This window comes from Camellia sinensis, chromosome 8 (genome assembly GCF_055761805.1).
Source record: "Camellia sinensis isolate YWXY chromosome 8, ASM5576180v1, whole genome shotgun sequence".
Taxonomy (NCBI): Eukaryota; Viridiplantae; Streptophyta; class Magnoliopsida; order Ericales; family Theaceae; genus Camellia; species Camellia sinensis.
This window is the reverse complement of record NC_138968.1, coordinates 151,409,651-151,481,739: the sequence shown is the minus strand read 5'-3', so window position 1 is coordinate 151,481,739 and position 72,089 is coordinate 151,409,651. Positions and strand designations below refer to the sequence as shown.

Below are 72,089 nucleotides of genomic sequence, written 5' to 3'. Positions count from 1 at the left end.
GAGTCGAACATCGAAGCATTGAAACAGACTGAAACACCAGTGTCTGAATGGTGTGGTAAGAGACGAGGCTTCAAGTTCAAGAAGGGCCAGAACAGTCCATTGAATAAAAAACAAAATACAGGGTCAACAACCAGTTCCAGTCAGGGAAGTGGTTCCATACCGCCCTATTCTGAATGTGGTAAGAAACATAAGGAGGTTTGCTATAAAATATCTGGTGCTTGTTACAGGTGTGGCAAGGTGGGCTACATGGTCAAGGATTGCCCTTCTGCTCCTCAGGGCAATAGTAAAGCTGCACCAAGCGCAGCAGCATCAACTGCTCCACTGAAACCCAACCCCAAAGCTACTGGAAAAAAGCTAATGAGGCAAGGCCGAGTATTCGCACTCGTACCGGGAGATGTATAGAATACCGAGACCGTTGTGTTAGGTATACTTTCAATTTGTGCTCAAAATGCATATGTGAGATGAGAGTGACTAGAAGATGCATGCACAAAATCATTTTTTGTAGTTTTTACTTTTGAAAAAAGGTTTATATCCAATTCCGGCTCTATCCAAAGTACGATTTTGATTTTTAAGAATTTTATCTAAAGTTTCTATACCTTGAGTGAATTTTGAAAGAGTATTTTCAAGTCTTCAATATTTTCTTTCAAAAAAATTTGCTCATTTTTTAAAGACTCATTTTCTTCTTGTAATACAACTAATTTTTTCTCAGAAATTAAAAACTCTTTTCGAGTTAAAATCTCATTTTTCTTTTTCGTTTTCAAGGCTTCATTTTCTAAAGTATTTATCTTGGCAGTTAAGAATTCATTTTCTTTTGATAAACTTGAAATCACTTTCTTTTGACAGTTACTTTTCAAACCAAGTTTCATAAATTCAGCATTTAATTCATCAAAAACTGATTGTAATTCATCAAACGTAAAAGATTCGTCATTTACCTCATCTTCGTTTCCAAGTGCCATTAAGCATAGATTAGCAACCTCATTTTTTCAAACTTCGGTTTTTGAGTCGCTTTCATTGCCATCTTCTCCCCATGCTACAATCATGGCTTTTTTCTTGTCTTTCTTGAATTGTTTCTTAAGTTCCGGACATTCTAATTTGTAGTGTCCAGGTTTGTTGCATTCGTAGTAGGTAACTTCAGTTTTTTTGTGATTTTCTCCCCTTTGAAAATCCCTATTATTGAAATCTTTTCTGAAAAATTTTCACACATCTTGTTTCTTTTTCACAAACCTTTTGAACTTCCTAGTGATGAATGCCATTTCCTCATCATCATCTGAATTATCTTCCTCATCCTCTTGATGTTTCAAGGTGGATTTGAAAGCTATTCATTTCTTCTTTTTGTTGTCCTCCTCTTCTTTTCCTTCTTGCATTATGAGCTCATGAGTTAAGAGAGATTTCATTAACTCATCTGAACTTAGTTTTGATAAATCCTAGGCTTCGGTAATGGCAATGATTCTTGTCTCCCAACTTTCTGACAATAACCTAAGCACTTTTCTTACAATTTCAGCATTAGTATATATTTTGCCAAGAGAAGTTAAACCATTAATAATATCAGCAAAGTGAGTAAACATTTGAGAAATAGTTTCATCAGGCTTCATTTTAAAGAGTTCATAATTATGGACTAGCAAACTGACTCTAGATTCTTTATCTTGTTCGGTTTCCTCATAAGCCACTATAAGTTTATCCCAAATTTCTTTTGCAGTTTTACATATGAAAATTCCATTGCATTCGTTGGCATCTAGGGCGCAATACAACATGTTTGTGGCTCTGACATTAATTTGGGCCATTCTAGTATCTGATTCATTCCACTCATCTTCAGGTTTTGGTACCTTAAGGCCATCTATGGTTTTGGTAAGAACTTTTGGACCATTGCAAATAATTTTTCAACATTCGTAATCATTAGATTGAACATGTATGGTTATCCTAGTTTTTCAATAGTTAAATTTTTGCTGCTAAATAGTGGTGGCCTATTGGATGCTTGTCCTTCAGGTAAGGAATAATTACGGGTTGCCATGATCTACTTTAAGACGGTTAAGTCACACAAACTAGAGTCTAGGCTCCGATACCAATTGTTATCCCAGGTAGGCAACCCAAGAGGGGGGTGAATTGAGTTATTAAATTTTTTTTACAATATTAAAATTTATAAACACAATATTCAGAATTTTAACAAATAAAAAACAGAATAATAATTATCAATATAAAAGTAAGAGAGATAGGGAGAGAAAATCAAACACTGAGATTTATAGTGACTCGGCACACCAGGCCTACGTCCACTTTCCAAGGAACCTCATTGAGAATTTCTTTACTATCAAAATGAATTAATACACCACTAAGTCTTCACCAAGCTTGTGGATTTTGCACAGGACTTACTCTTATCTATTGAGTCTCACTCAACAATAAATGATTTACCCTTACAAAAATCTCTCACAAAAATAATGAATAAATATAAGTGGTACTTAAACTATTTTTTACAATAATTCTCTCACATAGAGTAGATATGAAAGTGTAAGAACAAAAATTACACTTAGATTTGAAAGTGAAAGAGCAGAATACAATATACTCAAAATTTTGGAGTACATAGAAATTTTTTCTTTTCAAGTTCTTTATTTTTCTCCACTCACAATACTTCTATTTATACCCAAAAATATATCCGTTGGAAGTATGATGCTCTTTGCTGACATCATGGATTACATGGCACGCCATTTGATTTCAAATAGACAGCAAGCGATAATGTTTGAAAAAATGATAAAAGTAAAACCATCTTTTTCCTTTTTTTTCGAACATGGAAACACCGTTTTTTTGTTTTGAAGGCAAATTGAACATTATAAATAATATAATACAATTTTCACGTCTTTGAATTCAAACCATCTTTTTCCTTCTTTTTTTTAAAAAATAAGGAGCCACCGTTTTTTTTTCTTTCTTTTGTAGGCAATGTAAACATTATAGATAACATAATACAATATTCACAACTTTGAATTCTGAATTCAAATAGGCAAGATATGGAATGATTTGCTCCATATATAGCGTATGCCTGTGCCTAAAGGCACAGTGTAAATAATTTTAAGATTAAAATTATTTATAATTTATACGTGTTATGTTCAAATTTGTGAAGTTTGTTTCATTTTTTGATAAAGATACTAAAAAAATATATTGAAATATTTTTCTTTTTAAAGAACTTATAACAATTTTGCTTGTATTACACGCTTTACAAAATTCAAATAAAATAACAACTCCTCCTCATCTTAATACAAATTAAGAAACAAACATATAAAATTTAAGAGGCAGTAAAAAAAAGTGTAAACGCTGAACAAAAAATAAAAATTAAAGTTATATTGTCATACACCAAAAGAGTGGGTTAAAACTTTACAAAAAGTGGGTTAAAACTTTTCAAAATATATATGCTTTACAAAAGATGTGTCAATAACATGTCTTCAAATATGTGTTTGCCCAAACTTCCTCCTCATTACTTTCCAAAAAGTCTTTGTATCAACTTGTATGTATCTCAATGAGGAACATGCACAACAATCTGGTAATTTGTGGAAACAAAAAAAATATAGATTAGTGCATTTGATGGAAAGATACATATCAAAATACTTTGAGATTGAAATTACCTCATTATATCCCCATCGAAGCAAGCTAATCGTATTTCTCCTTTTAAGCTCTATAGATTTTTCGATCTAATCCTACAAAAGTCCATATTTCAAATTATTATTAAATTGAAATTTTATAAAAAGTTATATAATCAATAGAAATAAATCTACATGGTTACCTTTTGATAAAACATGATTTAATCTACATAGAATACTACAACAACACTTCAGGATAAATAATATTTGTAGTAGAATCCAAACTACTTTAGGGAGGAGAATACTTATACAATCAAAGGGTGTACATCTGGACAATGCCACATATAATTACCCATGGCTAAACACTGGTATACACAAATCAACCCCAACAAATTTCACAAATTGTCCTTGAGATTTATTAATGGTCGAGGCATATGCCAATCGGACTGGAAATTGACGTCTTGTCATTTGGAAAGGCATTCTTGAAAAAGATGGTGTCAAAGATATCCTTGGTATAAATGCCAAATTGCCAAACTTTTCTCCAGTTAAAATTTGAGCTTCAATTATGCAAGTGTCGCACCTAGTAATCATCAATCTTGTACCATTACATAGTCCATCTTTTGGTGTAATGTTTCTCAACAATATTATAGGACAACTCACTTTCAACTCTAACTTAAAAGTTGGTAGCCCAGAAGGATCCAATGAATTTAAATATTTATTAGGATATCTATTTGTAATGGTAGGATCAATTTCATTATCTTCAGACATTTTATTTGCTGCAAGATAAGTATATAATCTCCTTGGAAAGATATTCAACGCAGTAGTATTAATGTCACTAACATCATCGTTACGTACAGACATAATTGTGCATTCAGTTAAAAATGTTGGGTTGACGTCTCATATCATATTCAATTGTAGGTGAACTGTAGAGAGTAATTCATTCAAATCTTGACATTTGCGTATTGTTGATGGAAGGTTAACGATTTCTCGAGGATTGATCCCAATCTAAAAAAAAGTGAAATCAACAAAAAAGTAAGAGTGTAAACACAATTTATTAATTTAAAATAATTTATATAATAAGGAAAAAAGTTAAAGTAGTGTTACCTCCATCAAGAAATTTGCAAAATTAGTTTTTTCATGGTCTTTATAATTCAAGTGCATATTCAAATCCAAAGTTAAGATATATATATATATATATATATGCTTCCATAAAATAGAGTGTCTTAATGATGCATTCACAATTTGCTCACGAACTCCTTTGGGTATAACTGGTAAGATTTGTTGAAAGTCTCCACCAAGAACAACAGTAATACCCCCAAATGGCTTTTCACTATCACAAATATCCCTCAATGTACGATCAACCGCCTCAACACAATGTCTATGTTGCATAGGAATTCCATCCCAAATTATGAGTTTTGTTTCTCTAAATAACTCAGTTTGTAATGATTGTTTGCTAAACACACAGAGTGAATTTTCCAAGATATCTAACGGAATGGAAAATGTTGAATGTGCAGTGCGACCTCTTACCAGTAACAATGATGCAATTCCAGACGAAGCCACAGTAACAACGATATGCCCAAGGCTGCAACATTTTAATGCAATCGTATTATACAGAAATGTTTTCCCTATTTCAGCACCCCCATTCAAAAAGAAAACAGTTCCTTTATTTTGAAAAACTGAAGAAATGATTGTGTTATAAGCATTCCACTATCCATTATTGAAACAATCAATAGTAATTTGTGGATCTGCATGTTGTGCCTCACTCTGTAGTTGTTGATGTTCGAATATCAATCGATTACCAACTACTGCACTCCAATTTGCAGTAAGTTGTGGCATAGGTGGGAAGTCAATTAAACTTTTGCCTGATTCATGAAGCATTTGATTCAAAAGATGGAGACCATAATCTTCAAGGTTAGAAATGGCAAACAATGTACAAATCTTATATGCAAGATCATCCCATATATGCTTTGAGAATTATTCCATAATACACATGGATTTAGTGGAGAGCACTAGGTGAGAATAATACTAAACAATCTCCTCAATTGATATCCAGTTTTTATAACTGCAGCCTCTTTCAAGCATTGTATCCATTCTTCATCATCTTCTAAAAGCCTCCTTGCAACACATGCTAATTTAAATGTATCATGCACAACATTATCGATTGTGCGTAAAGACTGAAACGATTTTGGTCCTTTGACAATGACTAGTAACAAACGCAGATAAAATCTTTCACCACAATTAGGGCTAGCAAAGTACATTCTACCAATTGCATATCCCCTTTCTCTTGATTTCTATCTCTTTTCTGACTTGAGCCAAACAAAATATTGTGAAAATTCTTGATAAGTAAATGGACATTCATCTTCACTAGCAGCACAATATACAAAGAAGCCAGGAAGAGTTGACATTTGTTGACCAGTTCTAAATTGAATCGTTTCTAATGACTCTTCAGGGTTAAAAACAACGCGATGCATTCCAGGTAAATGAAGTGCTAATCGTACAATTGTTGACATATTTGCATGCAAAGGATGACCAAATATTCGCTAAGCAGCTTCTGGAGGTCCAATATACCTTGCATCGAGATATTGTTAAATCTCATTTATCATTCATAACACCATCGTTGTACGACCATAACCCTTATAAATGTACTTATGTATATACTTGACACATCTCATTTCGACACAAACTTCCACATTTATATGACACTTGAAAAGTTTAGAAAAATATGCATTGTATGGTACGACATCCCTGTTATCAACTTCTTGCCCCCTCACAGTATGTACTTGACCATTATTGCAACGATGATAGATAGGGTATCCATCTTGATCCATAGTTGTTGTTTTTGTGAAAGCTTGAGGGTATCTCTTAGTGCATCTACCATTTTCCATACATGGTACTTGCGGATTTCGAGCACCATAGGGTCCATGTACCATTCAACATTTGATAGTTTCAAAAAGCATAGGATCATCTTTTGGGTCTGGAAATTCTACACAGACTAATTTGTCTACTTGAGCACATTTCCGAATTTTGTCTGGACCCTTAAGAAATAAAAGTGCATGCATATGAGGGAGGCCGCATTTTTGAAATTCAATTGTAAAAATATGTGCAACTTTATTTCCAAACACTTTATTTATTTTTATCTCTTTCATTAAACATTTTCTCTTCAACTCAAAAACACGGGTAATTAAATCAGGATGATTAATAGGTTTTTGATATGGTAATAATGCTGAAGTAATTTCTGACCAATTGAGATTTGCAGCCGTGGTAAGAAAAATATTTGGGTGTTGGTTGTATCGCGTGATAGCCATTGAATCTTAAAAGATTTCAAACATATGTCTAGGACTACCAGTAAATAAAGACAGCAAAACTAACCTTTGACCAATTTGACCAGGTCGCACATAATCTGGATCCATATCTGACAACTCTTGGTAAAGCTTAGCCCGAAGTTTTCCTTGATTAAGCTTGTAGTATGTTAATCGATTTTGCTCAGTTGCAGGCTAAACATCTACCAAAAACTCTTGAAATAGTTTCCCATCTCTCAAAATTGTTGAATACTCTGCGGGTCGTTCAAACAAACGATAACTATAAAAATCCATTTGAGTAAGTCGATCAATTGAAGGTCGATCATACTGAACGTTCTACAATTTCAACTCAGGTTCCCATCCAAGCTCACCATATGGAAATAATAGAACATAATATAATGGCAAGTATTCTGGGTGACATTCATTAATTTGCATCAACTCATTATTTCCTCGAAAATGTAAAATAATATCTCTCATTCCATTTACCTTTGTTCCATCACCTAGTATTATAATTGCAATCTCATTTGTAGCTGGTCGGTTATACCGACGTCGATCAGTTGTTGAATTGTAATGAAGATGAGTAGGTAGATTGTGTCCTGCCGAGTCTAATTGATGTAAAATGGCATGAGCCTAGCGAAATTTATCTACAAATGCATTGCCTTGCAATAAACTATCCTGAATAGTTTTGAGAACATCCCTTCTCAAGTTAGGATTTTTATGATTACGAATTTTTAAAGCTAAATAAGGGTCATAGATATATAGTTGAGCATAACTCACATCCTGTCCTGGTTGTGGCCGTAGTGATCCTGTTCGATGTCGCAATTCTCCATGAATTGTGAATGATGTAGGACTCTTTCCATTGAGTACTCTAGGATCCAATGTAGCACCAAGACTCGTAAAAGCATTGGCTGCATTGTACACCCTAGTATAACTTCAAAAGGATTTTGATTGATCATTATTCCCATCATACAAGTAAAGGTAGCCTAATCTTTCATTCCAAACAACAAGTTCCGAATAAGAGACGCTTTATGGATGATTTTGTCAATTTTTCATCCATCTAATGTAAGGCTGAACAATAAGGACATAATACATCCATCTTGCCAAGATAATGGCGGCAAGAATCTTTGTGCGCCCGGGCGTCTTAATGTACTCGTAGGCATATCTTCTAATTCATTATCAGTACATAGATCTTGTTGAAGAAATCGATATATAGGAGTAGACCTACGAATATTTGTGTATAAATAAAATTCTGTAAAACAAAAAGGTATGAGTAAAAGTATGTATTTCAAGATTAGACATATTAGTTTACCGATTCCTTTGTAGAGCTAAAGATGTGCTTGGCATAGAAAACGAACATGTAGAATGATGGGTAACCATTATTCATTTTTATGCCGAATGAGAATCTTCAGTTATTGTTTCCCACTCCAAGCGAGTGCGATCGCGATGAATTGGTATTAAAGAACGTTGTCTTAGTTGAAGACATTCTTCTAATCTCTCTTGTTCTCGTTGCAAATATTGAAATTCAAAGTATGACTTTTCAATTTTTTCACGCTCTCGCCGTGTACGTTGGGCCAATGCAGCTTTTGATATTACATTATCATTTTGTGTCTAAAATGAAAATATTTTATCATTGATGCAAAATATGTGAATATTTTGTACTTAAAATGAAACTATCTTCTTATTTGTTCCCTTTCTCTTAATTTTGTTTTCTATGTTATTTGTTTTATACCTTTAATAGTGTTTAGTTATTTTTTTTCTTTCTTCATGCATTTTGTTTTTTATTAAAAAAATAAATAAAAATTAAAAACCTATCTTATTTAGTTTCTTCTTTCTTTATATATTTTTTTCTTTCTTCCTTCGTTTCTTTTTGCCTATTCTCTTTATATAAGTAGCAACTTATGGATGATACATTATCAATGCACATGTATCCATGCAAAATAAAAATAAATAAATTTGAAAAACACATACAAATAATAGCAAGTTACAAGGAAACATATTATAATCATTCTACAAAAACAACATAAAACTATAAATTCATTTTATACACTCATATCTTTTAACTATTCAAAATTTTGATTAGTTTTGCATCATATTTTTCAAAAAGAATATATACCACTTGACATGCATTTGTCATTCTCTTGCCAGAAGTAGCCATCTTTTCTTTTTCTTTAGACATTGGGTTGACATTTTTCTTTTTCTTTTGCCTAACAAATATAAATAAAATATTCAAAAGATTAAAAAAATCTTTTATAATCTTATATAAATAAAATACATACAATGTTTGACTTGATTTTGTACTTACCGCACGAACATGGATAATATTAAGGTTGTGCTCATCACTGATGACCACACCAACATTTCTAGATGAGGTTATAGGAGCAGGCCTACAGAAATGGATTGTGAACAAATTAAAATCTATATAATAAAGTGGTAATAGTAAGAGTATATATTTCAAGAATTAAGCACAGTTGTTTACCAATTTGGTGTTAAAGAAGGTTGTCTTGGGTTAATACATTCCTTCGATCTTTCTTTTTCTCGTTCTCGTCGCAGGCGTTGTCCCAAAAACATGGCTTTTGATTTTTTTCACGTTCTCGCCGTGCACGTTGGGCCAATGCAGCCTTTGATAACACATTATCATTGTGTGCCTAAAATAAAAATATTATATAAGAATGTGCATAAAACGTGAAGATTAACTAACTTGCTACCCTTTCATCATGTATTTTTTCTTCCTTTTGACTAACTTTTCCTCGTCACTTGGTTAAGTTGTTAGTCATATAAGAACCAATGCATGTATTGAAGAAATTTAAAAAGGGAGGAAAAAATAATTTGAAAACACATTAAGCACACAAAATTGCAAACTCACTATGTACGCACTTATTGGTTTAAAGACACTACCCTTCTCTTTACAAAATGTACGTTGAAAAGGTAAATATTAAATCATTGGGTACGTAAAATGTGAATATTAGCATGTAATGTTTTTTACTTTCCTTTTCACTCTTCTTGTTCTTTCTGTTATATTAAAATGCATTTTTGTCTTTTTCTTCTTTCCTTAAGAACTTCTTATAAGAAAAATAAATATTAAGAAAAAATTATATTATGTAGTTTCCTTTTCATCACATATTTGTTCCTTCTTCTTCTTCTCTTTTTTTATTTTCTTCTCTTATATTTTTATTATGGTATGTTGTAAATGCAACATGTGTTCGTACAAATAGACAAACATATTAAAAATTCAAATTAATGTTCATACAAATGCATTAGCATGTTGTACAAATGCTTACTTTAACATGCTTCAGAAAAACATTTCACATTCAACAAAAGGAATCGAATAAATATTTGAAAAAGAAACTTTTAAAAGATGTACATAAAAAAGAGTATATGACACTGTGCAATTCCTAAAAAAATCTATACAATATTCGAAAAAGAAACTATTAAAAATTGTTGTGAAACCATACCATGGGATGTGCATTTTCCTTTATTTTGCCATAAGGAATAACTTTTTTTGTTTCCTTTGATATTGCTTTATCTTTTTCTTTTGCCTTTGCCTGTGAAAAATAAGTAGAATATATTTATAAATTATTTTTAAAATGATAAGAAAATACATGTCCAATGTTCAAGTGACTTTTAGGCTTACCTCACGAATGCGAATTATATTAAAGTCATGCTCATCGCGGATAACAACATTAACATTTCTTTCTTGAAGAAATCGAACCTATACATACAAAAATTTTAGAGTGATAAATAAAACTTTATACACATAAATAAGAAAATTAGTAAATGGAGGTGACATTACGGTTTGGTGTAAGTCCCTATCCACCTATAAAGTATGAGGAAAAAAAAATAGAATAGTGATATTGTCCATAACTGTTGTACTTAAATTTATAAGAGATGTATTTAAATTTATATGATGAGAACAAAAAAAAAAAAAAAACCTTACTTGACCAAAAATAGTGACATTGTCCATAACTGTTGTACTTCAACCTCAAAATGTTTGGTTATATAATTTTAGACACCAAGAAACAAAAAATTAGCAATAATAAAAGTTAACATGGATTTCATTGCAGTGAAATGTTATTTCCAAATCTGTTGCTACCAAATCGGATAATAAAATTCAAAAATTTATTTAAATAAATAACTGCCATGGATAGAAAAGATTTAACGGGTTACAATCCAGAGGAGAAGATATAAATAAAAATATAAACATCTAAGAAAAAGAAAAAGGCCAACCCAATATTTAGAATAGATGTATTTTAACAATCACATTAAAATGATAAAATTAAAATTGGAGCACAACAATTGTCCACATTTGAATTCTTCTCTTTTCTAACTGACTTCAATTTTATAGAGATGAAATTAAAACCAAAATCAAAACCCGTTATAATCATAATCATAAATTTATGCAAAAAAATAATAATTCAACAGATACCAAAATCATTTTATAAGAAATAATCTATAATTATTTCATGAAGACAACTAAAGTAATACACACACATATACATTGTCACGCCCTCAAAATAATAACATTAAACCCATCAATATAAACATACATTTACAAACAAAAGATCCACATTCCCTCAATTAAACAGAGTACTTCATTACAAAAGTATTACATGTTAACAACAAAAGTAAATGCCCTACGGGCTTACAGCTTTCCAAGTTATCACTTGGTTACAAAAGAGAGTATTAACTCGGTTACACATTAAGCCCTTAGCTTGAATTTACATGTAATACATCAAAAGGAAAATAAGGCAACAAAAGTATGTCTTGCCCCTAGCCTCCCAAGCTATGTCCTTAGAGGCGGCATGCTACCTGTACCTGAAAATGATGTTCCCATATAGGGTGAGCCACAGCCCAGCAGAGATATACTAAACCAACTATGAACAATGATTAAAAGATTAGCAACTGATAGATGGTCGATACTTACACTCCCATTTACATCTTATTTCAATCCCATGACAACCAAACCTATGTTACAATTCACTTTTCATTTCTTATTCAACTTTGAGTTTGAAAACAGGGTTTAGTACTCTGGCCAAAACATTTTGATGAGATTATAGTTCATCACTAGAACATTTTCAAAATTCACGGTGGATACACATTTTGGTGTTGTATCAATAACACATAAACTACTTCCATACTTCACAAACGATGATGATATACATTTTAGTACTATATCAAATCAAATAGACTTTTCAATAGATAAGCATATGAGCTATATCACTACTACAACAGATAAGCATATGAGCTATATCAACATCCCAATAGATAAGCATATCACACATCAACAGACAAGCATATTAGCTGTATCCACACTTCACTAGACAAGCATATGAGCTGTATCTATACTTCACTAGACAAGCATATGAGCTGTATCTACACTTCACTAGACAAGCATATGAGCTGTATCTACGGAGTTCATCCCCCATCTCCTCCCAATCCTATCCGGTTTAGAGGTACATCCCCCATCTTCCCCTAAACCGCGGAGTACATCCCCCATCTCCTCCTCTACACAATGCATATAAACACAAAGGTTTTATACACAATATAACGCATGTAAACACAGAATCACATACGCAATCAATCAATACATAAAGTTAATGTATTCTACCAACCGTCTACACATGATGCATATAAACACATTGGTCATATACACAATCACTCAATACATAAAGTTAATGTATTCTATCAACCGCCATACTCTACGACACATCCGATTGATTAGTTTTAGTTTGCCTAATCATCATGCATTGTCTACAACAATCAACACTACCCTCCACCGGTAGCCCAAAGCAATTATTTCTAAGCAGGAAATAAATGCACAAATGGATAATATATCAACATTTTCAATTCAATTCCTCGTTTTCTTCAATTAATTATATGCATTAATTAATTTAAACCAATTAGGGCAAATTACCATAATTCACAAAACAACCCTAAGGTTCCATTTCCATCAATGTACTAACATTAATCTCATTTCTCTATGCCTAACATGCATATAGGTTTATATATTTAAAACCTCGACTTTTGTAAAATTACACAAAGGCCCAAACTTTCTCAAAATTACCCAACAACCCCCAACATATCAAAATGCTAAAATTCAAAGACAAAGCTCATAAGATGGAGTAGGTTATCCCTACCTCGAATGATGGGGCTCAACAAAGAAGATGAAGAAACGGAAATGCTCCAAATCCTGAAATTTTCAGATTAAAAGATAGCCCTCGACGATCAACACAACTTTTGTAAAGGCCCAAGGTGAGAAAACAACTCCTACTAGATCAATCCTAAGAGAGAAGTTAGGGTTTTAGTGAGAGGAGCTCTCAAAATACCTTTTTGGAAAAGTAGGAGAGAGAAAGGATGCTGAAAAGTGAACAAAAAGGTCGGATCTCGGCTTTATATAAAAGTCGCCCCGCTCGAGCGTCCGAACCCCCGCTCGAGCGTCACTCACAGACTCCCGCTCGAGCGTCAACAATCCCGCTCGAGCGGCGGATACACACTCCCAGAACTTTTACAGAACCAGGTCTCCACTCGAGCGTCAACCCTCCCCGCTCGAGCGTCACACAACATCCCGCTCGAGCGTCAAAACTCCCGCTCGAGCGCACAACACTGCAGAGGAGATACTGGAAGATGGAAAACTACGCCCGAGCGTCGAAAACCCCGCTCGAGTGGACAGACGACAACGAAGGGCCCGCTCGAGCGTCAAAATCCCCGCTCGAGCGTGAAGGCCAAAATCTGGGCAACTACTCTTGGTTTCTAAGTCCAACCAACCTGTAACAAACTCGCCCAACACAACCCAAGACTCGAATGCAAGGAGTAAAGGATGTAAACAAGATATACACGACAACCAACTCCGCGGAACCTAAGTCCGGATACAACAGTAAAAGAAAAGGGGAAACCGGGATCGCTATATACATTCACTAGAATTTTTGAAATACAATATAGAATATTACACATAAATGTTAAAATGTTAAAAAAAAAAAAAACCATAAACTCCCTTGCCATATTACACATAAATGTTAAAATGCCAAGTCTCCGAAATTTTTCTTTTAATTAGGAACTCTAGATATTCAAAAAAAATTATATGAAAAATATTTATCACCTGCACATTAAAATCACACAGCAAATATATTACATTTGAATGGTACAATTTTTTTTTCTTATAATAAAATGTTAAATACATTTTTTTTGAGTGTGAGTTTAATTTTTTTATTGCAGGAAAATTAACTAAATAAATCACCCGTACTTTCTTTTTAAATAGCTCCAAAAAAACAGTCCCTTCCCTCTCAGACTAATTTCTATAACAAAGAGCACTAACCACAAACCAAGTCCCAAATAACCCCTCTCTCTCTCTCTCTCTCTCTCTCTACATTCTTTGAGAAACTCATAATCAAACTCATATTTTTTGACCCAAGCCAGTGTTTAGAATAGATGCTTTTTAACAATCACATTAAAATGATAAATTAAAATTGGAGCACAATAATTGTCCAAATTTGAACTTTTCTCTTTTTTAACTGACTTCAATTTTATAGAGATGAAATTAAAACCAAAATCAAAACCCATTACAATCATAAATATTTTGAAATTTACCATTTATGACTTGGAAAGTCCAGACATAAATTTATGCCAAAAAAAAAAAAAATTCACCAGATAACAAAGCCATTTTATAAGCAATAATGAATAATTATTTCATGAAGGCAACTAAAGTAATACACACACATATACATTTACCAGAATTTTTGAAACACAACATAAAATATTATAGTCCCTTCAAAAGGTACAAAAAAAAAAAAAAACATAAACTCTCTTGCTATATTACATATAAATGTTAAAATGCCAAGTCTTTGAAATTTTTCTTTTAATTAGGAACTCTAGATATTCAAAAAAACAATTATATGAAAAAAACAGTCCGTTTCTTTTTAGAATCACACAACAAATATATTACATTTGAATGGTACAATTTATTTTTATTTTTATTTTTTATAATAAAATGTTAAATACATTTTTTTGGGTTAAATTAAATACTTGATGAATTTGATTCAAAGCAAAACGAGTTATGTTAAATACTTGGATTAAGTTAAATACTTGTAAGTTTAATACATTTTTTTTAATAATAAAATGTTAAATTCTTGGTGCACAAACAACCAATTTGATTCGAAGCAAACCTTTGGGTTAAGTTAGAACTTCTGGGAATTTAATAGGCAAAAACGATCAGTTTTGATGTTGTGTGCCAACAAATGGACGGTAGATAATCAGAAGAATGGGTAAGGAAAAAAGAACAGTCAATTTACAACAGTCAAATGATAATAAATATTGGCTCAAAATACAGTCAAATGAAAATATACACCAAGGAAAGATACATGCCCAATCCATGCATAATATGTGAGGCCCCTAATCTTTGTAAAACCTATAAAGTCCTTAACTTTTGAAATATTTCAATAAAGACCCTCCAATCCTTATTTGTCTTCAATTCTAGGTATAAAATCGAACATGCATGCCAACCGAAAACTCAAAAATCCTGATTGAACCCGGAATTCAAGAACCATTTCTAAAACCCAAATAATAATTAAATTAAATTTTTAAGTATATTTTCCATACAAGAAATCCTAGGTTTCTGGTTCTTAGTACAATTCGCCGTTTAATTCAAAATAGAGAAACTTTATCTGAATTAAATTTTCAGACCTTAAATAAATTAAATACTACACTTAATTAAACGTTAAAATTCATAAATTAAGATTTTGGCCCTCATATTCTTCTTAAATCACAAGTCGACTCCAAGTTAGTACCATTATATATATATATATATATATGTATGTATATTTCTACCTTTTATTCATCAAATCTTTTTGTACACAATATCTATAGAATTTGTACACAAAATAAATAGGAAAATCCCCCAAATCTTGAGCACATGGCTAGCCACCCTAGCATATACACTTGTTGTGTACTTTTGGAGACAACATTGCATGATTCATGGAGGAAAATTTGACCTTGGTACCATAATTCAAGGAAAGTTGTCTTGTACTTGTAACCATCTTGGTTCCACTTAAGCCTCACCCTAACTAGATCATGTCTTAATACATGATTAGGCTCCCTAATGATCCTTCATTCCATTACATTCCAACTAAATACATCTAAATTCCATTCCATTCCAACCAATGGGCATTTTGGATCTTTTACACCAATTTTATTATAAAAACACCACCACCCTCCACATGTTACATATCTCATACACTCACACACCTACACATTTAGTTGAGAGAAAGAAAGAAGAGGAAGAGAGTGAACTTTGGTAGTGGAGGAGAGGAAAAGAAACGAAATTGTGCAAATACTTCACTAGGCAATCAAGTAAGCCACAACACAATTCTCTCTTTTATTTTCCTTTTTCTAATAAATGCTCTTAGAAGTTTTAAACATTCATTTCAGACGTGTTTTGATGGTATTCTTGTGTTAAAAATGAAAGGAGTCGAGCCTTGATTCTACCCTTCTTATATTTCTCTTAATCGGTATAAGGCTACCATTTTCCATATCAATCTCTCAAAATTTCCAAAGGCACACCTTCACCTCAAATTTTTGAGTTTAATACATATTATTTATCATGTTTTCATCACAAGAGAAGCGAAGAATTTCCCTTAGTTTGCCTCTTTTCTCACCAATCTTCTTATTTTGAGTATTGTGCATGAAAAATCTATTTTACAGCCAACTTTCTAAAATTCTAGGAAAATGTAGAAAAATCTTTTGGACCTCAGTTTTACGTCTACATATTCCTTAAAGAGTTATCTTTCAAGCAAAATTGGTTTCATTGAAAAAGAGAGAGCAGTTTATAAGAAAATCCGATTTTTGTAACGGTTAACGAATCTGGACATCGCTAGAGTGTTTCTTAATAACTAAAAATCTAGAAAAGCTATTCTATTTCCGAAACATGTTCTGAAAACTAGATTAAATTCTCTACGAATCATAGTAAGTCCAAGTTTGGGAAAAATCTGAAATAGCCCTTTTGATTTTAATCTTTAAATGGTACTGAATCTGGAAATTTAGTTTGCATGGGTGTTTTATGCTCTTGTGTTCATGAATATGCTTATTAGTACATGATCATGTCCTGGTATGATATTGAATGTGTTATGGTTATGTTCCTTATCGTCTTCAATTGATGATGCTCATACTTATGTGGATGTTACAATCTTGTTAAGTTATTCTAACTTTAATTTGAGACATCTAACTCAATGGAAACCTTCATCGGGGTGGTATTGGGTTTTCGGTCACTTGAATAATGAAGAGATGATAATGTGTTATGTATGGATTGATGAGATGTACTCCCTAATTGAAGGTTAAGTCTTGCACAAGCGGTTGTCGCGTAAACCCTAGAATGGAATGGATGTATTCGAACTCTTTGCGATGGCTTGATTGGTGAGATAAGGTTGGGTCCAAATGGGACATTTTTTTTGGAAGGATAAGGTTGGATTCTGGGTGATAAAATCTTTTTCTTTTCGCTGTCCCTTTTGAGGCCTTGCGGTTGGCGCTACGCGGTATATAATCGTTGGTAGGCATCCGAGGTTAGTTCTGCAACAAAGCAGCAAAATGGGGAGTTTCGAATAGTCCAATGTCCAATTCTTGTGGTTGGGAGGATAAAATCTCTTTGGAGGATTTCTAGAATACTAACCACTAACATTATAACCTTTGTTATATATTTGAATGACATGTTCCTTTCCTCTATTATTAAAATCACTGTTATTGACTTGAATATCATGCTTCATTACTTGCTTGCTGTAAATATGATGGTGTATTGGATTGGGAAAAAGGGACGGGGTGTGTGCGCGTTTACTGGGCATTCAAAGCTCATGGCATTTCATGCCAGGTATTGAAGACTATTAGGCTAGTCAAAGGAAAAGCTGAAGTATTTGGGGACGTACGGCTACTTTAGGAGGATTAGAAACTAGTTTGTAAACGTGTTTTGAGGTTGTAAGTGATAGATCCCATTTTGTATTTAAGACTTGGTTTTGTAATTATTCTATATCTATACATATTTTTTATATTACCCATCCCTTATGTTTCATTGACTTATGTAGACTTTGTGTTAATATCTTGTTAAGATCTGTCAAAAGGGTATCTTTGCTATCTAAGGAGATTGGACTTTGAAGGAATGCTAGTTTGACTCCTTCAATTTTTCCTGGGATCTTACTTGGTTATTGACCAAAGAACCTTTCGGTGACATTCTCTAACTCGTAATCTTAGATAAACCCTATACTTATTTGTTAATATATTTTCTGATGTTCTCGATTTTTGGGGCGTCACATAACACAATCCTAGAGGAAAGATACATGCCCCTGTTTGTGGGTATAATTAACCACTAATCCTAAGAAATAGCTTGAATACTTTCTTGATTACTAATAAAAAAACGACCATACCTACTACTGTTTGATGGAATTACCTTCCAAAAATGTTAGAGAGAAGTTTTTATTTCCATGAAGTTAATATCCGATAGCGGGATCGAGTTTAGAAATAGGCCCTACATTATAAGAGAGGTACTTAAATTTAATGGTATTGTCTATAACTGTTGTACTTAACCTAAAAATGTTTGGTTATATAATTTTAGACACAAAGAAACAAAAAATTAGCAATAATAAAAGTTAACATGGATTTCATTGGCAATGAAATGTTATTTCCAAATCTGTTGTTACCAAATCGAATAATAAAATACAAAATTTTATTTAAATAAAATAAATGCCATGGATAGAAAATACTTAACGGGTTACAATCAAGAGGAGAAGAAATAAATAAAAATATAAACATCTAAGAAAAAGAAAAAGGCCAACCCAATGTTTAGAATAGATGTATTTTAACAATCACATTAAAATGATAAATTAAAACTGGAGCACAATAATTGTCTAAATTTGAACTTTTCTCTTTCTTAACTGACTTCAACTTTATAGAGATGAAATTAAAACCAAAATCAAAACCCATTATAATCATAAATATTTTGAAATTCACCATTTATGACTTGCAAAGTCCAAACATAAATTTATGTCAAAAAAAAAAAAAAAATCACTAGATAATAAAACCATTTTATAAACAATAATGAATAATTATTTCATGATGGCAACTAAAGTAATTCACACACATATACATTCACCAGAATTTTTGAAATACAACATAAAATATTATACTCCCTTAAAAAGGTGAAAAAAAAAAAATCTTTTGCCATATTACACATAAATGTTAAAATGTCAAGTCTCCGAAATTTTTCTTTTAATTAGGAACTCTAGATATTCAAAAAAAAAAATTAAATGAAAAAAACAATCCATTTCTTTTTAGAATCACACAACAAATATATTACATTTGAATGGTACAATTTTTTTTTATTTTTTATTTTTTTATAATAAAATGTTAAATACATTTTTTTGGGTTAAGTTAAATATTTGGTGAATATGATTCAAAGCAAAACGGATTATATTAAATACTTGGGTTAAGTTAAATACATGTAAGTTTAATACATTTTTGTCAATAATAAAATGTTAAATACTTGGTGCACAAACAACCAATTTGATTCAAAGTAAACCTTTGGGTTAAGTTAGAATTTCTGGGAATTTAATAGGCGAAAAGGATCAATTTTGACTCTAGAGTAAAGATACATGCCCTTATTTGTGGGTATAATTAACCACTAGTCCTAAGAAATAACTTGAATACTTTCTTGATTACTAATGAAAAAACAACCATACCTATTATTTGACGGAATTACCTTCCCAAAATGTTGGAGGGAAGTTTTCATTTCCATGAAGTGTGGGTACACACTATGTGCGTGAAACAATTAGATCAATCATGACAATTATTTAAATTTGAAGCAATTAAATCTTTCAATAGCTCGATAATGATGAGAGTGGAATTGCAATTAAACCCCAAACCATCCCCAAGTGTGTTATTCCCTTTATAATATAGAATAGACAAAGTGCACATTAACTTTAATGCTATTCTTCACCTTCTGGGCTTTTATTTATTATATTTCAGATTTAATCTTGTTTTACCCATTTGCTTCTAAAATTTGTTTCAATAAAAATGACATAAAATTAACAAATGTTTAGTTAATTCTCCATATGCAATTAATTTTGGTTAGTTTTCCCAGAAAGCAGAGGTTAATGGTGCTGCATCATCAAATCTGTACACTTACATTGATAAAGATCTCTAAGGAAAGCATTTCTATATTGTCCACAATGACACTGTTGCATGAACTTCAAAGAGTTATAGTTTGATCCTCTTAATTGTTGTCTGCTTATTATTTTTATACAAAGAAGTTGTTACTTGACACTTTTGTCAAGTTTTAGATTTAAAAATATACATATTTAATTTATTTACAGTTCAGTCTCCATTACGCTGGCTTCCTTCCAATGACTTCTATATCCGATAGCAGGATCGAGTTCAGATATTAGAGGGAAATGTGTTGGAAATTCAAAAAATGTAACCTAACACATTGAAAATACAATGGAAAAGATGTAAGTTAGTTTCTACAGCTTTCTAATAAAACTAAAAAATGCTCTGATGGGTTTGATCTGAGTTCACTCGTTTGTAACACAATTTCTCCACAAAATAAAACTAAAAACCAAAGTTACAAAAAGAAGATACCATCAATTAATTTATTGTTTAGATCTTTGAACCAAAATGACATAAAGCTGAAAGTTGCTTCAATTTGTTTGCTCAAAAGCAAACAGTGGGTACAAAAACTTGAACTGAAATGAAAAAATATATTAATAATAATCAGGGGAGGTAGGGTAACATCCTATAATGATTTCTCAGTTTCTTGTTGGGTCAAAGGATCACGGAACATATTGAGTTTCTGCTCTATGTTTTTCTCCAGGAGTATGGAGTTTATCATATGAATGGAGTTTATGTATTTAAAAAAAAAAAATAGTGGTACAAAGAAAGCAACCAAAGAAAGTAACAACTTGATAGCAAAAATTATTTTGGGCTTTGTTTAAAAAGGAAAGAAAAAAAATTAAATTTATGAAAATATCACCTAGGAGAAACCCATATCAGTTTCTTGAACATTTAGAAAAACACAAACACAAACACATATCACAAACACAAACACAAACACAAACTTACGTGTTCTAGAGCAATTCAAATACCTAAAAATAATATCCAGAAAATACCTAAATCAAAATGAATGAGAATCACCTAGAATGCCTAAAAGACTCCATAGCAGATATTACCACCAAATGAATACATATGCAGATAAACAAAGTTAGCCATTTTAAAAGAGAGAACCAGAGTGTTAACCAAGTCAGCCATTTTAAAACAAATTCAACCAAATTCTAACTCAAATTAGACCAATAGATATGTATAAACTACACAACAACATGATAGGTATTTTGAGGGCCAAACTAAAAAGAGTCTCAAAAGAACAACCTAAAAAAAGCCCCAACAAAGACATCAAACCCAGATCATAAAATTAAAATCACACCAAACTCATATTGTAATAAGCTTGCAGGAGTGGTTGAAGTGAGCTTTGATTTTGCAACCGAGCTACTGGAGTGAACGACGATTGGAGCGAACCAAGCTGCTGGAGTGAACCGAGCTGCAGGTCGGAGTGATTTTGAACGATGGTCAGAGTAAGCTTTGATGAAGCCAAAGAGAAATGCAGAGGCAAAAGCTGAGAGAGAAATAGGTAGATAAAGAGTTTAAAATTTGAAATCAAGAAGAACAGAGAGAGAGAAGGGGTAGGTGAGAGGCAGACGTTTGAGAGACAGAAGAAAAGAAGTGTTTGGTACACTTGGGTGGGAATGAAAGGCATGTTTGGTATACTTTGAACCGTTAGATGTTGATTAGGAAACATCTCAGCCATTGATACAAATGTATCTCTCATATATTTTCACACATTTTCAAAAACCTTTGTGCTTTATTATATAGATTTCAGTAAAACAAAAATATTAAAAAATAAAAACCATTTTAAAATTCATCTAGTCCGTTGGTGTTCTACAAATGCAACCATAATTTTAAAAAAAATATTAAAAAAATTATTTTTGTTGTAACATATTATAATATTTTAGTAAAACAAAAATAATAATAAAAAAAAGCATTTTAAAATTCATCTACCCTGTTGGTGTTCTACAAAATCAACCATAATTTTTAAAAAATATTACAAAAATTTTTGTTGTAACATATTAAAATATTTCAGTACAACAAAAATAATAATAAAAATATTTTAAAATTCATCTACCCCATTGGTGTTCTACAAAATCAACCATAATATTTAAAAAAGTATTAAAAAATAATTTTGTTGTAAAATATTAAAATATTTAAGTAAAACAAAATTATTAAAAAAAACCATTTAAAAATTCATCAAACCAGTGGGTGCTCTACAAAATCAACCATAATTTTTTAGAAAATATTAAAAAAAATAATTTTGTTGTAAAATATTAAAATACTTCAGTAAAACAAAATTATTAAAAAAAAACCATTTTAAAATTCGTCTACCTCGTTGGTGTTCTACAAAAGCAACCATGATTTTAAATAAATTATTACGGAAATTATTTTTATTGTAACATATTAAAATATTTCAGTAAAACAAAAATATTTAAAAAAAAAAGCATGTTAAAATTCATCTACCCCGTTGGTGTTCTAACAAATCAACCATAATTTATGAACCAAGATATGATTGTAGACATATTTTTCTTGTATATTTAATAAAAAAACAAAGTGACTTATTCCGAAAGGTTACGTAGTATCAAATGCGGTAGCAATTTATAAATCAAACGTACATTCTCATACTTATAATTAGGTGATACGCACAAATTACATATTTTTAGAAAATTCCCATGAAAAATTAATGGGTAAAATACTAATAGTTATTTTTGTTTCATTTAATTTAATTTAAATTTTACTGAATATTTACTTATTTAATATTTTTTTTGTTATAACTATTATTTTACTGATAATTTTACTGATAGTGTTAGTAATAGTGTTACTTTATTGAATATTTTATAACAGGTATATAGTTACTAATTGATATTATTTTATTTTAAATTTTACTGAGAAGGTGTGCAGCAGTGAAGGGAAAAGTTAGATTATAACTGTTATTTTTTTTTGTTAATAATTAATTTTTTCAATTAAATTTTAAGAACAGTATGGTTAACAGTGTTTTTTTTGTTAATAAATATTTTTTGAATTAAAATTTGAAAAGAGTTTGGTTATGAAAAAAAAAATGAAAAAAAAAATAAAAACAAAATACAATAAACAGATAGGTGCATCATTTAAAAATAAAAACAGACATCAGTAAATTATATGGAAAAAAAAATACACAAATAAAATACAACGACAAATGGTGCTTACATCCATGAACCAAAAAATTAAGAAAGAAACAAAAGGAAACAAACAAGTAAGAACAAAAAATACGAGTACATCTGCAACACAACTAAAAATCGTAACATGCGTCAACCATTTAATCACTCATTGAAACAAATTAAACGTCATTGTCAGGTGGTGGTGGTGGTGGTGGTGGAGGGAAGTGGTGATGGTAGACCTGAGTCACTCGATGGTCAATCTAATCAATGCGGTTGTTTGTAACTTCATCACGTCTTTTAGTGTCTACATGAAACTCACCAAATTGTTGAATTAGTGAGTTCTAAGCACGGCAAATGCATCGAACTGGTTACCCAATGCATTGAACTAATTCTCCATTTGTTGTTCCCATTGTACGCGCTGATTGTGTCATTCTTGTTCCATTGCCAAATAATCAGTCCAGTATTGAGGTTGTTGATTTGGTGGCATGGCATTGTCATTGGGGACTTCGGGATTATCAACTATTGGTGCATTTGCAACATTAATAGATCCTAATAAGTTGTCAGTGCCACCAGTTCGGGTCAGTGTATACTTTGAAATTGGTGAAGAGATTTTCACATTTGCTTCACCTACAAGGCTGACATGATGAGCTTTGAAAATTTTGGTTAGCAGAGCTCCAAAAGGTAGTGACCGGCCACTGAGAGTACCGAGATTTGCAACCACCATTTCCTTCAGTAGTATGTAACATAAATCTAATGTTTGTCCAACTTCAAAACAATATAACAAATAAACATTATAAAATGGAACATCATCAAAATGTCTTTTTTGGGAGTGACATTTTCAACTATCCATCGATGAAGAATACGAAGGTAGGGTTTCAAATGTCATGCTTGTAAATTAGTGCCGGTAAATCGGTTCTCACAAATTGCAGTATAAACCTCACTTACATCACCAACAATGTTAACTAGGTCAGACTCACTTTAAAAATGACTTTGCAAATCCCCTGACTGAACTCTAGTAATTTGTGCCAAAGTGTGGGGGTTCAATGGGATTAGTTTACCTTTAACGTAAGATGTCAAACTATTCTCTCTAACTGCACCCTCAGTAGGTCTTAAGTGAAAGTAAAATAAATACACAAGATGTGGATATACCTTTTGTGGTAAATTGGTTAAAGGTAGCCATCCCATCGTCTCCAGTCTGCCAACCAACAAATGATCATATTGAGAAGGTAGATTTACCCTTCTCCCAGTAACAATTGGTCAGTTGGCACAATTTTGATAAGCTTGTTCATGATTGTCCGTGAGAAAATCAATAGTTGGATAAGTCTGTTCTTGTTGGCATGGTGGAGGGAAAGAGGTTTCGCCACGTTTTGGTCTGGCTCTTTTTGTTCTCAACATGACTTATGAACATAAGTGAAAGGATTGCAAAAGGTAACAAAAATGTATAGCAAAATGCATAAAAATGGTGTGCAAAAGGTAAGCAACAGATAGCCAATGCTCAGCCTCGGGTTGAGACTTACTGGAAGCTGGAACATGCGAGGCCAGTTAACCTACAGAATAACCCATCGGTTGTCCAGCCGGATGACCCACCGGTCCACCTGTTTGCTGAACTGTTCGGCTTACTTCTACAGCTCTGAAATTGTGAACAGATCTGAAAGAACCTTTGATCAAAGCTCTTGGTCTCTTGTTTTACACAGATATGAACTGTAAAAATATAGACTAAATTTTTGAAATTAATTGATTGTGAAATTAATTGAGGTAGGTGGTGGAGGAGGTGGTTGTATCGTTCGGGTATTGATACTATTTGAATAATGAATGAAAATGGTGAAGAAGTTGGTGAAATTTGTGAAGTAATGAAATTGTTGGAATGAAGATAGTGTTGCTGAAAGTTATGAAGTGAAATTGTTGGTTAGCAGAGTGATATAAAGACTCGGTCAAACAAATGGTCAAAAACATATTGCTGAGTTTTGGCTTTTTTTTTTTTTTTTTTACTTTGATCAAAAGCTGACCAACTATTTTGGCTTTTTTTTTTTTTCTTTTATCAAACCTGACCAACTGAGGTTTCGCAGAGGGCTGATGGCTCTGTAGAATATGAGTTAAATTACCATGTTGTCCTTGTTTTTTTTTTTCCTTCTAACATATGAATTTAGTATTCACTGAAAGAGAGGTAATGTGGTCATTTCAATGAATAGCCACACTAATATTATTGATGGTACTTCCATTTCATGAGTGAAAATTCATGGGTGCAATTAACAATGAAATGAACAAGTGAGGTACAATAATGAAGGTGAAGACAACGGTATAGGTTTACGGATTTTTCATAAAAGTGATAAAATTTAACAAATAAAAAAATGTTTAGGTAGCGTTTGGTAACGTTTATATTTTTAGTTTCTATTTACAAAAAATTTATTAATTAGTTTTTATTTATTTTAAAAAAAATATAAATTATAAACGCGTTTGGTTTGAGCATAATATTTATTGTCTAAATTTAAAACACATAAACAAAAAAAATACGTTTATTCAGGTCTAAAATATTTATATTTATTTTTTATTATTTTATGACAATGAGATCATACACATTATAATTGAAAAAAATTAATTATAAAAATAAATTAGGAAAAAATTAATTTTAAAAAATAATTGAAAAACATTAATTGAAAAAAAATAATTGCAATAAAAATTATTTCAAAAAAAATTTATTTGGAAAAAAAATTAATTAAAAAAAATTGGAATAAAAATTAATTGAAAAAAAATGTAATTGAAAAAAAATTATTTAAAAAAAATTATTTGAAAAAACAAATTAATTGAAAAAACAATTATTTCAAAAAAAAATTAATTGAAAAAAAATTATTAATTCATTTTTTGAATTGAATTTTAAAAAGAGTTTGGTTATGAATGTTGATAAAAAATTTCAATCGAGTTTTGAGTTGCGTGTTTGATTATGATTCATAACTTTTTAAATTAAGTTTTGAAAACTCATAAAAAAACTCATAACCAAACAAATTTTCTTATTTCACATGTCACATCAAACTTTCAAAACTCAATTCCATACTCAATTCAAAACTCAATTCTACACTTTATTCAAAAACCATAACGAAACAAATTTTTTACGCTCAAATCATAATTTCAAAATACAACTCTATTCTCAAATCATATTTAGAAAGCTGTACCAAACGCTATCCATATCTTTCTCTCTGATACACTTTCCAAATGCCGACTCAAAGACCCACTTCACTCCCCTTCTTCATCGCATTATCGTTTATCTCCAGGGAAAATGTGATCGATCAGAATAAAAAACAAGGCAATCGAAGAGTTGATAGAGAAGAGAGGCAAATCATACCAGAGAGAGAGTCGATTGAGGGGGTAAAAACTGATTTGAACTTTGGTTCATTTTCATACAGTGATTTGAAACACAAACCCTAACTCTCAATGAGAAAGATGGAAGAGAGGCGATCCGGTGAGGGAGAATGAAGACGGCGGTGAGGGAGGAGCGAGCGACAGCAGCAGCCATGTGAGTAGAGAATGCGATGTGGGAACCTAACCCTAAAATGAGTTCAAACAATAGAGAAACACACACACACACACACACACACATGTATATATATATAGGGGTATAATAATAATTTTAGTTCGGTAAAAAACGGGAATGAGGATAGGGATGGGGATGGGCCGGGACTGGGGTTAGGAAACGTATCACCATCCCCGACCAGAAAATTGTCGGGGATTTATTTTCGAATACCATCCCCGGCTTGTTGGGGGTATTTTTCGAGAAAAAACCATTCTAATCGAGGTCGGGGGGCTGGGTTCCTGTCGGGTCTGGTTCAAATTGCCATCCCTATCTCTTGTGGTGCGATGGCTAGGGTTTGGCAACTAGGGCTTTTGTGATCGCCGCTGTCACTACTCAAACCCGCCCCTATAGGTTTAGCGTCGTAACCGGCCAGTAATCTGTGATTACCAAAGGCCTTCCTGTATAAATCCAATGACCGGGGCTAGCGGAAGCTAATATATCAGAAAATAAAACATCCAACGAGCTGTGAAAATGTATATGAGACAAAATGCATTGCTAGATATACACACACATATATATATATATATATGTACATCAAGATACAACAAATTTTCCAAAGTACAAACAAAAGATGGAGTACATTCTCATCATCAACACATTCGTAAGCAAGGTGAAACTGTTCATAACATACGAGTGGCTACCAAAAGGGTGATCACTGGGTCACCCAAAAACTTCGACAGATGGGAACCTCGCCGTGAGTCACAAAAGGTAGCTTGACAAAACTGAGGCAAGGTCGACGCCACTATGTACCCTCTTGTACTGGATCACCTACGTATACACATAAATATGAAATCATAAGCTAGAACCCAGTGAATAACAAAGTGTAATGAGGTTAGGAATAATATCCTTATGGTAAAGCAAATCATCTACTTAACAGATTCCTATTTCATACAGGAAGCATAAATGTTATACGTGGTACATCCAACAGCAAATTAGTACAGACAGTCTTGAAGACCGAACGGACGATCATGAAAATCGATAATCAGATATGATGGCCATCAATACAGTAAACAGAAGTTCCAAGAATTGGAACTGATAGAGATCCCTATAATAGTAATAGTAAATAGATGCTAAGGATGCCACGAATGCAGTTCACAAAAATAGGACGATCATTCATTTAAAGAAAAAGCACCAGTTCAAAAATAGAGTATAGCATAAGTCAGAAAATACTTATAATTCAACATATCTTTACAATGTTGTTACTCACAGTTGGCTCCGTGAAACACGTGGCTGGGGCGTGGCACTTAATCTACACAGACATATACAAGCATAGCACTTTTAATTCACCATGCAACCAATTAGTTGTTATCACTACTTATTGATTGGTTGGTCCAATTGTTCTTTATTCTCTTTTAATGCTCGTGATACCTGTGCAAGGCATATGAATGCCAAATACATGTGAAACCATGCTAACGGAGGCCCAAAAGAGGGAAAAATGTAGCAGAAAAATGACAGTGAGATTGCCTGACAGTCGTATGTGCGGAGTGTCTTGGTCGCACGTGCGGCACTCTTCACCGCATGCGCGCCGAAACGTGCAATTTATGCAAAATGTGTAGCTCATCTCCCCTGTTTTTCGCACGTGCGAGCCTCCCTGCTGCATGTGCGCTTTGGTTTCCCATACGTGCGTTCCCCCCTGCCGTATGCTCCGAAAATCTGCTTTGTTTTTGAGCTTCAACCCTTCCAAAAACCAAACCCAAATTTGTACAAATCAAAGCCTGAAACCTACTAAAACATGGTGAATGAACAACTTCTAAATTCAAACCAAAATCATAACTTACAATCCAATCCCAATTTACCATGCATAAAATTAAAACTTGAAATGGAGGAGGACAAATAAGAGTTATGCATATGGAAGTCCTATGTTTCAAATATCCATAGCAATGCCTTCATTAACTTCAAACTCATGCAAGAACAAGTGAATAATTATGAGAGATGGCATATATGTCAAGATTTCAAGCTATTTCCTATAGTTTCTTCTTTAGGGTTTGCATCTTCAACATTCATAACCCAATTCCCTAATTCTACTCAATTTCTATAATCACACGTCAGAATTAACTTAATCTCATGAGTTTAGAGGAGAATTTCTTACCTCCTATGGTTGATTTGGTGAAGGTGCTCTAATCTCTCTCCTTTCATTCTTCTCTTCTCTTATTTGTTCTCTAAAGCTCTAGAATTCTCTCTCTCTCTCTCTCTCTCTCAGGGTATATCTCTCCCCTACTTACTTAAGTTCAAACATAACAAAATATCTAACTTGAGTTTGTCTTACTCATTTTTAATTAGTATAAAACTATTAATCCTCATTATGGGTTAATCTAGCTCAACCCAAGTTAAACTTATAAAAGTGAATCAAACTCTAATCACCTAGGCCAATATTCAATTTGTGACCTTAAAAGTTTACGAATCAGACAGGTCTAGTTCTTATTTTCTCCTATCTGTCAAGCAAAACACAATTCAATTAGCACATGGCTCACAATTAACCCACACAACATACAAAACAGAAAAGACAAATGTAAACACATAATTAAGGTAAGCCATAAAAATAACAGTTAATTACGAAGGCGGGTGTTACAGTCTCTTCCCTTTAGGACGTTTGGTTCTCCAAACTCAATTATCTTATTTCGCGAAGAGTGTAGGATCTAAGGGGAAAAGCTCAGCATATTTCTCTTGCATATCTTCTTCTCTCTCCCAAGTTGCATAGCTTCCACCGTGGTTTTGCCAATCCACTTTGACCAACAGAATTTCTTTATTTCTTAACTCCTTGATACGGTGGTTAATAATCCAGATGGGTTGTTTATTATATGTATAGTCATCATTGACAAGCACCTGGGTAGGTTCAATGACATGCAGGGGATCCTGAAGGTATTCCTATAACATAGAAACATGAAAAGCGTTATGCATGTGTTCCATATCGAGAGGTAAAGCTACCCAATATGCTACCAGATTAATTTTCTCAATGATCTCATTTGGTCCAATATACCGAGGTGCTAACTTACCTTTGGCTCCAAAGCGAGTCTGTCCTTTCATTGGAGTGACTTTGATGAAAACATGGTTGCCCACTTTATATTCTCTCTCCCGTCTTCGCACATCCGCATAGCTTTTTTGTCAACTTTGTGCCGTCTTCAATTGTTGTTGGATCAATTTCATTTTTTCAATGGTTTCTTGCACAATTTCAAGCCCCAATAAAGGTCTATCTCCAACCTCAGTTGTAACACCATATCCCACATCGGAAGTTTGCATGGGTGATCTTGGGCATATAAAGCACCACTACCTTGCTACTAAGTAACTTAGACTTAAGCTTTTGGGTATTGTTAGTCGACCCACAGGTTACTTGGGCCAACAAGTAGTGGGGCGTTACAATGGTATCAAAGCCGACCCATGCACACAACCATGTGGGCCACTTATTCTGGGCTGGCCATGAGCTTGTGTATTTTGATTGATTATAGACCCTCGCGAGGACGCGAGAATTTATAAGTGGGGGAGTTTGTAACACTTATCCCACATTGGAAGTTTACACGGGTGATCTTAGATATATAAAGAACCACTACCTTGCTACTAAGTAACTCGGACTTAAGCTTTTGGGTATTGTTGGTCAATCCACACGTTACTTGGACCAGCAAGTAGTGGGGCGTTACATCAGCCCAACCAATCAGTGACCGACATTTCCGACCATATAGAGCTTCATACGGTGCCATGTTAATGCTTGAATGGTAGCTGTTACTATATGCAAATTCAACTAAAGATAGATAAGTCTCCCAACTCCCTTGAAAGTCCAATACACACATACATAACATATCTTCTAACGTCTGTATTGTCCTTTCTGATTGGCCATTTGTTTGTGGATAGTATGCACTGCTCAATCTTAATTTGGTCCCTAATGCTTTTTGTAGACTTTGCCAAAACCTCGAAATGAATTTTGGATCCTTATCAGATACAATTGACACAGGTACTCCATTTAGTTTCACAGTTTTATTGATATACAATACAACCAACTTATCCACATTATAAGTTCCTTTAACAGGTAAGAAATGAGCAAATTTTGTCAATCGGTCAACAATTACCCAAATGGAATCCATACCTCTATGGAGCGAGGCAACCCAATGACGAAATCCATTGTGATACGTTTCCACTTCCACTCCGGTATCGGTAACGGCTGAAGTAAATTCGCAGGTCATTAATACTTTGCTTTAACTTGTTGGCAGTGTAAACATGTGGACACGAACTCAGCAATTTCCTTCTTCATTCCCAGCCACCAGAAATTTTTCTTTAAGTCTTGGTACATTTTTGTATTTTCTAGATGGATGGAGAATTTTGAATTGTGAGCTTCTTGCAGAATCCACTTTTTCAGGTCACCATCAGTTGGTACACACAACCTTCCTTGAAATTTAAGCATATCATTTTCAAAAATGAAACCCAGTCTTGGGTTTGGAATCCTTTTCATCCATAATTTTCTTCAAGAATTCATCTTGCAATTATTTTTCTTTGACTTCTTCAAGGATTGCTGGTTGTACAGAAATAGCAGCTAAAACCCCACCTTAATCACGCAAGACAACATCAAGTACAAATCTTTCCACTTCATGTAGTGATGCTTTTTGTCTGGTAAGCAAGCAAACCAAACTTCCCATTGATTTCCAACTGAGGGCATTAACAATGGTGTTAGTATTTCCCGGATGGTACAAGATTTGCAAATCATAGTCCTTAATCAATTCCAACCATCTGCACTGTCTCATATTCAGCTCTTTTTGGGTGAAAAAGTACTTGAGACTCTTATAATCCGTATACACCTCACATGTCGCCCCGTATAGGTAGTGGCGCCAAATCTTTAAGGCAAAAACTACTGCAGCAAGTTCTAAATCATGAGTTGGATAATTCTTTTCGTGCGGTCTCAATTGAGGGGAAGCATATGCAATTACCTTTCTATTTTGCATCAAGACACACACTAAACCCTTATAAGAGGCGTCACTGAAGATAGTAAAGTCGTCCATACCGGAAGGTAAGGTGAGAATTGGTGCGGTCACAAGTTGAGTCTTCAATTCTTGAAAAGCTGACTCTCTTTGTTCAGTCCATTCAAACGGTACTCCTTTTTGCGTCAACTGTGTAAGTGGCAAGGTAATTTTAGAGAAGTCCTTCACAAATCTGCGATAGTATCCAGCCAAGCCCAAGAAGCTGTGAACTTCCGTAACATTCGTTAGTCTAGGCCAATTTACAACTGCTTCTATCTTTTGCGGATCAACAGAAATGCCATCTTTCGTTATCACATGACCCCAAAACATGACAATATTAAGCCAAAACTCACACTTAGACAGTTTCACATACAGTTTCTTCTTCCTCAACGTTTGTAAAGCAAGTCTCAAATGATGTTCATGTTCCTCTTTACTTTTGGAATAAATTAAAATATCATCAATAAACACAACAATGAACTTATCAAGAAACGGCTTGAAAATTCTATTCATTAAATCCATAAACGCAGCCGGTGCATTAGTAACCCTAATTGGCATGACAAAGAATTCATAGTGGCCGTATCTGGTTCGAAAGACAGTCTGTCAAGACCCAAACTCGCCCCTATAGGTTTAGCGTCGTAACCGGCCAGTAATCCTGTGATTACCAAAGGCCTCTAAACAGTTTAACATATGATAGAGGCTACGGAAGTAGATAAATAAAACAGACATGGTCCATTGAGCTGTGTAGACATGCATTGAATAGAAAATTTAAAACTTAATTATACATACACATATGACGTCAATATTTCATAAGTCATGCATTAACATGTAGATACCACCAAAATGGATAACAAAACAAAGCATATACGGAATTCTATAATATGGTTCACAACTTGAATTCGGTAAAATAGGAACCTTCTCGGGAGGCACTATGGCTGGCTAACAAAACAACTCTCTAGGTAGCAGCTTAGGTCTAGTCACGCCCCTGCTCACCTACATACATAATATAAATAGTGAGCGATAGCTCAGTGAATAATAACAGAGTAAAGGGTTTTAATGAATGTTGTCCATCACAGTGTTAGAAATCCGAGGTTACATCAAGAACAAATTCGTTGCATATCAGATTCATGTACATATTCATATTCGTGTTCAAAGTTCATACATCTCATATGATAGTACGAGGTACATCCATTAGCGTTAACAAATCCGATGACCCATATTTGGGATAGCCATAAAGGCATTCCGATGACTCATGTACACAGAGACGTTTCCAATAACCCATAAAGGGACGGCTATAGAGGCATTCCAATGACCCATAGAGGGACGACCATAAAGGCATTCCGATGACCCATAGAGGGATGCATATCATATGATGCTAAGGATGACACAAATACATTTTAGAAACTTGGACAATCATTCATTCATACAAAGTATAGCAGTTCAGAAAACTGATAATTTCATATCATCAGAAAATAATTAAAGTCAAACATAAATTTACAGAGTTATTACTCACAGAGGGCTCCACTTGCAAAACAGACAAAGTAGACAAATCAGATGACTTGTGGCACGTGACCTACACGAACAGAATAAACACACACATTGGAACATACACCCCGAATAAAACTTAACTTGTTTTATTTCGTTCTTAGCGTGTTTCTACGTCTTATCCTCATTATTATGTCTTAATTAGGGCTTAAGAATGCCTAAAATGCAATGAGGATGCTAAAATTTATTTGGAAACACTTAGTAAAAAAATGCTAAAAACATAGGTCTCGCTCAAGCGCAGCTTTCTTCGCTTGAACGGACGTCCACACATGTGAGTGGTCGCTCGAGCGCAACTTCTTTTGTTCGAGCGGTCTACAAAATGTGTAACTTCTGGGGGCATGCATTTTATGCTCGAGCGTAGACTTTTTCGCTCGAGTGGCGGTGCAAGAAAATACATGTCGTTACTCGAGCACAGGTTTCGTCGCTCGAGTGGAGAGACAAATTTTGGAATTTCCAGATTGATGCTCTAAGTCCAAAACTCAAATTTAAAGCCATAAATAATGTTCTTTTGGGCCAAAAAGTTAAGGAAACATGTGTAGACTTGTAAAACATGGTGAATTCAAAATCATTTCGCAAAATCAAAGCCCAAAAGTATACCAATTGCTTAAAACCCAACTTGAAACTTAAAGAACATAACTTAAAGTTAACATGCATGAATTTCTAAGCTTTCAGAACATGATCAAATGAAGTTAAATGTTGTAAGTTATGAAAAATTCCCAAAATCAAGTGAGACTTAGTACATGTATGAGGGAATTCTTTTGCAAACAAGAGCAAAACTCCATGAAATGTACATGCATGCTTGGGATGCTCATCTTTTCTACGTCCTTAGCTCAATTCTCATGTTTAACCACCTTAATCTCTTGAATTCTTCCACTAATGTCTAGAATGCAAAGCTTAAGGACAAAATTCTTACCTAGAGTTTTCAATTCTTTAGGGTTTGGTGATGATTTGAGCAATTCTCCAATTTCCAAGCAATTTCCTACCAAACTTCAAGGTTTGATCTCAATTCTTGCCTTCTCTTTCTTTCTCTCTCTTTTTTTCTCTTCAAGTAAGGGTGATATTAGAGTGTAAAGTGAACTAATGAGTTCATATGGGCCTTACATAGGCTTGAATTAATGAGACTTAATTAAAGCTAAACAAATGGACATCAATTATTCTAATTTACTCATTCCGAATCGAATTTCAATCAAACCTACCATAAAATTCTAAAAAGTCTGAATAATACATAAATCAAGTTAATTTCGTGATCGGATGCCGATAAGGCCTTCAATTCGCAGAACGAAACATAAACATGAATAGATCTTTCTACGATAGACAGATAGAGACACGAATAATACAACATACATGCAATTAATTCAGAATTTCATCTTAATTACTCATTAAGTATTCTTAATCATGGTTTAACGGTGAATCATAGATCGAGGTTGTTACACAGTCTTTTCCACATCTTTGCCTTTAACTTTTAATTGATGATATTTGGACCGAAGATCAATTTTCGAAAACACTTGGGCTCCATGCAATTGATCAAACAAATCATCAATGCGAGGTAGTGGGTACTTGTTCTTTACTGTCACCTTATTTAACTCTCGGTAGTCCACACAAAGCCTCAAGGCTTCGTCATTCTTTTTCACAAATAACATTGGAGCACCCCACGAGGACCTATTAGGCCTGATAAATTTCTTGTCTAACAATTCTTGTAATTGAATTTTCAACTCTTTCAATTTGGTAGTCGATATCCCGTATGGGGTCTTGAAAATTGGTTGTGTACTTGGTACTATCTCAGTAGTAAACTTAATTTCTCTGTCGACTAAATTCCCTGGTAAATCATCCGGAAAAATATCTGGGAAATCTCTAACTATAGGAATGCTATCCACATGAGGGTTAACAATGGTTGGCACAGTTAACACAGCGCATAAAAATCCCCTACAACCTTTATTAATCAACTTATTCGCTTTCGTGAAAGAAATTAAATGTGGGGGAGATACAACACCACCTCCATGAAATATAAATTTAGGTAATTCAGGTAATCAGAACACAACTTGTTTAGTTGAACAATTAATAGTAGCACAATACTTCGGTAACTAGTCCATGTCCAAGATTACGTCAAAATGAGCGATATTTAAAGGCAACAAATCAACATATAAAGTCATGTCCCCAACAGTAATAGCACATACAGGATACATATATGCACAAGTCATAGACCCTCCAGTTGGAGAAGATACAGCTAACAGATAATGCATTGGTTCCAATGATTTGGCTAATTTAAGAGCAAAGGCATAGGATACAAAAGAGTGTGTGAAACCCCGAGTCAATCAACACATATGCATTCTGGGAACAGATAGGAAAGATACCTAACACAACTGTCTCTGTATTCTGCACATCACCCGATACTAACGCAAAAACCCATCCTTGTTTCAAAGTCTCATTTCCCACAGTCGCTTTCGGATTAGCTCTTGATGTTGAAACTGATACGACTGAACTTGCCATAGGCCGACTTATGCTTTGGAATCCCAATGGACAATCTTTGATCATGTAACCCGTTTTCCCGCATCAGAAACATGTGCCAGAAATTCTGCGACAAACTCCCTTATGTCTTTTTCCACATTCTAGGCAGAGGGGTGTATAATTCCCTTAGCTAGAACTAAGTAAAGATCCCATATTCTGCCTCTTGTTTTGTAAATTGTTGGAGTTGTTCTGGCTTTTCTTAAAGTTAAATCCCTGTCTCTTACCATTCCATTCAGTCACCGGTGTCTTTGCTTGTTTTAGTGCAGCAATGTTCACCTAAGCCATAATGGCTCTATCCAAGACATCAACATATTTTACTAACTTGAGTACATTGATCTGGTCAAGGACCTCAACATCAAGTCCACCTTCGAATTTTCTAGTTTTCTTGTAATCGATATTTACCATATGTGGCGCATACCGTTCAAGCTTGATGAATTTGGCTTCGTACTTTGCTACCGACATGGTACCTTGCTTTAGTTGCTCAAATTCCATCGCTTTGCGATCTCGTACGCACTGTAGAAAATATTTTTCATAAAATGCCTCTTTAAATTGTGCCCAAGTCATGGTAGTCTGCTGATCACGGATAAGCATCCACCACCTTCTCGCTTCTTCTTGCAATGTGAAAGTTGCCACCAAAACCTTTTTCTCTTCAGAATAGGGAAATAATTCAAACAACTTTTTAATCTCTAAGATCATTGCTTCGGCCTTCAGCGGTTCAGGGTCCCCCCAAAAAGTAGGTGGTTTCATTTTATTAAACTTCTGCGTCAAAGTAATAATGTCACTGTTGTTAGGTGGCTCAACCAGTATTGGTGGCGGAGGAGGGGGTGGAAATGGTTGTCTCTATTGTTGTCTCTATTGTTGTCTTATAGATTTTGCCAGTAACTCCACCATTTGCTCTAACCATTCCATTCTTGCATCGGAAGACTCAGATGCATCTGTAGGTCTTGTCTCCTTTATTGGTCTACATGTAAACAGAATGATAATAAACGTAGGACACATAGGTTTCACATTTGCATTGTCATCACATAAACACAAAAGAAAGCCACACATACTCACATATGCAATTAAAATGCCTTAATTTTTTTTAGGACATCCTATAGCTCATTGGGACGTGTGTGTGCGGTATGACTCATGCTCTGATACCACTCGGTCATGACCCAAACCCGCCCCTATAGGTTTAGTGTCGTAACTGGCCAGTAATCTGTGATTACCAAAGGCCTTCCTGTATAAATCTAATGATCGGGGCTAGCAAAAGCTAATATATTAGAGAATAAAACGTCCAACGAGCTGTGAAAAAGTATATGAGACAAAATGCATTGCTATATATATATATGTATATACATCAAGATACAAAAAGTTTTCCAAAGTACAAACAAAAGAGGGAGCACATTCCCATCATCAACACATTCGTAAGTAAGGTGAAACTGTTCATAACATACAAGTGGCTGCCAAAAGGGTGATCACCGAGTCACCCAAAAGCTTCGACAGATGGGAACCTTGCCGTGAGGCACAAAAGGTAGCTTGACAAAATTGAGGCAAGGTCGACGCCATTATGTCCCCTCCTGCACTGGATCACCTATGTATGCACATAAATATGAAATCATGAGCTAGAGCCCAATGAATAACAACAGTACAAAGAGGTTATGAATGATGTCCTTACGGTAAAACGAATCATCTACTTAACAGATCTTTATCTCATACAGGAAGCATAAATGTTATACGTGGTACATCTAATAGCAAATTAGTACAGGCAGTCTTGAAAACTAAATGGACGGTCATGAAGACCGACAATCAGATATGATGACTATCAATATAGTAAACAGAAGTTCCAAGAATTGGAACTAATAGAGATCCCTATAACAATAACAGTAAATAGATGCTAAGGATGCCACGAATACAGTTCATAAAAATAGGACGATCATTCATTTAAACAAAAAGCACTAGTTCAGAAATATAGTATATAGCATAAGTCAGAAAATACTTATAATTCAACATATCTTTACAAGGTTGTTACTCACAGTTGGCTCCGTGAAACACGTGGCTGGGACGTGGCGCTTGACCTATACAGACATATACAAGCATAGCACGTTTAATTCACCGTGCAACCAACTAGTTGTTATCACTACTTATTGATTGGTTGGTCTAATTGTTCTTTATTCTCTTTTAATGATCGTGATACCCGTGCAAGGCATATGAACGTCAAATACATGTGAAAACCATGCTAACGGAGGCTCGAAAAAGGGAAAAATGTAGCAGAAAAATGACATTGAGACTGCTTGATAGCCGCATGTGCGGAGTGCCTTGGCCGTACATGCGACACTCCCCACCGCATGTGCGCCGGAACGTGCAATTTATGCATAATGTACAGCTCCTCTCCCCTATTTTCAGCATGTGCGGGGCCTCCCCGCCGCACATGCGCCTTGGTTTCCCGTACGTGTGATTCCCTTTACCACACGTGTGGTTTTGGGTGACTTTAGTCCGAAAATCTGCTCTATTTTTTAGCTTCAACCCCTCCAAAAACCAAACCCAAAATTGTACAAATTAAGGCCTGAAACCTACTAAAACATGGTGAATGAACAACTTTTAAGTTCAAACCAAAATCATAACTTACAATCCAATCCCAATTTACCATTCATAAAATTAAAACTTGAAATGGAGAAGGATAAACAAGAGTTATACATATGGAAGTCCTATGTTTCAAATATCCATAGCAATGCCTTCATTAACTTCAAACTCATGTAAGAACAAGTGAATAATTATGAGAGATGGCATATATGTCAAGATTTCAAGCTATTTCCTATAATTTCTTCTTTAGGGTTTGCATCTTCAACATTCACAACCCAATTCCCTAATTCTACTTAATTTCTGTAATCATACGTGGGAATTAACTTAATCTCATGAGTTTAAGGGAGAATTCCTTACCTCCTATGGTTGATTTGGTGAATGTGCTCTAATCTCTCTCATTTTCTTCTTCTCTTCTTTGTTCTTTAAAGCTCTAGAATTCTCTCTCTCTCTCTCTCTCTCTCTCTCTCCCTCTCTCAGGGTATATCTCTTCTCTACTTACTTAAGTTCAAATATAACAAAATATCTAACTTGAGTTTGTCTTACTCATTTTAAATTAGTATAAAACTATTAATCCTCATTATGAGTTAATCCAGCTCAACCCAAGTTAAACTTATAAAAGTGAATCAGACTCTAATCACCTAGGCCAATATTCAATTTGTGACCTTAAAAGTTTACGAATCAGACAGGTCTAGTTCCTATTTTCTCTTATTTTTTAAGCAAAATATAATTCAATTAGCACATGGCTCACAATTAACCCACACATAGAAACATATAAAACAGAAAAGTCACATGTAAACACATAATTAAGGTAAGCCTCAGAAGTAACAGTTAATTACGAAGGCATGTGTTACAGCCGCCATCATCATCGCAGAGAGTGAGGGTCAGTGAGTGAGAGAGAGAGAGAGAGAGAGAGAGAGAGAGAAAGAGTCATAAAGAAGAATAAAAAGAAGAAGAAGAGATAGAGAGATTGCTGACCAATTACCATCACGATCACCTAGTCATCACTGTCACCACCGTTGCAGCCCACTACCATTGCGATTTCCACTTTTAAATCTAGAGTTTTGAGGAAAGAAGAAGAAGACTCCCAACCCTCCCAATGCTACTCGAAATCTAGGGTTTTGCATCATTGATAGAAGCGAGGTAGTGGTGTTTTTGAGTTTAATGGAAGCTATAGAAACGAATAAAAGGGTGGTTGAAGATAAAGAAGAGGGTTGCCGGAGAAAAAGAGAATGAGAAGAATGTGGGTGTAAAGAGGTGACGTGTAAAGTTGGGAATATGGTGGGGGTGTAAAGAAAAATAGGTAAAATGTAATTTTGGATGGTAGGGAACCAAAGAAATAAGAGGTTTAAAGAAAAAAAAGTAGAAACATTTAGCGGTTCTCATAAAAAAATCAATTATCCTTTCTATTTTTTCTCATGTTTTTATTAAAAAAAATTTAAAAATTAACTAATTAATTCATAATAATCCCCCCTCAAAAAAAAAAAAAAAAAATGTAGCGTTTGGTAGAATTTTTTAAATATGATTTGAGAATAGAGTTGTATTTTGAGTTTGTGAGTTTTGGAATTATGATTTGAATGTGAAAAATTTGTTTAGTTATGAGTTTTGAAAAGAGTTTTGAATTGAGTTTAGATGGAGTTTTGAGTTTTTGAAATTAGAAAAGTTATTTGATTAAAAAATTTACAATTCATAACCAAACACACAACTAAAAATTCTATTCAAAACTCATATAAAAATTAAAAAAATTCTAAAAATATTTTTTATTTATAATATAAAAATAACAGGTGCCCAAGAAAAAAAAAATCGAATACTATTCTAGTTAATCAATCGAACGTCTAGGAAGATATTTGGAAGGATAAACGGATTAGCTAAATTTTTTCGCCTAAAAAGAAATTTTCAAAAATAAATATAAAATTATAATTTAAAACTTTAAAACAAACACAAACACTCAAATGAGTGGATAAAAATATATTTGGGACACGTAACTAAACACAGCTTAATGTATCAAGTTTGTAACTCAGGGCAGGTTTCCGAGTTTGACTCAGTATAAGGTTGTTGAACCGAGTTCGACTCGGTCCCTGACTTTGCGTTGCGCAGCCACCGCTCCACAACCACAACCAAAACCAACGACCTAGAGAGAGAAATCCCCGATTGTTGAAGTTTCTCTCTCTAATTCATCTGCAATTGTAGAGAGAGAAAGCAGATATTGAGAGAGAGAGAGAGAGAGAGAGAGAGAGACAGAGAATGCATTCTCGCTTCACATCCCTCGCTCGTTCCCTCAAATCCAACAACAACCACCGCCACCTTCACCACCCCTCTCTCCTCTCTCTCTCCACCTTTCTCTCTCCTCGCTCCTTCTCTTCCTCACCCTCCGTCGATCCTCCCAAGCCTCGCTACCCCCAAACCCTAGAGGGACTCCGCCACCGCCTCGCCGCCGAGTCCCCCACTCTCACTGACTTCATCCGCCTCCAATCCACCGACGACTACTCCGTCGAGGTCGGCACCAAGAAGAAGCCCCTCCCCAAGCCCAAATGGATGAGGGAGTCCATCCCCGGCGGAGAAAAGTACACTCAAATCAAGAGTAAATTGAGGGAATTGAAGCTCCACACCGTCTGCGAAGAGGCTCGCTGCCCTAATTTGGGTGAATGTTGGTCCGGCGGCGAAACTGGCACCGCCACCGCCACGATTATGATTCTCGGAGATACTTGTACCAGAGGTTGCAGGTGATTTTTCATATTCGTTGAATTTGATTTTCAATTTCTATATTGCAGGTTGTTTTTCATAATGATGAATGTTGTTCATGTACAACTATATATGAAACATTAGATTTCTTCCATTTGTGATTCATGTTATATTTATATGGTTAAGAGATTTAAAATGTTTCAGATTCTGCAATGTGAAGACATCACGTACTCCCCCTCCTCCAGATCCAAACGAACCGTCCAACGTAGCTGAGGCAATTGCATCATGGGGTTTGGATTATGTGGTGATTACTAGTGTCGATCGTGATGATTTACCTGATCAAGGAAGTGGCCATTTTGCTGAGACAGTGCAGAAGTTAAAGAAGTTGAAGCCAAATATGTTGATTGAGGCATTGGGTATGTATCATTGTGTTCTTACAGTGTGTGGATTAATGGTTGTTACCATCGATTTCTGAAGCGAATCATCTTCAGTTGCGACAACTGGATTTAGAAAATTTGACAATAAATTTAATTTGGTTTGCATCCTACACATAGGCTGTGAGAGCACAGCAAATACTGCATATTATGAAAACATGAATGGTATATGCTATTCCACTAGCAAAGTCTACTGGATCAATACAGCAACTTGTAAGTTTATCGAGCCGTTAATACATTTACAGAAAATAGGGTAGAAAGACCTTGCTAATAGGCTGGACATGCCCATAGATTACTTTACCCAGTTGAGCTGCCAGACATACACTTTTTAATTCAGACTTCAGAGTGTAGACGAAAGCTCAATGGTGGTATCTTGAACATTTTCTGCAAGTAATGTCAGGCTTTACATATACTTACAATGATTTTTAGAGCTTAGATCCATGTGAACACAATTGTGCTACATTATATCGAAGTGGATAAGAAAAGGTGAAATTCTGTTGTTCAGATGTAAATCCGGTATGGAAAATATTTTGCTTCCTTTTGTTAATGTTGCTGGTATGATTTTTATTGTGCAGTTCCTGATTTTCGAGGAGACCCTGGCTGTGTGGAGAAAGTTGCAAAATCAGGATTAGATGTTTTGGCTCATAACATTGAAACAGTTGAGGAGCTTCAGAGTGCAGTACGAGATCACCGTGCTAATTTTAAGCAATCCATTGATGTTTTAATGATGGCCAAGGACTATGCTCCTGCTGGTACACTTACCAAAACTTCAGTAATGTTGGGGTGTGGGGAAACACCTGAACAAGTGGTGAGAACAATGGAGAAGGTGAGGGAAGCAGGTGTCGATGTGATGACTTTTGGTCAGTATATGAGACCATCAAAGCGCCATATGCCAGTATCTGAGTACATAACCCCCGAGGCTTTCGAGAAGTATCGAGTTCTTGGCATGCAAATGGTTTGTTACCATCCCTTAGTTTCGGAATTTATGATTTTGATTTTTGGTTAAATTGCTTCATATGCCCCCTGTGATTGTTTGCATGTGTAGTTTTAGGCCCCTTGTGATCGTGTGCTTTTGTAGTTTTAGGTAAGAAATTTTGTTTGGGAATTGGCATGATTGTTTTATCTTGTTTTGCTGGGATTTCCTATGGTAATGACTAGTAGCATATGACTTTGCTAGTAGACCAGCCTCCCTCCTTTGCTCTCTCTCTCTCTCTCTCTCTCTCTCTCTCTCTCTCTCTTCAAAAGATTAAAGAACATATTAATTTAGATGACTTCTTGATAATTGAATTTTTGTAAGTGAGAACATTTCTTAGTTGTGGCTGTGTCATTCTATTTAAGATGGACTCTAGATTTCACCATAGTGTTGTATATAATACTTTTGCAAATTTGAAACAAAGCTTGTTTAGGGGAAATCTATTTTCATTTGCTCTATGAGTTTGATTTCTTGTTTGCATTATGCATGTGGCTATTGTAGCTATCTATTTTTTATTTTCTCTTTTAGTTTGATTTCTAGTTTGAATTATGCATGTGGCTAATGTAGGTAGTACTGACTGGGGGTCAGGGGTTAACGTCAGAGGCATTGGGGATCTCCTGGTGAGAGATAGAGCAACCCAGTCCAGAGGGAGAGACGGGCAATAGAGTACTATAAGTATAGAGGTTCGGTTTGGGACTTAGGGATGACCCCTCAAGAGCACTGGGTGTAGAATATTGTGTTGTAAGGGGGGGCACCACCGTCTATTTATAGAAGATATAGGTCACATGCCCTGTAACAAACTTCTTGAATATTTTAGAATTTTGTTAGCATATGCCAAAGCGTATCATTTTGTTAAGATTTATCTCGATTCTTGAGCTTCCATATGTAAATCAAGTGGTGTGGTCTCCCTCTCAATAGGGCTGGACTAAGACAATGACACCCACAAAAGTATCACTCTGAGCAACATCTCTGTTTCAAGCCACCAAGCCACAAGATCCTAGAGTCTTGCTGTGGTTGGTAAAGACTTCAAAATGCTTAAGCCTTGCCTCTTGGTTTAGTGATGCAGGGATGCATGTAAAACCAAGAATGTTGCAACAAGAATAATCATGAACAAACCGAAAAGAAGAGAAACTCTCTATCTTTCTTAAATTTTATTAATAATCAAAGCACTACCTCTAGTCATATATGGCTTACAATCTTATTTAAGCCTATTTTGGAAAGTAGGTTAAAAGTCATTTTTCAGCTTTTAACCCACTTCCCTGCTTTTAACCCATTTCCTCTCTCACAAAAAAAAAAGGCTAAAAAGTAAAAAAAAAAGTCAAAAAGTCAGCTTTTAATCATCTTCCCAAAACACCCCTTATGATGATAACAATTGTAACAACCCTAACAATTCTAGACCAAGAAATAACTAAAATAGGAAATATAAAACAAACCAATTAGAAAACCTAACATTCTAGATTATTCCATATTAAATAATAAGATTCCTAGTTAAATACTTTAAAAAAATATAAAAATATAAAATTCCTAGAATTACGCTTGCTTCATCCTCCCCAACTTGAATAGACTCATCCGTGAGTTTTCATGACTCAAAATAATTTATCAAGTTTGCATTTGCTTGCATCCACCTTGCATTTTTCATACACTTGAAAAAGTTATTTGACCAATCAATAACTTGATCAAAATAGGAGATGCATCTTCAATCATGCTAATAAGAATGTCTTTAGTCTAGACTTTTTTTTTCCTATTCCACCAAGCATGCTCTAAAACTCATCTTTTATTTGAAGCTTGGGTTTTTGTTTGACGTTATTAAATTCATCAACAACTTCCTTTGCCAAACTAATTTCACCAGTCTTGTTTTCATGAACTACAACCTCATCCTCTCCAAATACCCATTGTGTTTAGGAGATGAACCCCAATCAACGTGTGATTGCAACAATGAAGTATTTGTATCTGAAAATATCCCATCAAACTCTTCCTCTAATACTTTGTCTTTGAAGTCATTGTCGCAATTGGGTTCATAATGAAAGTGCATCTCCTAACATTTTTGCTAATAGGTTTTTCATATGCCCTTAGCACAACTCCTATTAACACGTTGGTTTCGAGGTTGATATTGTTGCTCAGCCAAAGCAATTAACTCAGCAAGTTGTTGAACCTTCGCTTCAATCGGTCGAAAGCAATGGTCCCATTATGCATCTCGTGTACTTTATTCTATTTTTATGCACTTCTTCAACAATGACATTTCAACTATCATGCACTCCGTGTTATGCTATGGTTAGGACTCAAGCACAAGCTCTGATACCAACTGATGCAAGGAATTGTATGGAATGAACGAAGACACAAGGAAATACAAGAACAATAAAGAATATAGAACAATTTTCTCTAAATCTGTTAACTCGAAAACAACTAAATAGCTTCAAAGGCTTACAACTCAATTTATAGCAAACATTGTTTGGTGATTAAGCCACAATCCACATCTCAAATCAAGCCAAAGTTACATAAAGTTAAAAATCACCAAAAATAGTAGATTTGAGATAGGCTCAAATTTGGATTCTAGAATATAAAAGAATTTTCTTAGAAAAAACGTGACTCAAAGGATTTGTTTAGACTTCGAAATTAAGCATTTCCAAAAATAGTAAATTTTCTAATTCAAAGGCCTAAACAATGGAATTTGCCACAAAATCAGTATAGATCTTCGTGTAGTAGTGATTTGAACTTGTTGGGCCATTTCGAATTGAATATGGCCATTTTTGGCTTGACCAACAACCTTGGAAAATCAGCAAAATTATTGTTTTTCCATCGAACGGTCAAACTATTTTATGAACTTGCTGTCAATCACCATTGCATCATCTTTTCTATGTCGGAAAGAATTTGTCCTTGAATTCAAATCTTCATCAAGTAAGCTATGTCCCTTACATGGAATCTAGTGCTTTTATACACATAAGAATTACAAATGACTTGGTTTCTTCAACCTGTATGCATTGGAGTTGATCTTCTCAATAATTGTAGAGGTCAATGTTCTTGGTAGCTAGCTTGTTTACTCTCTAGTCGAGAACCTTATCATTTGTGAGGACAACATACGAAAAATCGCCCACATCAAATTCCACAACTCGCCTCTTTTTTCTCGTTCATTGTACCTTGTGATAGTCTCTAGTAAATTTCGTTGTGTGGCCTTGCGGAGTTACTGCAACTACTTGATGAAGTCCTTGACCTTGCCATGAAGCCTTTGCAAATCTGAGATTGGTGCGAGAGAATGATTGAAACTAGTGATAGAATTATTGAAAGCGAACTCGGTTGCACGGTGGCAACATGTCAAATTAACCAGGGCAGGGCAAGGCAAGGCAAGGGAAGAATAAGATCAGTTCGCGAGAGAATTGAAGTAGCACATGCGTGCTGCTTTCTTGCCTCATAACTATGCTTGATTGATGTATCGAAGGTTGCAGAACTTACACTAGGGCAAGTGCTCTTTCAATGATTATATGCTTGAGTTTTACTAGCTAATATCTAGGAATGATCTTGTGAGAACTGATGACTTCATCAAGCAGTTGCAACAAGTCAACAAGGCCACTCGATAAAACTTACGGGAGATTACTGCTAAGTACAAAGAACGAGTAGACAAAAAAGGCGACTTGTGGAAGTTGACGTGAGAGATTTTGTGTATGTTGTCCTTATGAAGGATAGGTTCTCGAATAGAGAGTACAATAAACTAGCTTCCAAGAAGATTGGGCCTTTGGAGGTTATTGAGAAGATCAATCCCAATGCATACATGTTGAAGCTAGCAAGCCATGTTCGGACTTCTGATGCATTCAACATCAAGCACTTGATTCCATTCTAGGGGTGATAGCTCATTTGATGAAGATTCAAACTCAAGGGTGAATCCTTTCCTAGTTTGGGAGAATGATGTAGTTTGATCGTTTGATGGAAAAATGGTTAATTTTTTTGTTTTCCAAGGCTGTTGGACCATGCTCAAAACATCCAAATTCGATCAGGATCGGCCCAACAAGTTCAACTCACGCCTAAGTGGTGGCCTGTGTTGGATTTTGGGCAAATTACATCACTTACGCATTCAAATTAGAAAATTTACTATTTTTTGAAAGATTTGAATGCTTAATTTCAGAGTCTAAACAAGTCCTTTGAGTCACTTTTTTTTTTTTTTTTTTTGTTGTAGAAAGCTACTGTTATATTCTAGATTCTATATTTGAATCTAACTCAAATGTGCTATTTTTGGCAGTTTTTTGATTTTATGTAATTTTGGCTTGATTTGGGGGGTGGATTGTGGCTTGGTCACCAATCAATGTTTCTTATAATTTGAGGTGTTAGCCTTTGAGGCTATTAAGTTGTTTTGAGTAATAAAATTTTAGAGAAATTGTTATTTTTTTTGTATTTTCTTGTGTGTTCGTTCATACCATAAACTTCCCTGCTTCACTTAGGTCTATAGGAATGGCATGGTAAACAATTGTGGAAATCATGTGATTTCACTTTCCCTTAATAAGGACTAAGGCTTGCGGTTGGACTACTGGTGCACGGTGTCAACTCAGTAGGACTTAGATGCTTTGCTGAATGCTAGTAAAGTCCTTTAATGTAGTTCAATTTGAACTTCGAAGAGATTTTTTCTGATATGGGTCACGTGTCTCCTGAGGGCTAACATGTGCTAGGTATTGAGCTGACATGCCAATTACACGTCGCCATCCACGTGTATACAACATGTTGCTGGAAATTTGTGTTAATGCATATAATATGATAGTGGTGTTGGTGGTAGATAGTGGCATGTATAGAATATGATAGTGGTGTTGGTGGTAGATAGTGGCATGTATAGAATATGATAGTGGTGTTGGTGGTGGATAGTGGCATGTATATAATATGATAGTGGTAGATAGTGGTAATATATAATATGTAAGTGGCATATAATGGGTTATAATGATGTTTGTAATATCTCCTATATAAGGAGTGTCATTTGGTCTTGTAAAATAAGAAGTTTTGAATATAACAGAAATATATTCCTTCTTCCTCATATTTTCGGAGTTCTTCTTCCTCATATTTTCTAAGTTGGTATCAGAGCAACAAAAAACGCAGCAGCCCTAAAACCGTCATAGCCATGTCGGAAGTCACGTCCGAAACCACTTCAACCCCTGCCGCTGCCATTCCGGTGAAAACGTCCAACTCTCACTCTGTCCAAATCACCACCATCCGCCTAAATGGTGATAATTTTCTCCGCTGGTCACAATCTGTCCGGATGTATATCCGTGGGCAAGGAAAGATCGGTTACATCACTGGTGACAAGAAGGCTCCTGCTGTTAATGATCCGCTGTTCGACAGTTGGGACGCTGAAAACTCCATGGTTATGACATGGTTGGTCAATTCTATGGAGGAGGATATAAGCTCTAATTACATGTGCTATCCTACTGCACAAGAATTGTGGGATAATGTTAGTCAGATGTATTCTGACCTAGGAAATCAATCTCAAGTTTTCGAATTAACTTTGAAGTTGGGAGAGATTCGTCAAGGAGATGATTCCGTCACCAAATATTTCAATTCGTTGAAAAGGTTGTGGCAGGATCTTGACATCTTCAACACATACGAATGGAAATCGGTTGACGACTGCAACCACCACAAGAAAACTGTGGAAGACAGTCGTATTTACAAGTTTCTTGCCGGCCTCAACATTGAGTTCGATGAAGTGCGAGGAAGAATTATTGGCAGACCTCCTCTCCCATCCATTGGCGAAGTATTTGCCGAAGTCAGAAGGGAAGAGAGCCGAAGGAGCGTCATGCTTAAGAAAAAAGGTACTGGTGAATCAATTGAAATTTCTGCTTTAATTAGCGATGCTGCGGCCAACAAGGCTGCAAATTACCAGCGCAGGTTTGATGATAAGCCACGGGTCTGGTGTGATTTTTGCAACAAGCCTCGCCGTACACGCGAAACGTGTTGGAAGATCCATGGCAAACCTGTCAACTGGAAAAGCAGCAAACAAGGAGAGAAGAATCGTGGCTTTCCTACCGCTAATGAAGCCGATTCAGGTCCCTTCAACAAAGAGCAGATTGATCAACTCTTAAAGCTGATAAAATCCAACTCCTCATCCGGTACTCCTAGTGTTTTGTTGGCACAAACAGGTAGAAATCCTAAAGCCTTCTCTTGCCTAAACTTCTCTCCGTGGATCATAGATTCCGGTGCCTCCGATCACATGACTAGTTTTTCCCATTTATTTAGTACCTATTTCCCTTGTTCTGGTCATGACAAAATCAGAATAGCCGATGGTAGTTTTTCACCTATTGCAGGAAAATGATTTATTAAACTAACTGAGAAAATTAATCTCAATGCTGTTCTTCACGTCCCCAACTTAGCCTGTAACTTTTTGTCTGTCAGTAAACTATCTAAGGATTCTAATTGTCGTGTTACATTTTTTGAATCCCATTGTGAATTTCAGGACCAGAACTCGGGGATGATGATTGGGCGTGCTAGGATGCTTGAAGGTCTTTACTACTTTGATGAAGTACCTGTTAGTAATAAAAAAGCTCAGAGCTTTAATAGTACTAGTTCAATCTCTGTTCGAGAAAAAATAATGCTATAGCACTATAGGCTAGGACATCCTAGTTTTCTTTATCTGAAACATTTATTTCCAGAATTATTTAAAGGGATTGATTGTTCTTCTTTTCATTGTGAAAGCTGCATTTTTGCAAAATTTCATCGCTCTACTTATTTGCCAAAACCTTACCAGACTTCCAAACCTTTTTATTTGATTCATAGTGATGTTTGGGGCCCTTCTAAAATTACTACTCTTTCTGGTAAAAGATGGTTTGTTACATTTATTGATGACCATACCCGCTTATGTTGGATTTATTTGATGAACAAAAAATCTGACGTGAAAAATTTATTCACAAATTTTTACAATATGATTGAAAACCAATTTCAAACCAAAATTGGTATTTTACATTCTGATAATGGAACAGAATATTTCAATGAGCAGTTGGGTGAGTTTTTGGAAAAAAATGGGATTTTTCATCAATCTACATGTCGGGATACCCCTCAACAAAATGGCATTGCAGAACGAAAAAATAAACATCTACTTGAAGTTGCACGTGCTATAATGTTTTACATGCATGTTCCTAAATATTTATGGGGTGAAGCAATTTTAACAGCCTCTTATTTGATAAACAGGATGCCTACAAAGGTGTTAACATACAAAACACCTTTCGATTGTCTCAAAGCTTTTTTTCTTGACACGAGGTTGTTTTCTGATTTACCCGCCAAAGTTTTTGGATGTACTGCCTATGTTCATGTTCCTAGTCAATTTCGTTCAAAACTTGACCCCCGTGCTATAAAATGTGTTTTTTTGGGTTATTCCTCAAACAAAAAGGGGTATAAGTGTTTCGATCCTTAAAGTAAGAAATTTCATGTGAATATGGATGTGTCATTTGTGGAAACAAAATCTTATTTCCCCAACACTTCTCTTCAGGGGGAGACAAGTGGAGTAGAAGACCGTTTTTGGGATATTTCTATCCCGCTCCCCAATGTCATTTATCCTACACAAAAATCACATCTGTCTGATAATGATCACTTAGGAGAACCAAGTTCTATGGTGCCTAGTCAAGAAGATTCTTGTTTAGGGGGAGAAGTACTACAAAATGATCTAAATCCTGAGCTTCAGGTTTATACTAGGAAGCGATTTCATCTGAAGAATAATGACCTGAATGTCCATCCTAATGACCCGAATGTCCACCCGAGTTCTGGCATCGAAATTTTAGGTAATCCTATTCCTTCTATTTCCGACCTTGATGTTCCTATAGCAATTAGGAAAGGTGTCCGAAATTGCATTAAACATCCTATTGCAAATTACCTCTCCTATCAAAGACTGTCTAAAAACCATAGAGCTTTCACATCTAGGATTTCACACTTGTTTGTTCCAAGAAATATACAGGAAGCATTGGATGATCCGAATTGGAAATTAGCAGTCATGGAGGAGATGAATGCTTTAAGGAGAAGTGGTACTTGGGAGATAGTTGATCTACCCAAAAACAAGAAAACAGTTGGGTGTAAATGGGTGTTTACGATAAAATGTAACGCAGATGGAAGCGTTGAGAGATACAAGGCGAGACTGGTGGCTAAAGGCTTCACTCAAACTTATGGGATCGACTATCAGGAGACGTTTGCTCCTGTTGCTAAAATAAATTCCATCAGAGTACTGTTATCTCTTGCAGTAAATTCAGATTGGCCTCTACATCAACTTGACATTAAGAATGCATTTCTCAATGGTGATCTTGAAGAGGAGGTGTTCATGAGCCTACCGCCGGGATTTGAGCAGAGACTTGGAAGCGACAGAGTATGCAGATTGAACAAGTCATTATACGGACTCAAACAATCACCAAGAGCGTGGTTTGAACGCTTTGGGAAGGCAGTTATCAGTTGTGGCTTCTCGCAGAGTCAAGCAGATCACACAATATTTTATAAACATTCAAAAAACAGTAAAATTGCAATTTTGATTGTTTATGTTGATGACATCATTTTAGCTGGTAATGATGAAGCAGAGTTAGCAGCCCTCAAAGAGAAACTCGCAAAAGAATTTCACATTAAGGATCTGGGAGCTCTCAAGTATTTCCTCGGAATGGAATTTGCAAGATCTAAGGAAGGTATATTCGTTAATCAGAGAAAATATGTTCTTGATCTCCTTGGAGAAATAGGTATGCTTGGTTGTAAGATGGTGGAGACTCCGATCGAGCCTAACTTGAAGTTACAAGCTGCTAAGGCTGAAGAAGTCAAAGAGAGGGAACAATATCAGCGACTTGTCGGGAAATTGATTTACTTGTCTCATACGCGGCCTGATATTGCCTTTGCAGTCAGCATGGTAAGTCAGTTCATGCACTCACCAGGGGCAGAGCACTTTGAGGCCGTTTATAAGATCTTAAGATATTTGAAAGGAACTCCAGGGAGAGGCTTACTGTTCAAGAAACATGGACATCTTCAAGTTGAAGTATACACAGATGCAGACTAGGCAGGAAGTGTTACAGACAGGAGACCAACATCCGGATACTGCTCCTTTGTAGGTGGGAACCTAGTTACATGGCGGAGTAAAAAACAGAATGTGGTAGCTAGAAGTAGTGCAGAAGCAGAGTTCAGAGCTGTTGCCCATGGAATCTGTGAAGTAATGTGGATTAAAAGAATTCTTGAAGAATTAAAGCTTTCTCACCCGACACCTATGAAGGTCTATTGTGACAACAAAGCAGCTATATCTATAGCTCATAATCCAGTTCTACATGATCGCACAAAACATATAGAAGTGGATAAACATTTCATCAAGGAGAAAATCAATGCTGGCATAATCTGTATGACCTACCTTCCAACAGGTGAACAATTAGCTGATGTGCTAACGAAGGGACTACACAAGAAGCAATTTGATAAGCTGACTAGCAAGCTGGCTATGGAAGATATCTTCAAACCAGCTTGAGGGGGAGTGCTGGAAATTTGTGTTAATGCATATAATATGATAGTGGTGTTGGTGGTAGATAGTGGCATGTATAGAATATGATAGTGGTGTTGGTGGTAGATAGTGGCATGTATAGAATATGATAGTGGTGTTGGTGGTAGATAGTGACATGTATATAATATGATAGTGGTAGATAGTGGTAATATATAATATGTAAGTGGCATATAATGGGTTATAATGATGTTTGTAATATCTCCTATATAAGGAGTGTCATTTGGTCTTGTAAAATAAGAAGTTTTGAATATAACAGAAATATATTCCTTCTTCCTCATATTTTCGGAGTTCTTCTTCCTCATATTTTCTAAGTCATGTGATGTAGGATATATCCAGAGCCAGCAAGTATAGAATTGAGGGTATAATCATGTTTGTTAACCACTTTTACTACATTGGATGATGTCTTCCATATTCTATGTACCTCGACTTTCATTAGTAGATTTTCTCCTACATTCTTGTGTTTAAACTTAGACTATGTACTCTAGATTATCTACTTTGTAAACAACTTATCCCAGCACATTTTGCATCCACCAGCTACTTATTAATGTACTATGAAGAGAGGAGGTGAGGCCCCATGGACAACCCTTGATTGATTTCCTAGAACACTGTTTGTTTACAAACTTGCATGTCTCAATGATCTAGGACAGCTTCAGTGAAACTTGGAATAAGGTTGCACACAGTTAATTTTCGTCGTGGATTTTGGAGCAAGGAAAGTTTTGAGATTATTGATAAAAAAGGGAGACCAAATATTCTACGGTTTGTAGGCGGGGAGGTGGATGCAGTTTGGTTGATTTTAACAGTGGTAGGTTGATGGATTTGTAGAAAATAATGACTGGAATTCTGTGGATGATAACTATTTTATGCTGCGTTTGGTCCTTGGAACTGGCGAGGAAAGGGAGAGAAAAATGAGAAGGAAAATTGTTTTCAATCATAGTTGTCTCGTAGTTGAGAAAAAGGTTAGATTAACAAATTTTTAAATGAGGATAAGAAATCATGAAAAAGAGAAAAGATATCTATAGCTGAATTTTTGTCTCAGATTTTTGTCATTTTTTCAAATAAGTAAAAAAGCCACCTTTACTTTTTATTTTTTATTTTCCTCACTGAATCCATTAATCAAATAAAGCTTACGGGTTTCAAGGATGGAGCTAGAGGCCAAAGGGTAGGGTAGGGAAAACAATTGCATTGATTTATGTTTGATTGGATAAGGTTTTGGAGCTGTTATCATGGTTATCAGAATCCCGATCCGGATCTTACGATCCTACGATCTTACGATCCATTTGAGTGCAATCGATCCGGATCGTGTAAAAAACTCCTTATAGGTAGGATCTTTCGATCCTGGTAGTGGGATCTTATAGGATCGTGGAATCCCGATCCGAATCCGATCCTATCCGATCCAATTTACAAGCCTTGTTTTGTATTGTATGACATATTTTGTTGTAAATTTATATTTGTTGTCTAAATATTAATTTATGTTGTCAAAATAAATAACAAAAATTAAGTAGCATTGAATCAAATAGACTAAGAAAAATAAACTAGGAAACAAACATTCAAATATTGCGGTAATTTAAGAAAATTAAATAGTCGGAAAAACAAGCTTAGCTTTAGCGGAGTCTAAGAAGGGTAAGATGATTGTAACTTTATCCCAATTTCTGAAAAAATTATTTTTGTGACTTGAATCCGCTCCACCAGGGATGCTAACGACAAACCTTATCATTCAACTAAGCTACTCTTTTGAGTTCTTAATCTATTTTCATATCCAATTTTGTTAAATATTTTTTCTTCACTTTTTATTCATTATTGTACATTGTAAAGTATTTTGTTATAGAATTCTTCTTCTTCTTCACCTTCTTTTTTGATAAAATACAGAACTTTCACCATCGAGTTTTCTATTGCATAATATTATATGTACATTTTATATGGAGTATTATATTTTTCACAATATCTTCACTTCTTTTTAATAAAATATAGGTTCATTTTGTGTGTACTTTATAATAAATATTTATTTAAATTAAATTATTATGTAATTTGTCATTTTCGGTAGGATCTTACGATCCTCGATCCGATTCTACGATTCGATCTTATAAACACCTCCAACGATCCAACGTAGGATCCCGATTTTAACAACCTTGGCTGTTATATGAGCCATTTGGTGTGTAAGCAATTTTTGAGTAGTGATTTTGCACCTTTGTGGAGAGGAGCCACCCTTGCAAGAATTTCATAAACACAACTCAAACTCACTAACATTCAACTAATTCTGCTAGGATTATTTAGGAGTGTAACTCGGGCGGCTTTGGGCGAGTTAAGAGGCTGTTCAAGCCCAACCCAAGTTGTGTTGAGAATTGCCCAGGCCTACTCAAGTCCGAATTGTAATCCAAGGCTGTCTGTCCAAGCCTGATCTGAGTAAAACCCGAATTGGCCCAGTTGTCTGAATTGCATATAAATTACATTTTTTTTTTTTTGGGTTTTGTTTTTGTTTTAGTGCAGCTAAGTTAATTCATTTGTTAAAATTAGATTATTTACAATTTTTTTTTAATAAAATCATTAATAATATCAAAACAAATAATTTATATAATGTAAGAGAAATGTCGAGATCATGGTCTTTACAATTTATGAGTGAGGAAAAATAAATAAGTAAAATTTTGTATCGTGTTATTTGTGTATATAATAAATATTCAATATGATCTAATGATTTAAATTACTTTAATATCAACCAATGGCTAATAATTTATATGTATATTTAATGTTTTTATATATTTATATATATAATTTGGGTTTTAGGTTTCGGGTTGCTTGGGTTGTTTGATATCTTTGTCTAAGCCTGTCCAAATTTAATTCAAGCTTCTGAATTTTTGCCCAAGCTTGTACCAAATTTAAAAATATTTTTTCCATGTCCAAAAAAATTTCGGATTGGGCTTAGGTTGCTCGGATTAAGGCCTCGTTTGGCATAACTTATATAATCCATCTTTTTATCTTTTTATCTTTTTTCCATCACATCACCTCTCTACTTTTCTGCACATCTTTTCGTAAAAAGACAAAAAGTACACTTTTTTAGGACACCCCAAACCAACCCTAAGTCCGCCCAAGTTGTGCCCCTAGGATTGTTGAGGCTGAAGAATAGGGAACTAAGTAACTTTGACTACTAGATTTTAGACCTATCATCAAAGATAATGATTCAATTACACGACCCGATAGATCCATATTGTAGTCCTTGTTTAACAAATTTGAGATCTACCAAACTATCCTTGATTACTAAAACCTAATAAATCATAGATAGGCCAACAGCATACTAACTAATAAGAAAACAAAAATAAAGGTTTAGTTAGATCAACCCTAAACTTGATTGCAATGTGCAAAGGTGTAAATAGGCCCAATGTTAAATTAGCTATTTGCCTATTTTCTTGTGTCTTGCCTAGGCTAGCATCAATAATAGGAACTCAAGCAAAATTATTTTGTTACATGAGGTGTGATTTGTGCCCACAAACTCTGACTGCTCTACAAACTCCGACTGCTCATTTCCTTTGAACATTTCTGTTTGGGCTCTTACCTCATGATAGTAGTCAAGATAGGAAGAGGTAATAATGAAAATCTAGATTATATATATATTGTTACTTGCAACATTGTGTTTAGCAACATATATTCTTAAAGTCGCACTGTATCAATTAAAGGTTGAATATCATCTGTTTTGGCTGTCTCGTGCTGGTTTGCACATGGTTGATACTAATGTATGTATGCTTTGGGATTCGGCAGGGATTCCGGTACGTGGCATCTGGTCCCATGGTTCGGTCCTCGTACAAGGCGGGTGAATACTACATCAAATCCATGATAGAATCAGATCGTGCGGCAACCTCTTCGTAGATTGCTGTCTTTGATTAAAGTTTGATTTTTTGTCTTTTCCCCCCTCCTATACCACATAATATTCAACATTAATTCCTTGTAACTTTTATGAAAGATTAGATGGTTCAACCACACTGTGAGCTTTTAAGGACCTGTCCTGTAGTGAATTGACAGTCTGGAGAATGTTCCATCAGAGCCTATTGGCATGCCTCCCCCTCCTTTGGTGTTGGATGAGCTTGTGCTCCTGAGATCACCATTTCTAATGGGTTATAATCATAATAAATTCAGTTGTATATCCAAATTCAGTGTAATTATCAATTTGTATTGTGCTTTGTTTCTTCAATGTTTGCTCTTTTTTCTTTTCTTTTTTATCCTGGTTAATGATTGCAGTGAGTCTTTCGAGAACTTTGTCCTCTTGGAGTAGTTTATGTGGTGAACTTGATAATTATTAATTTATGTAATTAGGTTCATTTTTAAACTAGTGTTTTAAAAAACAACTAATAAAATGTCAGTTATTGACTGTGTTGAATTTCACTCTAATGAACGAGTGGTGGTTTTTTCTGGTGCTGCCAGCCTCTCTTGCTCTGTGGAGCTCTTTTACCAAATTCAGGTTGGTATGAAACAAAATCCCCAAACTCAAATTGTTTTAAACTTATTTCTTAAATTTAAATTGTTGCATGAAAATGAAAGTCACTTGAGATAAAGTACCAATCATAAGAAGGAAACAAGGGAGGTATCATCAATTGTTTAACTCTATAACTAAGCCATTTATTCACAGAAGCAATAAAGAGAGTGAAGCTGTAGATGGAAAATCTTTTTGTTTTGATATAATTGGGGTGTTTGGGAAGAATTTTTTTTAGTTTTTTTTGGCTAAAATAGCATTAAAAGACAAAATAGACTGAAATAGTCAACAAGACAAAATGTCACATCAAATTTATAATCATTTAATTTTTTTTCTCACAAACATTACATCCAACTACAAAAAAATTCAATTATTTTTCCAAACACAAATTTTAGTCTCCTAAAATAGTCAAAAATTAAATTAACTTATTAAAATAACAACTTTCCAAGCACTCACAATATGAACTTATTTTAAGTGAGGTTTTCAAAATCTTATTTTGCTCGAATTCTAGTTCTTATTCATCCTGTCCAACTCTGTTTGCCTTCTGTTTTTTTTTCTTGATTCTATTTTCTAATATGTGATGTTATATTGAAGGCAATTGGTTATTGGTGGAGAAACTATTAGACTATAAAGGCGATGAGAGATAACAGACAAGAGAATTATGCCCAGGCTGACACTTGACTCATTAGGGATTACCCAAGATCTAACTTTAGTACCACCTTATAATTATTGAAAACATTCAATCCAAAACTAATTGCTAGCGAGTGGAAGGATCTCTCGAATGTATAAATGTGAAAACCAATCTCTAATATGTAAAATGATTATACAATGATTAGGATACAAACATGGAATATAAGAAGTGATCACGAAAACAAAAGAAAGAAATATCCTTTTTGACAATGTTCTTCCTAAATACCTCTTTTCTTTTTTTTTCTTTTTTTCTTTTCTTTTTTTTGGATTGGATTTGTTACAATCGCTAGATTAGCTTTGGTATCACTCCATCCCTAATTAACTAGTATTTCCATTTGACCTAGTTGGGATAAAGCCTTTTACGCTGTGTTTGGTTGGGAAATTTACGAAGGAATTTGAAAAAGGAAAGAAAAAATGTGTGTGAAACTAGATGAAATGTAGATATATTTTATTCACATTTTACCTATCTTTTTCCTTTTCTTTTTTAAATCTCTTTCCAAATCTTCTAACCAAATACAGTGTTAGTAATAATGTGATATTTGATCATAGCTTTCGATAGGGTTGTAATCCGTTCGGTATGGTCGGTATTTAGGTAAATTTTTTTACTGAACCGATAATGTTGGTTTTATTATTTTGAGTATTGATAAAGATTGCTTCTCTCACCAAATCACACAAATTGAAATGGTTTAGTTCGTTGTAGTTTAATTGGTTTAGGATCTTTCAAATTTAAGGCACTTTTAAGTATAGTCACTAATTGACATAAAAACATTGAATTAGTCAATTGTCCACCACTTTAAACATATTTAATCCATCCATTTGATAAGTACTTTCCAATTCCTTGATTAACAAAAATACAAACAAAAAAAAATAATAATAATAAATACCAAGACTTTAAAAATAATGAGTTGGAGTTATGATTATAGAAAATAATACTAACTTAGGTCATAGGGATGATGAGGTTTATTAATTGATGTTAATAGTTTATTTAGATCTATTAATATCATTATATCATTAGATTATATATATATATATATATATATTATATAAATATAATATATGTTGAAGTGGTGGGTTTTGGTTTAATTCGGTGCATAAAGTGTTTGAATCGGTATCAAATCAAAAATCAAATTGAAAAATCACATACCAATTCTTGTTAAAAAGTAGACCAAATATGGTTGGTTTGGTCCAGTTCAATCAATTTGATTTTTCTTACATCCTTGATTTTCGTTATACTTTTTTCTCATCAATAATTTTTTAACTAATAAAAAAAAAAAAAAAAAAAAGAAAAAAAAAACTAGCATTGCCATTATGTATATGATATCTTGATTCCGTTGACTCCCATATGTGATAAGAGCTTGCTGAATTACATACCAAAAGTCACATGACTTGCATCTGAAAATGAAATCTTGTATCTTAAAAAACGTACATTGCTTTGTCTTAATTTTCTTTACTACCCGATGTACTATTTTTAAATTTAAAAACAGTATTTTAACACATGGTATATAATTTGTGACAAATCAAACATTTTTGAAGATAGAAGAATTCCGTGCCATGCAAGCTCATGTTCTACACGAGCACACAATTCTAGGAGACTTGTTTAACAACACAGCAGTGGCAACACATCTCCTTCTCTCCTTCCTCTTCCGTTGGCTCAAAGCTCCTCCAGCCATAGCCGTTTGCTGATGTGTCGAATACGTGGACAACTGACTTCAATCTCGAGATTTCGCCTGCCACACGATACCCTGCCAAGAAGTACAAGTGAGTCCCAATTGGTGCCATTGTGAGGTACACTCGTTCCTCTGTGGCATCATCTGATGTGGAAGTCGGAGAGGACAAAGTGTCCAAATAAGACCCATCAACAACATTCCATATATTTTCTTTCCTATCATAGGCATCAATATGTCCCTTCCATACTTTCAAGCAATCCCCAGAGCTATAAAGCTTTTCATCAACCGCGACAATTTGATTCGGTGGCACATCCAACGCCCACATCCTTGCCTCGAGTTCCCACTTGGCATGCCCCGTGTCGTACACCTCAGCTGAGCTCCTTGCCATGTTGTATGGTCCTAGCCTATCACCGCCCCCTCTCTCAGCAAACCCCCCTACCACGTGGATTTTCCCTTGCCATGTCACACCTACACATTTGTATCTCAATGTGCTCATGTTAGGCAATGGCTTCCATTCATCCAAGGCCGGGTCATAAACCTCGGCCGATGAAATTCCCCTAGCACTTCCTAACGTCGATTGCCCTCCCGCAACATAAATTTTTCCACCGGTCACTGTGCATGCAAAATCGAATCGGGCCGTGCCTAGCGGCGCGCACTTGAACCACACGTTCGCACGGACATTGTAACGAAGTACTGATGGGAGGACCTCTAGGTCGACTTCAATGATTTCGTCAAGGTCCCTTCCTACCATTTTATGGCGGAGCAGGCCACCTATTACGTATATCGAGTCACCTATGGAGACCATGGAAAAGCCCTTAAGCACGTGGTTCTCTATCCCGGGAATCGTGCTGACTCGGTTCCATGAGTTGCTCGATGGGTCATAGGAATCAATCCGGTTACACAAGCTCATGTTAGGGGTAGCATCCCTTGTGCAAAATGCAGCGTAGACTCGATACTGGTCTGAGGAAGTATTTTGAGAATTTTCTCGTGGCGGAAGAGAAAATTGGGGTGGGGAAGATAAGGAACCCATGAAAACTAGATTTGAGATAGAGGGTTTGGTAATATTGGAGAATCGGGAGCGAGTTTGTTTTGTGTTCTTTGTATGTGGGTGTGAAAGGCGAGGGAATTGGTGAGTGTAAACTGGCGGAGATTATATAGGAGAAAGAAACGGAGAAAGCTAAGGTGGGGTTAGCAAGAGAAGGTTTAGATAGTTAGTTTGTATCGAATGTGAATTAGAAGAGAGACTAGTAAGTTGGCAAAGCATCGATCTTGGGGTTTTTGGAGGAGATTAATCCTAAGGATTTTCTTGTTAGTGGTGATGGAAATGTTTGAGTATTGGTGGATTTCAAGGCAAACAATGTTTGTTATTTTTGGTAATAACTTATAACACTAACCAAAAAAAAAAAAAAGAAAAAAAAAAAAGTCATTTAGGGGTTGTTTGGGATAAACTAAATAAGTGCACTTTTTGACTTTTTATAAAATATGAGTTGGATATGGGTTAGGTTTGAAGTGATGTAATAGAGAGGTGATGTGACTTAAATAAGATGATATGATAGATAGTGACTTTTTGACTTTTTAATTTTTTAAGATTATGCCAAGCCAAACCTTATTGAATCTGGTGGATCTCTCATTATGGGTTTAATAAGCTTGTTTATGTGCTATATTTGTGATATGATTTATGTTTTTCAGAAGATTTTTATTTTTTAAATTACAGAACAACAATGTTATAAACCATTATCATTTAATTGGGATAGATGGTCTAATAGTTAAGGGATTGAACGTGAGAGTTTTTTTAAATTTAATTTTGAGGCGTTTTATTATATATATATATATATATATATTTTAAATCACTAGTTTCTTCCTCAAGGCTTAAACTAGAAGATTTGCGTTGATAAGGTTGAACTCATGTATTTGATTGTTTTGTTTGGTACATATCATTACAAGCAGAGATAATAATCTAAACACAAAATTCTTTCAAAATTCCTAATAACTAATTTTTTTTTAAGATTATTTTTCTCATAAATGTAATAAAAAGATTACACCAAACATTTTGCACAAATCATGTGATGTACTAATTTGGTTTATTTAATCATCCAAACAAACTAACTGAACAATTAAGGATTGAATTAAGTAAATAGGAGTGCCTTGTTGAAATTGAGAGCCACTTGTCTTTAGTGCTTTTTTGCCTACTCTTGTTCCTTCCATAAACTACCAAAAACATTTGAAAGGAACTCAATCATAGTACATTGACTTAGTGAAGAACTAGGAGTGTTTGTACATCCTTAACTAAAACAATTTTTTGGCACATTGTTAGATCTTTTAGTATAAATTCTAAGTAAATTTTTGTCGGTAACTTTTCATCTGGAACTGAGGTATCTATATATATCATAGCCAAAGTCCAATATTTTTATTTATTTATAACTAAGGCCGAAGTTTTAATTTACATATAATATTTGAATTCACAACGTTAGATAATAGAAATGTTATGAGTTATGAAAAAATATCTTGAAATGAGTTGTATAACATAGATTTAAAATTGATGTAATATGGGTCCGTCAAAAATGATTGGGATCTGTAAATATGTTTTTAAATTGTTTTGTTTCTAAATTTGTAGTATTATTTTAAGCCTAATTTAAGCCATCTAGACTGATCAATCAAAAGTCACCTGTAATGGCAAGGGCTTTGACCAGTCAATAGTCTGGCTAGGTGTCACACACCGGCAATACATAAGTCCTGACAAAGATATGTAAGTGTGATAACTCTCACCTCTGATTACTGTTAAACTGTGACTGAACATGATAAGTAACTGATTATGATGAAATCCTAAACTGATTGCATGAGTATGTTGTTTGATTGCATTTCTATCTGTTTATCAATTGATTGATCTGTTCATGTTTTAAGTTTTGAACTGCAAATTGAAGGCCTTATCGGCGGCCGAATCAGAAATTGATTAGTGTTTTATGCTAATTAGAATTTATGTGATTTTATGGTAGGTTTAATTTAAATTTGATTTGGAACGATTAAATTAGATTAAATAATATTAATTACATTAGTTCAAGTTTATTACAATTTTGCCATTGAGTGGCCATTACCTATACACTTGTTTGGGACTTAATTAGTACATTCCATACATCATTTCATCATCGTTCTTGAGACCAAAACCGTGAGCAAGAGAGGGAGAGTAGGAGAGCTTTGGTTTCAACAAGAGTTGCTTGGAGAATTAGAAGAATTGAAGAGTAGATTGCATATTTGAGCTTCTAGACTTGAAATTGAGGACCTAAGGTAGGATATTTATCCTTTAGTTTATGAATTCAAGTTGGTTCTTGCATGGTTCATGAGTCATTAGTGATCTAAGTCAAGAATTGGTTTAAAGAGTTGATTTGAGTAGCTAAATCATGCATGCATATACACATTGTTGAGTTTTGAGGTTGATTTCATGGAAATCCTCACATGCATGTCTATATTTTAGCTATGGTCCATGAATTCATCATGTTTTTGAGTGAATTGACTCATTTGATCAAGTATTTGAAGCTTTGATTTCAATTGAACACTTGCATGTTACATATACATTATGTTCATGGAGTTTTGTTTGGATTTGTGTTTAATTGAACTACCTTTGGGCTTTGATTTTGCAAATTGATCTTTGAAACATGTCATATTATGAGTTTTAAAGTGTTTTCTAGAAAATTGGCCCAAAAGAATCGAATTTGATGCTTTAAATGTTGAATTTGAGCTTGGAGGTTCAATCTGAAAATTTCAGATTTTAGACCCACGCTCGAGCGTACACTCTGAGTACACGCATCCCGCTCGAGCGGGGAAAGTAACGCTTGAGCGTGAAATGCGTGTATCCAGTACTTTTCATATGTTTACAGTCCGCTCGAGCGAGGAAATGAACGCTCGAGCGAGGACTTGTGTCTCACGCTCGAGCGGAGGTCGAGCGTCCGTCGAGCGTGAATTGCATGCATCCAGTACTTTTGCCTGAGTTTGCAGTTCGCTCGAGCGGGGAAAGTCACGCTCGAGCGAAGCTCCTTTGTTTGCATGTCCGCTCGAGCGTAGAAAGCCACGCTCGAGCAAGACTCCTGTTTTCTGAAAATTTTGAAAAGTGCTTTAAAATGCATTTTTGCATCCTCTTTCCATCCTAGGCATTCCTAGGCCATGTTTAAGGCATCTTAATGAGATATTGATGTAGAACCACACCGAGTCAAGATAGGGACTAAGTCATTGATTCCCAAGTGTGTAACTTAGTGTGTGTTCATTCTGTAACTGTGTAGGGTTGGCATTCGAGGACGCTCATTAGCCGCTTATAGCCCAGTGCTCTGTGAGTAACAATGTTGTAAAGATATGTTCAATTATAAATATTTTCTGAATGATCAACTGTTCTGTTTACTAAAACGTTATTGTTTAATGAATGAATGATTGTCCTATTTGTAAACTGTATTCGTGGCATCCTTCGTAACTTATTGTTGCTGTACTGTTACTGCTACTGTCACAGAGATCTCTATCGGTTCCCTTGTTTGGAACCATTACTGTTTACTGTTATGATAGCCATCAACTGACTGTTCGGTCTGTTAAGACCTACTGTACTGTTTTGCTATGGGATGTACCACATATAACTGCTATGGTTTCTAAATGACTGATATGACTGCTTAATGACTGAAAGGACATTCATTCTTAACCTCTTTACACAACTGTTATTCACTGGGCTTTAGCTCACTGTTTATATATCTATGTAGGTGTTCAGGCATCGGATTGATGCTAGGAGCGTCGGGTTAACTCCCTTTTTGTCAAGCCAACTATTGTGCCTCACCTCGAGGTTCCAAGTTTGACCGAGCTAAGGTTGCTTTAGGGTGTCTCAGTTCCACCATTCCATCTCTGTTTTGTAATACTGTTTAAGACTTGTACTGTACTCTGAATGTTTGTACATATGGTGTATATATGTTTTGCTTATGAATGTGAATATGTTCGGAAAAGTCTTTTGCATACAGACTGTCACAGCTCATTGGACATCTTTTATTACTGTTTTGGCTTCCGCCAGCCCCTGTACTCTGTATTACTGTCTTTACTATCAAGCAGGCCTTCGGTAATCACGGATTACTGGCCGGTTACGGTGCTAAACCCATAGGGGTGGGTTTGGGTCGTGACAAAGTGGTGTCAGAGCGATATCAAACCACGAGTTATACCGCATACACATGTCCAAATGAGCTATAGGATGTCCTAGAAAATTGAATAGGGCATTGTATGAGCGTTGAAAAAGTGTGTGTGGCCATGACATGAATATATGTACTAATGCGCTAATGTGTTTAAGTAAGCAATTCCTATGTTTATTATTGCTGTATCGTATATAGTGAAATGGACAATGCAAGGAATGCCGATGAAATAGAATCATCTGATACTAGAATGGCAAGATTAGAAAGAACAGTTGAACTATTGACTAAGGCCTTGAGGCTACAACAGAACCAACAGCCCCCACCTTCTCCAGTTCAACCTGAACAGAATGTTACTGAGGATATAATTGCTCTAACATAGAAGTTCAGCAAAATGAAACCACCATCCTTCCAAGGAGGCCTGGAACCATTAAAGGCTGAATCATGGGTTCTAGAGACTGAAAAACTATTTGAAGTGTTTCCGTGCTCCGAAGCACATAAGGTATTACTGGCTACCTTCACCTTACAAGAAAAGGCCAGAAGGTGATGGATGCTTATCTGTGACACCGACAATGTTATGACTTGGGCTCAGTTTAAGGGAGCCTTCTTTGAGAAATATTTTCCTCAATGTGTCAGGGATCGTAAAGTAACTGAATTTGAACAGTTAAAGCAGGGTACCATGTCAGTAGCAGAATATGAATAAAAGTTTACAGAACTCGCTAGATATGCACCACACATGGTGAACACTGATTACAAAAAGGCCAGGAAGTTTGAAGGCGGCCTTAATGTTAAAATACTTGACAAAATCAATGTTCTGAAACTACTGAAATATGTAGATGTTCTTGACTGAGCAATAATAGCCGAGTCGAATATCGAGGCACTGAAATAGACTAAAACACCGGGAACTGAATGGCACGGTAAGAGACGAGGCTTTAAGTTCAAGAAAGGCCGAAATAACTCATCGAATAAGAAGCAAAATACAGGGTCAACGACCAATTCTAGCCAGGGAAGTGGTTCCATACCATCCTGCTCTGAATGTGGGAAAAGACATAAAGGGGTTTGTTATGAAATCTCAGGTGCTTGTTACAGGTGTGGCAAGGTAGGCCACATGGCCAAAGATTGTCCTTCCACATCTCAAGACAATAGTAAAGCTACAGCTAGCGCCGTAGCATCTACTGCTCCACCAAAACCCAACCCCAAAGCTACTAGAAAAGAGCCTATGAGGCAAGGCCGAGTATTTGCACTTGTACTGGGAGATGTGTAGAATACCGAGACTATTATGTCAGGTATACTTGCAATTTGTGCTCAAAATGCTTATGTTCTGATTGATTCGGGGTCTACACATTCATATGTCTCGCATGCTTTTTCGCGAAAACTAGATAGACCACTGGAACCCATGAATTATTTGTTAGCTGTATCTTCACCTGTTGGAGGATCCATGACTTGTGTTTATATGTACATTGTATGCGAAATTATTGTTGGGGATGTGCATTTGTATATTGATTTACTGCCTTTGAATATAGATCATTTCGATGTGATATTGGGAATGGACTGGTTAACAAAATATCATACTACCATAGACTGTGTAACAAAACAAGTTGTTTTCCGTCCACCTGGACTGCCTGAATTTGCGTTTAATGGAGTTGGAGTAGTACCTCCCCCATACCTGATTTCATCCATGAAAGCATTTAAACTGATTAAAAAAGGGTGTAAAGGGTATCTATGTTGTATATTGACTGTACCTACTGATACTAAAGCTAATGTGGATAGTATTCCTATAGTCAGAGAATTCCCAGATATTTTCCCAGATGATTTGCCAGGGGATTTGATTGATATGGACATTGAGTTCACCATTGATGTGATTCCGGGTACACAGCCAGCTTCCAAAGCTCCTTACAGAATGGCACCTACTGAATTAAAAGAACTGAAAGTTCAGCTACAGGAACTGTTAGATAAGAAGTTCATCAGGCCCAGTACTTCGCCATGGGGCGCACCGGTTCTTTTTGTGAAAAAGAAAGACGGCTCATTGAGACTCTGTATTGACTACCGTGAACTGAACAAGGTAACAGTGAAAAACAAATATCCATTGCCTCGAATTGATGATTTGTTTGACCAGCTACAGGATGCCTAGGTTTTCTCAAAAATTGACCTTAGATCCGGATACCACCAGTTGAAAGTCAAACCAGGGGACACTGAAAAGACTGCCTTTCGAACGAGGTATGGACATTACGAATTCCTTGTTATGCCTTTTGGAGTTACTAATGCACCTGCTGCATTTATGGACCTTATGAGCATAATTTTCAAACCATTCCTCGATGAATTTGTAGTTGTTTTCATAGATGACATTTTGATTTATTTATTCCAAAAGCACGGAAGAACATGATCATCATTTGAACATTGCCTTACAGACCTTAAGAGAACAGAAACTGTATACAAAACTAACGAAGTGTGAATTTTGGCTAGACAATGTAATATTTTTGGGACATGTGATCAGTAAGGATGGCATTTTAGTTGACCCACAGAAGATTGAAGCAGTAGTGAATTGGCCCAAACCATCTAATGTTACTGAAGTCCAAAGTTTCTTAGGTTTAGCCGGATACTACAGAAGATTTGTGAAAGACTTCTCCAAAATTGCCCTACCGTTGACTCAGTTGACTCAAAAGGGAATATCATTTGACTGGATCGATCAGAGAGAATCAGCTTTTCAAGAGTTGAAAACTCGACTTGTGACTGGACCGATTCTCACCTTACCCTCAGGTACGGATGGATTTACCATATTTAGTGATGCTTCTTATAAGGGTTTGGGATGTGTTTTGATGTAAAATGGTAAAGTTATTGCATATGCTTCCCGACAACTGAGACCGCATGAGAAACATTATCCGACCCATGACTTAGAACTTGCCGTAGTGGTATTTGCATTGAAAATCTGGTGTCACTACCTTTATGGGGCAACATGTGAAGTGTATACAGATCACAAGAGCTTGAAATATTTCTTCACACAGAAAGAATTGAACATGAGGCAGCGGAGATGGTTAGAATTGATAAAAGATTATGACTTGTAAATTTTGTACCATCCGGGGAAAGCTAACACCGTTCCCGATGCACTGAGTTGGAAGTCAGTTGGAAATTTAGCTTGTTTACTCACGGGGCAGAAAGAATTGCTATGTGACCTTGAAAAATTTGAGGTTGAAGTTGTTTTGCGTGAACAAGGTGGAACCTTAGCCGCTATTTCTGCTCAACCGGCACTGATTGAGGAGATTAAAGAGAAACAACAACATGATGACTTTTTGAAAAAGGTCATTAATGAACGGGAGTCCAAACCGAGGCCGGAATTTAAATTTGAGAACAATGTGTTGAAATTCCAGGGAAGGTTGTGTGTACTGAATGATTATGAACTGAAAAGACGAATTCTGCAAGAGGGCCACAATTCGAAACTGTCTATCCATCTAGGAAATACAAAAATGTACCAAGACTTGAAACTGAATTTCTGGTGGCCGGGAATGAAGAAAGAGATTGCTGACTTTGTATCGAAATGTCTTCATTGCCAACAAGTTAAAGCTGAACATCAACGACTCGCAGGTTTACTGCAGCCTTTACCAATACCGGAGTGGAAATGGGAACATATCACTATGGATTTTATTGTTGGTTTACCTCGCTCCAATAAAGGTATGGACTCAATTTGGGTTATTGTTGATAGATTGACTAAATCTGCTCATTTCCTACTTGTCAAAACAATCTATAATGTGGACAAATTGGCTATAATTTATATTGATGAGATTGTTAGATTGCATGGAGTACCTGTATCTATTGTTTCTGGCAGGGACTCGAAGTTTACATCGAGATTTTGGCAAGGCCTGCAAACTGCATTGGGTACTGAACTGAGACTGAGTAGTGCATACCATCCTCAGACAGATGGTCAGTCAGAAAGAACCATTCAGACTCTGGAAGACTTACTGCGGATGTGTGTTCTCGATTTCCAGAGAAATTGGGAAAGTCATCTACCTTTGGCTGAATTTGCCTACAATAACAGCTTTCACTCGAGTATTGGTATGGCGCCTTTCGAGGCTTTGTATGGCAGAAAATGTCTATCTCCCATCTGCTGGGCAGAAGTTGGAGATGGGCTTTTGCTTGGGCCCAAAATTATACATGAGACCACCGAAAAAGTGAAACTGATTCAACAGAGATTGAAAACTGCACAAAGCCGACAGAAAAGTTATACGGATGTCCAAAGGCGAGGCAGGGAATATGAAGTAAGTGATCATGTTTTTGTTAAAGTGACACCAATGAAAGGGCAGACTCGTTTTGGAGTCAAGGGTAAGCTAGCGCCGAGATACGTCGGACCGTATGAAATCATTGAGAAGATTAATCCGGTGGCGTATCAAGTAGCGCTTCGTCCTGAAATAGAACATATGCATAATGTCTTTCATATTTCAATGTTGAGGGATTATCTTCGGGATCTCTTCCATGTGATTGAGCCTACCCGCGTAGTGCTAAGTGATGACTCCATTTATGAAGAACGACCTATTTAGATTGTAAATCGATGAATCAAGAAGTTAAGGAATAAAGAAATTCCGTTAGTGAAAGTGGACTGGCAAAACCATAGTGGCATGTATGCCACTTGGGAAAGAGAAGACGATATGATGAAATGGTATCCTGAATTGTTCCCTCTGGATCCAGTGTTCTTCCAAAATGAAGGTAATTCGAGTTTGGAGGACCAAACTATTTGTAAGGAGGGAAGACTGTGACAACCCTCACCTCTGATTACTGCTAAACTGTGACTGAACATGATAAGTAACTGATTAGGATGAAATCCTAAATTGATTGCATTTCTATCTGTTTATCAATTGATTGATCTGTTCATGTTTTAAGTTTTGAACTGCAAATTGAAGGCCTTATCGACGGTCGAATCAGAAATTGATTAGTGTTTTATGCTAATTAGAATTTATGTGATTTTATGGTAGGTTTAATTTAAATTTGATTTGGAACGATTAAATTAGATTAAATAATGTTAAATTATATTAGTTCAAGTTTATTACAATTTTGCCATTGAGTGGCCATTTCCTATACACTTGTTTGGGACTTAATTAGTACATTCCATACATCATTTCATCATCCTTCTTGAGACCAAAATCGTGAGTAAGAGAGGGAGAGTAGGAGAGCTTTGGTTTCAACAAGAATTGCTTGGAGAATTAGAAGAATTGAAGAGTAGATTGCATATTTGAGCTTCTAGACTTGAAATTGAGGACCTAAGGTAGGATATTTATCCTTTAGTTAATGAATTCAAGTTGGTTCTTGCATGGTTCATGAGTCATTAGTGATCTAAGTCAAGAATTGGTTTAAAGAGTGGATTTGAGTAGCTAAATCATGCATGCATGTACACATTGTTGAGTTTTGAGGTTGATTTCATGGAAATCCTCACATGCATGTCTATATTCTAGCTATGGTCCATGAATTCATCATGTTTTTGAGTGAATTGACTCATTTGATCAAGTATTTGAAGCTTTGATTTCAATTGAACACTTGCATGTTACATATACATTATGTTCATGGAGTTTTGTTTGGATTTGTGTTTAATTGAACTACCTTTGGGCTTTGATTTTGCAAATTGATCTTTGAAACATGTCATATTATGAGTTTTAAAGTGTTTTCCAGAAAATTGGCCCAAAAGAATCGAATTTGATGCTTTAAATGTTGAATTTGAGCTTGGAGGTTCAATCTGGAAATTCCAGATTTTGGACCAACGCTCGAGCGTAAGACTTCACGCTCGAGCGTACACTCTGAGTACATGCATCCCGCTCGAGCGGGAAAAGTAACGCTCAAGCGTGAAATGCGTGTATCCAGTACTTTTCATATGTTTACAGTCCGTTCGAGCGAGGAAATGAACGCTCGAGCGAGGACTTGTGTCTCACGCTCGAGCGGAGGTCGAGCGTCCGTCGAGCGTGAATTGCATGCATCCAGTACTTTTGCCTGAGTTTGCAGTTCGCTCGAGCGGGAAAAGTCACGCTCGAGCGGAGCTCCTTTGTTTGCATGTCCGCTCGAGCGTAGAAAGCCACGCTCGAGTGAGACCCCTGTTTTCTGAAAATTTTGAAAAGTGCTTTAAAGTGTATTTTTGCATCCTCTTTCCATCCTAGGCATTCCTAGGCCATGTTTAAGGCATCTTAATGAGGATATTGATGTAGAACCACACCGAGTCAAGATAGGGACTAAGTCATTGATTCCCAAGTGTGTAACTTAGTGTGTGTTCATTCTGTAACTGTATAGGGTTGACATCCGAGGACGCTCATTAGCTGCTTATAGCCCAGTGCTTTGTGAGTAACAATGTTGTAAAGATATGTTCAATTATGAATATTTTCTGAATGATCAACTGTTCTGTTTATTGAAACGTTATTGTTTAATGAATGAATGATTGTCCTATTTGTAAACTGTATTCGTGGCATCCTTAGCAACTTACTGTTATTGTACTGTTACTGCTACTGTCACAGAGATCTCTGTCGGTTCCCTTGTTTGGAACCACTACTGTTTACTGTTATGATGGCGATCAACTGACTGTTCGGTCTGCTAAGACCTACTGTACTGTTTTGCTGTGGGATATACCACATATGACTGCTATGGTTTCTAAATGACTGATATGACTGCTTAATAACTGAAAGGACATTCATTCTTAACCTCTTTACACAACTGTTATTCACTGGGCTTTAGTTCACTGTTTATATATATATGTAGGTGTTCAGGCACCGGATCGATGCTAGGAGCGTCGGGTTAACTCCCTTATTATCAAGCCAACCATTGTACCTCACCTCGAGGTTCCAAGTCAGACCGAGCTAAGGCTGCTTTAGGGTGTCTCAGTTCCACCCTTCCGTCTCTGTTTTGTAATACTGTTTAAGACTTGTACTGTACTCTGAATGTTTGTACATATGGTGTATATATGTTTTGCTTATGAATGTGAATATGTTCAGAAAAGTCTTTTGCATACAGACTGTCACAGCTCATTGGACATCTTTTATTACTGTTTTGACTTTCGCCAGCCCCTGTACTCTGTATTACTGTCTTTACTGTCAAGCAGGCCTTCGGTAATCACAAATTACTGGCAGGCCTTCGGTAATCACAGATTACTGGCCGGTTACGGTGCTAAACCCATAGGGGCGGGTTTGGGTCGTAACAGTAAGTGTGTGTGGCGCTAGTTAACTCTCTTCATTACCCGCCAATAAAGCTCAAAAGGTTTGCAAAGAAAAGCAAACACAATATTAATTAAGGTAATGAGTCACAAGATTGGAGACAAGCCACAAAATAGCAATCAACAAACTAAAATTAAAGTAAGCAACAACTGAAAAGCTTTGCACAATTTAAAGGCAAAATAAACTTTTCATTGATAAAAAAAAAGGCATTACAATAGTTCAACAATGCATTAAAAGTACTACAAAAGTTACCTTACCATAAGTTAGGTTGGGGTACATTAAAGGCACAAGTGGTCTGGGTCAATACTTGAGTACTCCCTCCTTAATATAACTTGTTAAGTCTTTTCCTAGTTGGCAGGAGGAAACATCCATTATGTTTGAGGAGTCATAATAGATTTTTAAAAATTTTACAAAAAAATAAAAATTACAACTCTTGGTCCCAAAACACCTTTAATACTAAGGTATTTACATAAAAATTTACAAGGCAAAAAGATTACATTTGACCCTCCAAAAGTTGGCCTAAAGTTGTTACTTGGACAAGCAAGTCTGTGGCCTGCTGTGGCTAGGTTGTTTCATGCCATGTCTTGAGCTATCCTGCACTATGCTTTGGGCCTTTGCTTGCACTTGCACCAACAACTTTTTTGGCATGTTTTTGGCTCTCCAAAGGACACAAATGAGTGTGGCATCAAGGTGTTGACCCTTGGATAGGCGCACCTTGACACTTCGCCGAGGCCCATTACTTTGAATGGGCAATGGGCTGGGCTTAGGCTAGTCCATTCTATATTGTTAATGCTCAGCCTTACTCATGGGCGGGGGATTCTATTTACACCTAAATAATAATTCAGTACGCCTAATTAAAATTTTAAAATTTTAATTAATACTATACTCTAATATAAATTTGCTAGTAAGGACAATTCACATTAAATCTTAAAATATATTTTTTTTCATGGTAAACCCTAATTATTTATACATATTTTTCATATTAAATCTCTTCATCTTCTTCTCCAAAATTTAATTATTTTCACTTTATCTTCTTTCTTTTATCAAAACTCTAATCCGTTCCACTAAAATTTACCACTATCATCAAACAAAAAAGGAACCCTAGATCTTGCACGAAAGTCTAAGAGGAGGAGGTAATGAAGTTTTGGAATAAAACAACCTTGT

The 72,089-nt window shown here is 35.2% G+C and overlaps 3 protein-coding genes across 3 annotated transcripts; 1 reads left to right on the top strand and 2 right to left on the bottom strand.

The window, feature by feature from the left end:
* Positions 1 to 35,949: 35,949 nt before the first annotated feature.
* On the bottom strand, positions 35,950 to 36,420 carry LOC145798187 (uncharacterized). Its single transcript, XM_082885676.1, has one exon. The coding sequence runs from the start codon at positions 36,418 to 36,420 to the stop codon at positions 35,950 to 35,952; it is 471 nt and encodes a 156-aa protein (XP_082741802.1).
* Positions 36,421 to 40,166: 3,746 nt separating this feature from the next.
* Positions 40,167 to 55,970, top strand: LOC114269284 (lipoyl synthase, mitochondrial). The gene is made up of 4 exons (XM_028210567.2): positions 40,167 to 40,958; positions 41,122 to 41,333; positions 41,927 to 42,306; positions 55,541 to 55,970. Exons 1-4 carry the CDS (start codon positions 40,480 to 40,482, stop codon positions 55,646 to 55,648), a joined length of 1,179 nt encoding a protein of 392 aa, XP_028066368.2. The 5' UTR covers positions 40,167 to 40,479; the 3' UTR covers positions 55,649 to 55,970.
* A 2,177-nt stretch (positions 55,971 to 58,147) lies between these two features.
* On the bottom strand, positions 58,148 to 59,994 carry LOC114269343 (F-box/kelch-repeat protein At1g67480). Its single transcript, XM_028210653.2, has one exon. It carries the CDS (start codon positions 59,634 to 59,636, stop codon positions 58,524 to 58,526), a length of 1,113 nt encoding a protein of 370 aa, XP_028066454.2. The 5' UTR covers positions 59,637 to 59,994; the 3' UTR covers positions 58,148 to 58,523.
* Positions 59,995 to 72,089: the final 12,095 nt, after the last annotated feature.

What these genes read in the sequence shown, in the direction of transcription:
- LOC114269284 (XM_028210567.2), top strand. Translation starts at nt 40,480, where the DNA reads ATGCATTCTCGCTTCACATCCCTCGCTCGTTCCCTCAAATCCAACAAC. An exon ending in ACTTGTACCAGAGGTTGCAG is followed by an intron (nt 40,959 to 41,121) that starts GTGATTTTTCAT and finishes AAAATGTTTCAG; the next exon opens with ATTCTGCAATGTGAAGACAT. An exon ending in GAGTTCTTGGCATGCAAATG is followed by an intron (nt 42,307 to 55,540) that starts GTTTGTTACCAT and finishes GGGATTCGGCAG; the next exon opens with GGATTCCGGTACGTGGCATC.
- LOC114269343 (XM_028210653.2), bottom strand. Translation starts at nt 59,636, where the DNA reads ATGGGTTCCTTATCTTCCCCACCCCAATTTTCTCTTCCGCCACGAGAA.
- LOC145798187 (XM_082885676.1), bottom strand. Translation starts at nt 36,420, where the DNA reads ATGAAACCACCTACTTTTTGGGGGGACCCTGAACCGCTGAAGGCCGAA.